Raw genomic sequence first — 72089 nt, 5'->3', positions numbered from 1 at the left:
TCAGAAGGTTTAGATTTCAAGTTCACTGACAAAGGATCCTGACACAGAAAGACCTGTCACTCCAGGGTTCTAGATTCCCACTATTCTAGTTGTACCACAGGTTTTCAGACTACTTTTAGGGATAGTGTAGTTATAACCAGCATTGAACAGAACCAGTATATCGGGAGGCAGAGGCAGGTGGATCTCTCTGAATTCGAGGCCAGCCTGGTCTACAGAGCTAGTTCCAGGACAGCCTCCAAATCAATATAGAGAAACCCTGTCTTGAAAAAACAAAATAACCAAACCAAACAAACAACAATAAAAAACCAGAACCAGTACAAATTTCAAATGTTGGAGCAGTTTAGAATCTTTGGCATGGCTGATGCTTGACTTAGACATCGGAATCAGCTGGCTACTTTGAAGACCAGGGTTATCTGAGGTGAAGTTCTCCTCTTCCTTTCTCTTTAACTGACCCATGGCTCACTTTGGATTATTGTTAGGTTTCAGCATCAAGAGCCCCACTTCTAAAGCACATTTAGTATTATACAGCAACAGTAAGCACTGTTCGGGGTAAATAATAAATAAATAACTCAGTCATGCACTTTTTAGACAAGACACATTTTTAAACAAGTTGATTTGTCTCTGGCCACAATCCCATTGGGTCTTTTGTGTGGCTTGGCTATTTTTATTTACAAATTAGGTAAATCTGTACTAAATATCAGTTCATGCCTAAATACCTGAAATTTTCTTTTACAAATAAATCATTTTGTTTTCCTGTTAATCAATTTGATGTTCATCTTCTTCATTATAAAACGTACTATTCTTTGTATTACTTTAATTAGAAGAGAAAACAAACATTTGGATTCAAGGGTTTGTTTCTTTGTCAAACGTCCACTAGATGGAACTATTGTCTCAAATGAAGGAGACTTGAAAAGCCCTGTTTCCACTTTTCCTGTTAGGGCATAAAACCTAAGGGGTGATTTCCCTCCTTTCCTCGAGAGTCTTCTTTATGTAAGCAACATTAGCACTTGAAATGCATGCCATCTGACAGCTAATATTCGCAACTGTGCCTCTGTTAAAACTTCAGTTAAATGACCCAGTGCTGAACTCTCCCAGGTCCTTTTCTGTTTCACAGGCTTAACAATAATAAATGAACACACTTTGATTAAAAACTATACCTTAAAACTAGAATTTTGGAGACTTTCTTAACGAGTACATAAGAAAAGTTTACATGTATTTAAATACAAAGTACCAACCAAAACGACGAGGAAGCCCTCAAAACTGGAAACATAACCACCAAGAGCATGTTCTGTCCCACCTGTCTGTCAAATTCTCCAAACATATCATTGGGATTCATCCCCACACTCTTACCTAGTGTATGCAAGTTGATACTTAGATCTTATTTCACCTCTTGTTTAATGACATGTCACTACTTGACCACACACATTCTGCAGCCGATGAGCAGTCAACTGGCCCCCAGGAAGGAGACCTCTTAGAGGTAGTAGGGAAATATTAAACATTATATGTGTTAAAAACCAAGTTTGAGTCACTGTGAGATCATTGAAGATACTGTGGTGCTTTTCTCCTGTTTTTCATTTTTCTTTGAAAGCTAAAGGAAAAAGTTTCTAACCAAATGGAAATAGTTACAATATTTAATATTTTTCAAAGCTCTCATAATTGGAGGAAATATTAATTTAAAATATTTGAGATATACGGTCTTCTTTACATTTATAGTCAAAATAGTTTACCCAATAACCTAAGACTGTCAAACACAAACAGGAATTTTATATTCTTTCTTTAAATCAATATGTAACTACATATATTAAATTTTGACTTACTGTTTTATACATAAAAGTAGTTCATAAATTTTTCTATCTTCTGTATTTTGAAAAGCCTAGAAATTCGTTTTCCAGTCTTAGAGTTGCATTGGTCTCCTAAGAACTCAGAGGCCAGTTTGTTTTATGTCTCAGAACACTGTTGACTGAATTGTAGGTAGGAGCTGGTTGACAGCCATCAGCACCAACGGCATAAAGCAATGCAGGCCCCCTGTGTCGCATAGGATGGCACTGTGGCACTACTTTCTTACCCATCCACCTACTTCATCATTTACTAATCAGTTTCTGTCCAATGCTTATGTGTGGCTTTAGAAACACTCAGCATTTTGATGTCTTTACTTTTAGTACGGCACCATGTATTTCTAATTCTCAAAAGTCCTGACTTTCAAATACGGGGAAAATTCTTCACTGACTTTCTATTGTATTTTAAAACAAATCAAAACTACCAAGTCTGAGACATGTGACTTTTTTTCCATACTGCTCCAGCTTACATTATGAAATTTAATGTCTGTCATTCCACATATATAATACTTCACTGAAATAATATCTACTCACCATTCCCAAAACACTTTTTGATATTTTCTTTTCACTGTTACTCTCCTATGACTGACATATAACCTCCAACTTTCTCACATGTTTAGATAAATTTCAGATGTCATTTTCTTCCCTCATCTTTCTTTTTCTTGTTCTAGTCATCTATCATCTCTCTTTCCCCATCTTCCATCCATCCATCCATCCATTCATCCATCTACCTGCCTACCTACCTACCTATTATCTATCTATCTATCTATCTATCTATCTATCTATCTATCTATCTATGTATCTATCATCTATATGAGGTAAGATCTTGCATCATAAACCTGGCTTGCTTGGTATTCATTATGTAGCCAAGAGTGATCTCAAATTTGTAACCAACTAAATGCTGTCAATACAGCTTCATATCAATTACTTGGCTAGACACCACCTCCTTGGTGAGATTAAACTCTTTCTAATCAGAAACAACATTTTTAGGTTTTATCTTTTGATGGCTTTGACTCATCTTTCAGGTCATTTATTGGTTTCTACTTGGGCTGGTTAGTTCTTTTTCAGTCTAACACAAACTAGAGTCATGTAGGAATAGGGAAACTCAGTTGAAGAATGAGCTTTATCAGATTGAGCTGTGGGCTATCTCTGGGGGTATTTTTTAATTAAAAAATTATGGAACTGTCCAGCTCACTGTGGATCTATAAATAAGCAGGATGAGTAATCCTGCATTGCATCTTTGTCCAGGATCCATCCTATGTCCTTCCAGAAGCATCCCACACTTTATGGATTGTATTTCATTGGTTTTACCTATTTCTTTCCATGTATTCTCATAAATTACTTTGTAGATACTATATCTATTTCATGTCCAGCTAGTATCACACTGTTTGCACACAGAAAGAAGTTACATGTTAAAAAAGACCCAATCATACATACAATATGTGATGAATATTTTATAGTAATCAAATTTATTAAATTTTTGAGAAAAAGTTATCTAGATGGTTCCATTTTCTATAAGGCAATGTTTCTGTAAAACAGTGATAATGTCATCTAAGCAAGTTAATAGTAAGTCACACACATAAAGCAATTCTATCACATTTTGCTTTTGTATGTACGGAGATGGTATATCTACTCTGGTTGTTACATCTTGACATTCAGGTCATCCTCAGATACCAACAGTGGTTTCTAAGAGTGGTAGAATAAATATATTGGCTCAGGGGAAGTCTGTATGTTATATGTGTTAGCATATCCTAGCACATTGAGAACATAACTTCTCATAGATTACACTGAACTATTAGGAAGTCACTTGACTTCCTGCTGAACCACGCTCTCCATTCAGAAGTTGAAATGGTCTCTGTGGTTCAGCTTAGAGATGCTCATCAGATGGAACACTTTTTGTCTATCCAAAATAGTTAACCACATGATAAAATCAATAAGCAGTACTGTGGCTTATTTACTGAAAGTGTCAGTCCTAATCCAGCAAGAACTAGACAGAGGGCCATCCTCTTCAACGTTATTTTACACATAAGGGCAAGGGAGGCCCAAGAGGGAGGGTAGCATTTTAACATATTTCCCACCCCAGTAATCGACTCCCCATTCAGCATGTGGATAGTCATTTGTTACACTCCCTGGTTCATTTCACCCTGTTGCTGTTACTGACCACATCCCACTGATTGCGCTGGCCCCTCATGTTCCCATTCCTAAGGTACCATGAATGGTTTTCGATATATATTTTGGTGGACTTCATAAAGAAACAAAATTAAAGAAGTGTGATCAATGAACAAACTTCTTTCGGGGAAACCTAAATCTTCTGTGTTTGAAGGACTTCAGTGTTCTTTTAAAGGTCCCAGATATTTAAGGAGAAAATTCTAAAAACCCGTCTAGAGTGTGAGAAGGTGATATCTAGTCACAGACATACTGGATTCTGCCACTTAACCAATCTAGTGCTACCCTTGGGCACAGAATTGGCTGTTATGGCAAGGCAATTTTTGACAGATGAAAGTTTTTTTTAACGTAACATACTGACTTTTCTGAACCTCAGCTTCTCCATCTGTAAAATATATATAAACCCAGTGCCTGTAGCCGTTGCTTCATTGGTTTTCATGTTTAGTCCCAAAGGGAATTATGGCTGTGAAAGGCTTTTAGAAGCTGTAAAAAGCAACACAAATATGAATTAAACATATGGTTTACTTTTACTTTTAGGAGATGGCACATTAATGCTGCATAAACTTCCATGAGTACCGATATCCAATGGCAGGCAAGTCTCTCCCGTGAGTACCCAGCCATTTGGATGAGTTCTCTTGGGACAGCAGAGGTGACCATGTTCTTGTTTGTCCTCCCATGGGTTTATTTATGTGCAAACTATTATGTAACTTTTCATAAACCTCTCCAAGTGCTCCCTCTACCTCTTTCCAGCCTGAGGCTCCTCTTAGCACCTTTCAAGCCAGTGACACCCATGGCTGACACCTACAGCTGGCCTTTTTGCATGACTAACTGCATTTACTATTAAGAACCTCTCAGTCAAGGAGAAGACTTCTGTCTGCAAAAGACATTACTCAATACACACAGTACCACTCTCTTACTCCCTGACCCCTGTTGTGTCCCCACAGGAACAGCAGGCAAAAAAAAAAAAAAAAAAAAAAAAAAAAAAGCCAGAAAACCCCAAAATGGTGGTGGATCTCTTGTGCTTGGAACCATAACTTATCTGTGTCCCTTATGCCACACACTCCAGGAGGGACTGAAACTCAGTGCCCTGAAGTCAGACTTTTTTATGTGTAGCCTATTTATCTTGCATCATATTCACGAAAATAATAAGCAGATTAACCGCAGAATCAATATTATGTCTACCCTTATATGCAGCTTGGGAAAGAGTTGTGGGGTGGAAGACAGAAAGTGTTAGAGCCCAAAGCTTGGAGATGGACACATGGAGCCACTGCGAGATGGCAGCTCTGGTCTCCGAGGCTCATGCATTATTGACCTAATCCTAGTTGTCTTCAATGCTAGAAAGAGCGTTGGAACTCTGAGCAGAGGGGATTGGTCCTTTGGTACTGATGTGTCTAAGGAATTGTAATGAGGCTGATAATAAATGTTGGAAAACAGACAGACAAAAGCCCATCAACTGTAGTCTACAAAACGTTGCCAATGCCAGAAAAACTATCACAACACAGAAGCAGATGACAGCAGGTAGTTAAGGTCAGATTCAAATGTCAAATAAGGAAGGTTTATGTCCCTCTTTTCCCCAGCCTTGTGTTCCACCGCCCCTCACTGGAAGAGTGTAGCAGAGAGTAAGCAAAGCCAAAATAAGCCCAACAGAGTTCCCCTCAGGACCACCAGGCAGAATGGTAAATGTATGTTGTAGCCCAGTAAAATTAGCTTAATATTGGGTACAAAATGGTACAGAAAAATTTTAAAAAGCATTTTGAATGTTTACACTTTGGAAACAAAACATTAAAAAACCCTTTCCAAAGTAGAGATTAGTTTGAAAAATAAAACTTTTTATTGCTTTAGGCAGACTTGGGAATTTTCCATTGTTCCTTAAACATTTGTTGCTGGAATGTTGACACTGTCATTTTTCCATACTTTCGACGTGTCAATATCATATTAGAAGTGTTCAGTGAAGTACTATCATAGCAATTAATTGTGTGCTTGGGAATTAATGAGTGAGATCCAAGTCCTCCCTTCAGCTCGATGCTAAGGCTGAGACTCTACTGATTGCGTCTGCTCAGACGGCTGGAGTAGTTGTTTACTCCACTAAGAGTCTTTAAATAAAATCAATGTATTTTGTGTCTTATTTAGATTGAAATAAACCAAACTGATCATTAATTTTGTTCTTTCCATCCATATTGTAGGTTTGATTTTCTACCTTACACAAACAAAAGTAATGCCTGGGATTTGTGAATACTTACATATGAGGCAGGATCTGAGATGGGCTCCCTCAGCTGAACAGAGCGTAAAACTTCAGAAATCTCCCCCTTTTTTATTACCTAATTCTGTAAAACAGGGTATGTCTTCAAAGGAATGTGGATCATGTCACTAGAATCTCTTCATTTATGCTGATGCTGTACTCAGCTATACTGAGCTTTTCGCCTATGAGCTGTGGTACACTAAATGTGACCCAAAAGTTTTTGTTCCTCCAGTGGCAGTGGAGTCTAACTCCTCATATCTGGAATGCGACAATCTTTGTAAGTCGCTTTGACCAGAAAGGGTACAGAAGCAAACAGTTCTATCTACTCTTTCTACAAGTCCTCAGGGGCTTCTCTCCTCCCCTCCCTCTGCTCAGGCCAGTCATGCCCCCATTGCAGACCTAGTACTGTGTCCACTACTGTCTACTGTATTTCTTGCCTTCCCTTAAACACTTTCAGACACTTCTCACCACTGCAGAAGTCAGAGAAAAGCCCTGCCTTCCTCAGAGCCTACGAGCATCTCACCTCCAATGCATACAAGAAACAATGGCAGAAGGGTATTTCAAGTGATTCCATTACAAAAAAAATGTTTATTTTAATGTGTACGAGGAAAAGAAAAAAAACATAACCAGCACATGACACTGATATTGTTGTTTAGGTTGTTAATTTCCTCTTAAAATAAGCTATTTCATAGAGAGAGGGTCTACATCTTAAACAAATCAATCACATAGGAAATCGTAGACGCTGTGTTTAAATGCAGAAAACCTTGGGGAAATTCTACCTTCAGGCAAATTGGCTGAAATCCCACTTGGTTCAAATCCACAATCCAATTCACTTCCCCTCTTCATTGAGAAGACTCTTCTGACTTAAGAGCTTCCGTGTTTCCATCCTCTGAGGCTCTCCTAAGGTGTCCTGTGAGGGCTGCGGCTGCCCTGTACTTCCTTTTGTCTTCTTGATGCACCAACATGAGCCTAATGATGTCACTATGGTGCTCTGGTCAAAGGCTCTATGGTGATTTCCCTTCACTTCTCTAATTACAGGGGAGTATGCACCTTTAGTAGTCTCTTTGAACTAGAACTCCTTTGGATTTCGGTTGAGTTGTTTGAGCTTGGACATCGGAAATGATTTTCCCGTTACTAGAGATGCACGGCTTCAGAAATGCACCAAGGTGCCAAGGAAACAAGAACAGGAAAGGGAACAAATTCAAGTCTTTGTATTTGGGGAGAGAAAATTACATGTAAGGGTCAAACCAGAGGAATGAGGAGGCTTCAGGCTAGATTAATCTAAACTTGTACCAGAGAAAATATGATTCCCCCACCCCTGGAATACCAATAGTTTTCAGTTACATCAAACTCTATTGTTATAGAGCCTCTTTTTCTAAAATCATTTGGCGATTCAATTACAATTTACTATTCAGGCAAAATGTCTTCACTCTTTTGAAGTGACCCAAAATAATACAAGTTTTTCTTCAACAGAACATAATGAGGTTGAGAAGGTACGTTTAGGGTTTGGGGATATAGCTCAGTGGTAGATCCCTTACTTAGCAAGCACAAGGCCATGGGATCAGCCCTAAGCTCCCAGAGGCAGAAGCTGCTCTCAGAAGACGAGAACAAATGTCTGTTCCTTATTCTGTTCTACATACAGATTGTGAATTTTGCAGTATGGTGTTCATGTTTGAGTCCGCTGAGGGTCTGACTTGGCAATGAAGGAAATACGAACACATTATCTTCCTAGTAGCGATGTGTCAAAACTTACCTTAATTTGTTTAATGCAATCACCTTAGTATATTTGAGTCTGATAACACACTGTAAGCTTAATATAAATTTAAAATCACACCGTCGGATGAAGTTTTATGTTGATAGGGCAGTTTTACGATTATAACAAGAAGTAGTTTACAGTGATTTTCAAGGTGATTAGAATTGGTTTATTATTTATTTTTTCTAGTCCCTTTGAAACATTTGTGAGGCACTAACTTGCATCTACCCACCCTCTCCAAAAGAGAACAAAGCCATGAGAATGGCATATCTTGGTCCCAGCAATTGGGAGGCAGGAGTATGTGCAAACCAAAGAAAACTTAAAGAAAAGAGGATGGACCTAGAGGAGGAGAGTGGTGTGAGGGAGGGAAGAGAAGGGGGGAGGTGTGAATGGGAAGTGACTGACAGCACTTCCTAAGTGGAATTTTTTCCTGAGCAATCTCAGCAGTGTTATAAAAATGGGACTCAAAATAAATAAACATATTGAAAAATGGCTTTCTTGACCACTGATGGCTGTGGGCATGCACAAATCACCTAGTACATAACATTATTAAGCATAACATATTAAACAGTCAACACATTAATGTAGAGATACCATTTTCTTTTTAAATACTCAAGCTCCAAGGATACCAAGTTACTTGCACTGGAAATTGATTAACCAAGGGTATAAACATGTAACCACATGCATACATTTTTATAAGGAACACAGGTTATCTTTTTTAAAAAATTGCCTTAGCCCTCCTATCTAAACTACATTTCACAGACAAGCTTGTTAAAGGTATTCAGGATTCGTATTAGGGCAATGACAGAATTTAAATGATTTCAGATAAGAGAGAAGAGTCACAGAGCGAAATAAGTCAGTATGGGATGTTTTGCCTCACTGTGACTTGAACTTCTGGACTTGTGGTCTGGAAGGTTGGGGCTAGCATTGATAACAGCCACACACTGGCAGAAACAATGCCTGTGCTTTATTCATTCTTATCAGGTGTTAGCAAGGGGCTCTCAGACCTACTTCGTGGTAAAGTCTTTTCTCTTTATGCCCATTAACACAAGAAGACCAAGAAAAGAAAAACGAGCCTGAAAGTAGTTGATAGAGCTCCAGGCACCTTCCCAGGACTGACTGAGTTGGTTGAGAAAACGGTATTGGTGGTCACAATGTGGCCCAGATCCTGGCTCAGCTGTGGATGGCCTGAAGCCTCGGCTTCGTCATTTGAGAAGTAAAAATTGCTATGCTTTTTTCACAGTGTGTCAGGAATGTGAGATCAAATTTGTAAAAGGAAGAAGTCTTTGTGCATTTTGTCAAAACTGAAGGTGTCACCTGTATCCACTGTGCCAGACCCAAGTGATTCTTTTAATTTTGTTATTCCTTTACAGATGGTTTCTTAATCAGGAAGAGGCAGCTAGTCTGTGCATTTTAGGGAAATTAAAGCCAGAGAATAAGAACTGGCAAAATTTTGGTACTAATTATCAATCCTGAAAATACTACTATGAGGGAAATGTTATTGCCCATTTTACAGATGAGTGACAACAGCTTCTGAGAGACTTTGTTTTCAAGTTCACATAGCCCCAAAGCTCTATGAGTACCCAAAAGTTCTGGCTCAGAAGCCTGTGTTTTTTCTCCCACTCCATTTATGTCCATTCAGATATGTGACATTTAAAAATAAGAAAGCTTTGTGTCGGTGTGCCCTAAGGCAGACTGACATCAATGGCAAGTAACTCTGAGGGACTTGGCCCAAACTTCTCCCATGAAAGACATTTCTTCCTTAACCACATCTAAACAAAATGGATAAAATAAGGCCATCCTCACATGAATTCAATTATAGGAGTGTTATTTGTCACACAATCCCTGAGTTCTACTTGTGGGGAAGGTACTCTTCATCCACCTCACTGGGGTCTCTTCATGCTCTAAACTGTTGCTGTGTTTGCTCCTCTTATTTGTGTGTCTGTGTCCTCGGTGGCCTTACGGAAGGTCTGCTAGCTTAGGCTCTCATGATTTGCTTTTGTGTGAGTAACACAGAGCTACCCTAGGAGAGAGTTCTGGGGTACCATGGTCTTAGATTGTGCGCCATCAAGGGCTCTAGAACAGGGAAGGCTCTTGGGAAATGTGATTCACATTAAAACACGCTTGACTGTTTCTACCATGTAACTGATAAAGTATAATATGTCAATTAATAAAAATGTCCACAGGCAATGGATCGAATGGGAGGGTATATTCTTTGAACTGAAACAAATAGCAATTTTATGTGTGAGAGACCCATTTCTTGAAATCAAAAGAATATCTCTTTTATAAGACACTAGCGTCCTTCTTAAGTGTAGAGAATGGTATTTGTTTTCTTGCTTTTTATATTTAGGTTTTGTGCATTGCCAAGAGGATGAAGCCCAAGCCTCTAACATGGTGTTTCCAGCATGCCTGGCTGCCGGAACAATTTCTCCTTCAGTGAATTCCACAGACAAAATCCACTGCCACAAAAAGAGTCTGCCCACTGCCTCTCAAGTATGCCTTACTACTTCCTCTTTTTGAGCCTTCCCTCCGTGCCACTGCTATGCTTTCTGCACTCTCGCTCTCTTCAATGCCAGTTCAAACTATTCCCAGCAGGAAGAAAATCACACCCTGTTTTTACTCTTCCTTTGGACTTGTCATTCACGGTTGGAGGCTGTGACCGGTGATGAAACCCAGCTACGTCTGCTCTGCAGTGTGCTCTCTGAAGACGGGGGCCGCATTTATCTTTTGAATCCTATGTTCTAGACTCTGTAAGGTAATAGACACCTAATACATAACTATTAAATGTCTAAAGGGATGAAAAATATATCAATATCACTTTACAGATTTCTGGGGAAAATGCTGTTTTTAGATGTCTTTGCACCGAGTACTTTGCACAAACTCATGAGCTTAGTACTTTAAAAAATAATTAAAAATTCTATATTGGATACTGAATTATCCCTGGAATCAATGAAGACTGTATTTGAGGCTTCAAATACAAATTTTAATATTTCTTTTTAATTTAATGATTCTTTCTATATGATCAGAGCATTCTGATTTAAATTAAATATAACTGAATATACCATAAAGTTTAAAAATACTCTAATAAAATTAAGGTTCAATGGAATGTGTCATTATCCATATATTTAATATTAGGTGCTTTTCCACAGTAGTAAACTTTTTCCAGAGTAAAAAGTATCTCTGAACTTGCTAAAATCTATGTTGTCTCTTGTTCCAATCCTTGCCCACATGGCCACAGAGCCATCTTTTTTATTTCTATTTAAATTTGGGTGTGTGTGTGTGTGTGAAACATCTGCATATGGTGCTGGAAATCAAGTTTATGCTTCTCGCATGCTAGGTAAGTACCCTTATCCTTCCACCCACCCCCAATGTTATCTTCTCTAATGACCCTTCCAGGGTTCCACCCTCCCAAGCTTTCCCTAGATTTTCCTCCACAGCATCTCACTATTTCTTCGTGCCCCATGCGAACTACACATGTCTCCACTAGAACGCAGGTTCTTCGAGGAAAGGGACTCATTTTTCCTTTGCTCCCAGCTCAGTGTGTGGCATGGAGTAAGTGCTGGGTCTGTGAAGTTGACTGGACATCTTCAGGAAGCATGAATGGAAGCTGGAACTTGTTTCCTCTTTGCATTGGCTACATGTGTCAGAGTGATCAAGTCTTCATAAAGTCTGACAGAACTGCAGAGAACATGCCATGCATGGAGAGACAGGGTATGCTGAGTAGAGGAGGAATGCACAGATTGGCATACCTTCAGCCAGCAGGGCCTACCTTAACCAAGTAAGGGTCTACGTTATCCAAGCTTCACAGCCTGGAGGATGTTTTCCTGTTCCACTACCCCCAGAAGAGAATGCCAACTGTCACATAATAAAGAAGTATGTCTGCATACTAAAGGCTATACTTACATTTGGTGGGTGGCTAACAAATATAAAAATTATAGTGGAGATGAAGATGTCCAAGCCTTGAAGGTCTTTTATTCTTTTTTTTGTGACTGAGGCTGTTTCTTATGATATTGTTTTTTTCACTTTAGAGTGGTCCTTACATCATCTAATATGATAGAGGACCCCAAGGAGCTTTAGTTTCATGAGCTATTTTTAAAATTAATATTCTATTTTATGAATCAGACATAAATTTGAAAATATTCCTTTCAAGGTAATTACAATAAACTTAAAAATAATAAATAAAGCATTTCATGAGAAAATAACTACCTTTTCCAAAGGAAACAATTCAATTGTTTTCTTTTTCAAATTATTATTATTTTTAAAATTTTTTAAAAATGTATTTATTTTTTTCTTATTTTACATATCAATCCCAGTTTCTTCTCTCTCCCTAACTCCCTCCCTCCCATGCTCCCCAAGCACCCTCCCATCCCATCCCCCCCAATCCACAGGAAAGTTGGAAGACATTGTTTTCTATCTTAAAAAGTCTCCTCATTGTCAACTTAGAAGAAGACAGTTGGTACCTCATATCATTTGTGTATGGAATCTTTGCAATGTTTACTTTCATTTGGAGTAAATGAGGAAATTCTAGTTTTGTACAGGCTTGTAGATGGAAAATGAAAAAAATATTTTAATATCTTCTTCAATAATTCTGAATGTTTTCTTCCTCATTGAGGACTGGGTTCTTAAACCCGACAATCGTAATGTAAAAAACATGAAGCCACTTCAGTTAGCTTCTAACATTGTGATACAGTCAGGTTCAGTGGTTTATTGTGTCTTTTGAAAGGCTCTGTAACTCGGATGATTCAATGGTTCATTGTTTGGAAAACATCGGCTTGCTATTTTAGGCAAATCTGGCAAATATGGATACATATGGTTATACAAAATAACTTCAATTTCAGCACAGAGAGCTACCAAGTTCCTGGGACAGACACAAGCTCTGTACATGCTCAGATTTTGTTTTCATTGAAAATAAATGCTGCTGCTTATTACCGCGAAGAGACAGGCACTTCATTCATTTGCCAAGGGTCCATCACTATACAAATCAAAATCGCAGACTGTTTACCAGTTATTCTTCAAGTCTCTATTTCAGGAAAAAAGCAGTTTCATCTCACAACTCAATTATTGAAGTATTTCATTTCAGGATCGACACTGTGTGGACTTTAGTATGCAATAGAAGAGCTTGTGTGCGTTGCCCATTTTGCCACAGGGAAATATTAAAAAGACACAGAGCTGAAATGTCAATAAATGGATACTTTTTGTTGTTTCATCAAAGGCATTTTTAAGAGTAACTGAAATTTGTGGCAATGAAAATGAAATAAGCATGAAAAAGGTTTCGTGACATTGCACCCTTCAATCAGGTGCTAGCACAGTTTCCCACCAGTGTCTTGGTACTGTTAGAACTAACATCACCACAGGAAAATAGGCAAATCAGTATCTTACAGTGATAAGGCAGGGGCATACTTGGGGCACTGAGCTTAAGACACAGACTTGAAGTAGGAATCCTTCCAAATAAATTTAATGTCTACTCTAAAATTTCCAGTATTTTTCAATTCATTGAATGTAAATTTTGTAGATTCCATGTAGAAGTTCGGAAAAAAAAAAAAAAAACAAGCAAATGCCTACCAAGGATCTTAATATGAAATACTGTTCCATGAAACATATAAATTATAACTTGTTATATTTTTATTATGAAAGTGTTAACACTTAGAGAGCTTTATACTCTATATCAAATAGTTGTCAAGACTAGAATTAAATACGACTGGCTAAATAATGCCTATTCTATCTAATATGGCATGTTGCCCAAGTCCTCAAAATATACAGAGATCACATAAATATAAAAATACAATGCCACTGGTTTCTTTTTTGAGAAATAAAACATTTGATGATACATTTTTTTTTTTTTGTGAGAAAACAAGTATAGTGATAAGTGCAAATCCAGAGTTTCAGAATGGATGCTTGTATGCATTTCCGTTAAAAATATCCTCACTGAGTACTTACAGTTTCTCACATGGGCCCAGGTCTATTTTTAAGGGGCAGAATCAATAAGCCACTTTAATATCTTTTAGACTTTTCTTCCTACTGGAAATTTAGAATAATTCCCGAGTTACAGGCTCATTTGAGCACTTCACCAGTCCTATGAAATAGATCAGGTAGACTTGGCTGCCTATGTGGTACTGAACAGTGGGAATGGGCTCTCAGAGAAATAGTAGACCTTTCCCACCTTCAGATGCTCCCTGTCCACCCGGTTCATATAAATCAGACCAGGTGTCTCACAGAAGAGAAGAATGATAGATGTAATAAAAATACATCCTTCACAAGTCTCTTTCCTCTAGTGGTCAGATAGGGAAACAAATGAGGCCAGAGTCTCTATTCTGGTAAACTTGCTTTCTCTCTCTGATATTATCTGGATGGATTCCTCACACATGGACAACATAAAAGTGATGTTAATGTCATCCAGACATGTAGTAAACAATGAATCAGGACTATAATAGAGAATTCAGAAACTCACACAGTTAAAGCCACCTATGTCAACAGCATATACTGGAGAATAGACAGATTGAAGTTACAATGCTGGGAAATTATGTTCCACGGGTGGAAAAATGAGACTAGGTCCACATCACTCAACCTTCACAAAAGTCAATTCAAAATGAATAAAAGACCTTAATTGTAGGTGGACGTTTCTGTTCCACCCAGACTCTCAGCTGTTTAGTCCCAAATAAACAACAGAGGCTTATATTAATTATAAACTGTTTGGCCTATTGCTCAACCTTATTACTAACAAACTCTTACAACTTAAATTAACCCATAACTCTTATCTATGTTTAGCCACGTGGCTTGTTATCAGTAAGGCATTCTCATCTTGCTTCCTCTGCATCTGGCTGGCGACTGTGTCTCTGCCTTTCCTCTTCCCAGAATTTTCCTAGCTGGTAGCTCTGCTTATACTTTCTGCCTGGCTACTGGCCAATCAGAATTTTATTAAACCAATATGAGTGACAAACCATTACTGTGAACAAGAGCATTATCCCACATCACTTAACGTAAGACCCCAAACTTTAAAATTGCTAAGAGGAAAGACTTCAAGATATATAGGGATTTCTGTAAGGGACTCCAATAGCACAGGAAATAATCCCAAGAATTAACAAATAGGTTTAAATGAAATCAAGAAAATCTTCAGCACAATATAAACTTGTGAGCAAAGTAAACAGCCTACAAAATGGAAAAGAAGTTTGCAAGCTTCACATCACACCGGGAACTAAAATGGAATATACATAAGGAACTGCAAAATCTAAACACCACCAAAAACTCTAAGCACCAAGAGTTAAGACACATGATCCCATCAATAAATGTGATAGTGACCTGAACATATAGTTCGCAAAAGAAGAAATATAAATGACAATAAATGCTTTAATAGATGTTCAACATCCTTAAGCATCAGGGAAATGCAAATGAAGACTTCACTGAGTGTCCACCTCACCCTAGTCAGAATGTGTATGATAAAAACGAACATACAAAAATACAGTAAGTGGTGGTGAGTTTAGGAAAGAACTCTATTCATCCCTGGTGGGAATGTAGACTTACATAGCTACTATGGGATTCAATATGGAGCTTCCTCAAAAAAACAAACAAAACTCTGAAACTACTGCTGGCTGGATAAATGACTCAATAGTTAAGAGCACTAGCAGCTCTTCTATAGGACTTGGGTTCAATTCCCAGCACCTACATGGTGGCTAACAATCACATGTTCCAGGAGCTCTGACGCCCTCTTCTGGCCTCTGCGTGTATCAGGTACACAAGTAGTGCTAGACATGCTTGCAGGTAAAAACACTGGTGCACATAAAGAATAAATTAATTAAAGAATTAAATAGAACTGACTTATGACCCAACTATATCATTCTTGAGTATGTTCACAAAGAACCTTGAGTCAACATACCACAGAGATACTTGCATATCCATGTTTACTGATACACTAATCACTGGAGCCAAGAAGTAGAAACAGCCTAGATCTATTAGCAGATGTGTGGACAAAATGGTATATATACACAATGGAATTTTATGCAGCCATAAAGAAAAACAAGATCATGACATTTGCAGAAAAATGGATACAAATGGAAATCATTATGCTAAACAAGATAAATAGACTGGGACAGATAAATATTCTTGTTTTCTTTCACATGTAGGACCTAGATTTGACATTATTTATATGCATGCAGATGTGTGTGTGTGTTTGTGCATCATAAAAGCAGAAAATAAGCCATGAGATAGCAGGAAGAGCTCTTGAAGTGGGAAACAGAGAGATTGGTAGATAGTCTATAGTAAGAATGTAAGAATGGGGGAGTAAATGAGGACGTAAAGGGAAGAGAGAAAGCAGCGGGAGGACATGGGAGGAAGGAAATGGCACGTATGTATGGGGAATGTCACCACCAGGTTAAGAGGGCTTGCTACAGTGTCCACATTGGCCATGCCATAACCACCAGTGTCTCCAGCACCAGATCTCACACCCTGTTGTGGCCTTCTCAAGAACTATACCAACACGCACTCACATCACTAAAAATTTAAAAATAAAAAATATACTCTGCATGCTAAGCTCATTCTTTTCAGTGGAATCACACTTCAGTCAGGGTATATTAATCTAGGATGGCGACCATCTCCTAACTCCTTTGGTGTCTCCAGCTCTGCTCGTGCCTTGTTGGCTTTCTTCCTGGTCTCTATCTTTGCCTTTGCCAGGCTCTTTCCTCTCCCTATCTCTGTAGCACCAGTGCCCTGGCATGGCCAATCCCCTGCCTTCCCACCCTCGATGCCTCCCTTCTCCATCTCCTTAGACTTATAAACCCCTGAGTGCTGATGACTCCAAATTCCAGCCTGACCCCCCTCAGAGATCTCCCTCCTTTTCCTGCTGCCTACACAGTGCTGAATTCAGACATCACCAGTAGCCTAACTTCACACACACAAAGCAGAATATATTACTATATATGCCTCTGTGTGTGTGTGTGTGTGTGTGTGTGTGTGTGTGTGTTATGGCGTGTGTACACATCCTCATATTGCTTCTCCTTGCTAATGGCACCTTGACCTGTCTTGTGCCACCCAAAGAACTTAGAAGTAGTGCATGCCCTTTTCTTCCATCTTCCTTTAAGGGCTCACCCCTGTCTGCAGACTCTAAATGTATCTGAAATGACCCCAGACTCTCAGCTTCCTTGGTTGACCTATTTTTGAGTTCACCTTCTCACTGTTAACTCCTATTTGCCTTCCAAAGAGGTATTGGAGTGACCTCTTCTAAGTGAGTATCAAAACCTTATGATCTGCCCTTGCTGAACCCCTTTAATCGTTTTATCTCCTAACAGTCACCTTCAGAAGTTCTGACTCCGTGGGCTGGAGCCTGGGGTGGGAGCCCTCGCTCACTCTGCCTGCAATGCAGCCACACCTAACTTCTCCCTGTTCCCAGGCCACCCATGTACTCTGACACTTTCCCGGACCTTTTCATTTCTGTTTGTGGAATGCTTTCCTTCTCCCTCATTCTTATGCCCTCCACCCTCCAGAGTTCTGCATTGAAATCTATACCCTGAGCACCTGCCGAGCCTCCCCCCACCCCCAAAAGATATGGCATGGCATGGGATGGAAGCACTTCACAAATCACCTCTGATAGTAGGTTCCCCAGCTACAGCAATTTGGGAGATGAGCTGGACTGCCTTCTGTAAGATGCTCACTTTTCAATGGCGTTTAACATAAAACTCATAGTTGTAAATACCATTTCAGTACGGTCTTTCGCCTTTGCTTTGGTGACAATGAAAACTGACAATCTATTTTTATCCTTTCAATAATGACACTATTAATAAATCCTGGACAGTATATTATTAGAACTTAATACCATAAAGGCCACATTCAGAAGGGAGGAAGGAAGATAGGTAGGTAGGAAGAAAGGAAGAAAAGAAGAAAGTCTTGCTAGAATAGCTATTCAGCCACGACTCCATACACCCACGCCCTCACCCCACTCCCACACATGCCTAGGCTCTGGCCAGGTTGCCAATTAAGTAACTTCTTACCATAATTACCTAGTCAACCTTAATGACTTTACAATTTCTGCCAGGTCTCACTGGTCCTGTAGGGTCATTATGGGGGGAGGGTTCAATTGTTAAAACAGCTGCTGTATTTCAAGCCGAAGAGGCTGGGTTCGCAAAAGCTCTGAAGGCTGAGGCAGGCGGTCTGAGAAGAGTTGCCTTCTGAGCTCAGCTTTCCTCCTCCAACCTCCAGCCTTCAGGATTGAACCTTTTCTTATACCTAACCAAGCCCAGAGTTCCTCTCCATTGTGCTTGCTCCCTTGGCTTTTGGACCCTGCAACGGTCCCGCGTGCGAGTTTGGTCAGTTCGTGCATCTTTGCGGAGGTCCCAGATGAGCCTTCCTGACATGCCCCCCCCCCCGCCCCGCCGTGATAGGGATCTGACTGTGTCCCGTGTGCCCCCCATCCGTCTTGTGTTAGGAGCTCTTAGTCGCTGGACTGTAATGCATGGGAGAGAGAGGCAGCAGGGAGCGAGTGTGTGTGTGTGTGTGTGTGTGTGTGTGTGTGTGTGTGTGTGTGTGTGTGTTGCACGCTGGCGCGCAGCAGGAGAGAGGGCGCGAGGCTGGAAGGGGGAGCGGCGGGCAGAGGAAGGCGGGGCGGCGGGCAGCAGCGGGCGGGCTGGGAGGGGCAGAGGCTCAAGCTTCTGCAGCGACACTCGGAGCCAGCTCGCACTCCTTGCCCGGAGCCTCGGGAGAGCAGAGCTCAGCCAGCCGCCTACGAGCTGCCCCCTCTGTCGCCGGTGTGCCGGGCTCTGCCTCAGCAGCCCGCGCCGGTGCTTAGCGAGCCCGCCGGTCCGCGGCCCCAGCTCCGCGGGCGGGTTCAGCATCCTCCCGCCACCCGGCGCCCGCATCAGCTCGCGCTGCCCCGCGACCTCCGGCCGGGCGCCACTGCCTACGCCACTCGCTGCAACTTCTGCAGCGGCCGGCCTTCTGCCCGGCTTAGAAGTTTGCAGCTCCAGCCACAAAGTTGGCACACTTGGACAATCGAATTTTGCCTAGAGTGCAGGTCTCCTCAGCTCGTGGATCCTGGTGCTTGCCATCTTGGTGGGATCCCGGGACCTGGACTTTCCCTGAACAACACACCCTCGGGGAGAAATAAATCAAAAAAAAACTTCCCTTTTCCCTCTAGGAAGAACGAGCGAGTTCTTTAAGGTAAGGAGCAAGGGTGAAGCAATCCTCTCTTCCCCGACGTCTTCGCGCGCCGGTGCAGATCTTGTCCGACCGCGTTTGCACCCACGCGCTGGTTCAGGGTCCCGGTTGAGGCGCGTTCTAACCCTGGGAAGGACGAGATGAGAAGCGCCTGGGCACGGTCATAGCTATCTCTCCCTGGGCTTGTCTGACGGGTCTATGGCTTGGACGCCCTGAGCGGCGGTAGGTGGGCAGACATTGCGCTAGGGATGGGGAGCGGGACACGCGGCATCGGGCTGCAGCGGGTCCCCGGAACCGCTGGCTTTATCCTAGTCTGCCTGGACACTGACTTTAGCCTGCTTAGGGTGGGCTTTTCTTTTCCTCCCCAGGTAGGAGGACCTCTCCCCGACTCTAGTTCTGCGGGTCTGGGTGTTGCAGGGGCGCGGGGGGGGGGCGGGTGGCCCGCATGGGTCTGCGAAGATTGCTGGACTCGCGGCGGGGAGCGTGAAGGCGGGCTCCCGGCAGACGGGGATGGCGCGGCAGTGGTCGTGATCTTCGGGGACTCGCCCAGGGACCCCGCGCTCTCTCATTTGTCCCCTGCCACCGAGGCCGGCCTCCTTAGAGAAACTTCTCTAAGCTGGGTGGTCTGGGTCCTGCGCATACTCGCCGCAACAGAGCAGAGCAGCTTCGGAGGTCCGGACGCCCTCCCGCCGCAGCGGCCACCCTGTGTGGCGACCTCCTCAGTCTGTGTACCCGCCGGGGAGCAGCCTGCTTTCAGACCCACTCTGCTCCCCCAGAGCACTTCTGGAACTGCTGGATTTGGGGTGCCTTTTCATTTTTGTCTTTTCTGCTTCTGCCCCACTCTTCCCCCCTTCCCCTTCCCAGGCTGAAGTGTGAGAGTTACCGAAATAGGTCCCTCCGGTAGCACCAGGGAGGCGACGTCCTCTGTGGCCTGAGCGCTTCTAAGCCAGTTCACCCCAATCCTCTACAGGTCCTTGGCCCTTTAGGGTTCTGCTCTGGGGACAGTTAGCTCACAGATACCAAGATCTGGGGTGAAAGTATGAGCCTTAGAAAAGTCTCTGGCTTTGATTTTTTTTTTTTTTTTTTTTTTTTTTTTTTTTTTAAGGAAACAGTTCTTTTAAATATCTTGCGGTGGCGATTTGTTCACTGCTTGTCTTTGGATCCATTAAGTCCCAGGGAATGAATGGCCTGTTTACTTGCCATGAGCTGCAGGTTTCCAACACTATACTTTCTCATTCTCTACCCCTCCTTCTACTTGCTTAATGGCCCCCTTTTCACGGTTTCGGAGAAGAGGATCTCCCTTCTTCCCCTACTCCTCCCATCGGGTCCCTTCGTGCCTGTGAGAACTAGGGGAGTAATCAGTGGGAATAAACAGGACCCCCACGCCATTCCCCGCCTGCCTTCTTCAAGCAAGTAAAACCCTTCCTGGGCTCACAGAAGTCTCAGAGATAAAACAGATGAAACATCCCTCCCTCCCGGGGGAGCTGTTGCTGAGGACTAGATGCATTTGAATTGTTTTATTATCCCGAAATAGTGATGGATGGGCGCAAAAGACAATGCGCATTTGGGAACAGAGTATGCTGGGGGAGGTCGGTATTTATTATTAAAAATTAAGAGTGCTAATAAGGCCATCGCCCTAGCTGAAGTCTGCCTTTACACCCAGTTGGTTTTATGTTAGTCTCTTATTACAGTGGTTTCCGAAAGGGCCAACACCACAACTCCCCACATTCATTCCACATATGGGATTAATCAACTGTCAAAAAAGATACTGTCATCGTACCAGTTTTAACTCGTGAACTTGTAGAAGGCTGCAACCCTATGAAATGTCATTTTCATCACTGCCTTTTCACAGTTTAAAAGACCTGGCAACATAATTAATCATGGTCCCAATTCCCATTTTCAATCTAAACCTATATTCAGGGTTATATTAGAATAGCCCATCACTCATTCTCTAAAAGTGACTCTTGTGAAACTCCATCCCAATTTGGGGGACGGTGGAACAACTGGGAACGCCGGGCCCCCAAAGTTATAGAGATTAGTACTGCTTCAAATTTCCATCAAAAACTCCTCTTCCGGGGCTGCAGAGACAGAAGACTGGCTCAGCAGTAAAGAAAGAGCTTTTGGTGCTATGCAGTTCTGTTCCCGAACCCACTGCAATAAACTCAACTCCCTGCAAGTCCAGGGCACCTGGACTTACCTACATGTAAGTGCCCATATGTGCACGCAAGTGTGTGTATGTGCGCGCGCGCACACACACACACACACACACACACACACACACACACACACTAAACAAAACCTTGAAACTCCTCTTTTTTCTTTATAGGGAGCCATTACCCATTCCTTCTCTGCACAGCTTTATAAATGAGTGTCCTTAATCTTCACCACACACGTGGAACCTAACAGACTGCAGCTTTGTCTGTATTCCTATTTTCATTTTTTTTATGCCAGAGCCTTTTCCTCATTAAACTTTTTTTTATGTCAAAGACTCAGGCTCATGGCAGCAACACTTTTTAAATTGGTAGCTATCATAAAAAAGTGCTAGAACTCTGGAATGGGCCTAAATTGCTATGAATTATATGTGGTTTAAGTTATGCATTTATTTCAGTAGAAATGAAAACACCTTTTAATCACCAGCTTTTATCTCTGTAGATGTAACAAAAGTGTAATTTCAAACCATTCTTGTACGAACAAGAGAAGCCCCACCCTTGGTTTGTTTTGTCCTGTGTCTGAGCATCCATGTGCTAAGGTATGACTCTTAGAGAAAAAAAAAATAAGAAAACAAACAAACAAACAAAAAAAAAACCCTCACACCACAACTTTGTTATATGGTATAGGGGAATGCAACATGCCAGGGGTCCAAAACAGGTTGGTCTTTGTGTAATATAGAGATTTTTTTCATTAACATTATGAACTTGGCCCTTTTGACTTTAGGTTTTCTTACATGGGATTATGAAACAGACTTTGCCTGTGGTGGCAAAAAACACTTAGTTTAAAACTCTACCGAATTATTTGAACTGAAGGAAAGATATCCGGTATTGACTTCTTAGCAGTTCTAGTTTGCCTACGCAGAGGTCAGAATGCTCTGTTTTACAGCTGACTATGTTACATCCTGCCTCCACCCAGTGCTTCGACTAGAATGCAAGCTTTTCAAGTTAATACAGGGAGAGATTGGCAGTGGTTATCAGAAAACATGAATTGTATGTGAATTCCACAGATTCTATTATGGTGTCTTGTCCTTGGTTTCTCTGGGATGAGGTGGCTGACACTTTCCCATAAGTATTTTTTTTTTCCTGATTTCTCGCCGTGTCTTGTTTGAGAACTGTAAATTCACAGAAGCACCCAGTTAAGGAAGCAACCCTACGAATCACTAGGAAGAACATAAGAGGCACAGTCTTTGTGCTGGTTCAAATGCAAGCACAAACAACACAAGTCATTCCATCAGCTCATGATTCTTGAAATAGTTTCTCTGATGTGATCTCTAAGCATTTACTTTGGAATGATTTCTTCTGAAAAATATAATGCATCCATCCCCTGTCGGCCCATTCCCTTGCTTGTAGACACAGTACAGTTGAGTTGTTAAAAAAGTTAACAACACAAAACATTTGCTTTAAAACTGATTTTAAAGCACAACTCTGCTAGGATTTAAATCTCTGCCACCCACAACCACTCTGTGTTAAAGCTAGAGACAGCACAGTGACTAAGAGCACTTGCTGCTCTTACAGGGGACCTGAGTTCAGTTTTCAGAATTTACCTAGTGCTTTACAACAGTCTATAATTCCAGGTCAAGGAAATCCAATGCCTTCTTTTGACGTCTGGGGGTAGGAAGCATGTATGTGGTGCGCATACATATACATATGCATAGACAAAACAATGCACATGAAGTAAAATAAATACATCTTTTAAACATACTATGCATTTTATGCTCTGTAGTTTGGAAGTTTCCACTTCTTATATATTAGGAGTTGATACAAAATAATAAAATGACAAGGTGTATAGAGTCAAGCTTCTTTGTTGATTTCCATCTTGGATGAAAAGTAAATAAAGGAAATATAGTAGTTTGCTGTGTCAATAATAGTCCATAGGCCATAATTGCAGAGTGGGAGGCACATTTCAGATTATTTCTGAGATGTCACCTGGCACCTGCCCAGGGCTGCTCAAAGAGCTCTGTTGTAAGCTGCTTATCTCTTAGATCCTGAATCTAGAGAGGGCAAAACCAGGCCTTCCCTCTTCCTTTGCAGTCCAATGAGAAACTGCAAAGCCCAACTCCACGAATTTCACTTTCAGAACCATTTATAAAACATAAAAATTATATAGGTAATATAAATGTCCCAAGTAAAACAATTCTTGTTTTGCATTTTAAAATTTAATAGTAGAGCATTTGATGGGTATGTAGTTAGGGGCGGCTTAGCTCCGTGGACTCATCCCTTTGAGATGAAGAAACAGGTCTGACCACAGAGTGGCTGAACACTGGGCCCTGATACAGTGTCCTTGTTGGCAAGGACCTCATTGAGGGAGATTCCATCCAGACTTCATTTAAAGTCCCCGGTTCTCAGCACTATGTACCAAGAGCACAGAGAGCCGCAAGATTAAATCCTGTTACTCTTTCAATCTTTTGGAAATAGACTTTATTCAGTCGGTAAATACTTTGAGGCTTTCAAGTGCCATTTTTTTTCATTTCAAATTTGAATGACACATATTTGATATTTTATATATTTTTCTGAAGCATATTAGTATCCCTTGTATACTCTATTGAAGACAGAGTATGCAGTCCCCAAAGCAGTAAAACAATATAGTTAACTTATCAAACATCTGCTTTGAGTCTTCTTTTGAAATAATTTTGCTGTACTTATTTTGGTTGTGAGAATGGAGAAAGGTTGTTTTTTGTTGTTTTTGTTTTTGTGTTTTTGAAAGAATGGATCCTATAGAGTGTGGAAGGCCTTCGAAACATGATTACACGGGTTTGGAAGTCAATTCATTTGAGTGGAGCTCTTGGACACTGCCTTTGCAGCATGGAGACTTTTGAACATAGCCAACATACACATCTGGGGTTCAGTGCTGGGAACACAACATCGGTGACAGGCTGAAGTGCAGAGACAATTGTGCCAGTTACTCTAAGGAACCCAGGTGAATGTTCTCTTCCAGCTGCCATGCCTGACACCCTATAGTTTAAATGTGCAGTAAAATATGTAGATAGTATTTAAATGCATATCTCATCTACAACTAGAAGTCATCATTTCTGCACCCACCCCCAAGTCAGTGGCCTTATGTACAAAGATGGAGATGAACTAAAACAATATAAGATTGATGTTTTCTTTTTGTCTGTTTAGTTTAGTTTTTTGTTTGTTTTTGAGACAGGGTCTCACTATGTTGCCCTGGCTGTGTTAGAACTACCTCCATAGGCCAGGCTGTTCTACAAACTCACAGAGATCTACCTGCCTCAGTCTTCTGAGTGATGGGATTACCAGCCTGGCTGAGATTTTCTTTTTATAAAATGAACAGTAATATCTGAACTCATAGTTAGAACACGCTGTATGTAGAGTGTTATTATATCTTGTTTTAAGAAGGAACATGTCTATTTTTTAAAATTATAACATGGTTAATTATGAAGAAAGCCAGTAAACACAAAGAGTGATATTGAGGTAATTGTCACAGGTATTCAAGTGTTTTGCTATTTATCAGCAGCAGCTATGTCTGAGAAGGAGTGCTAACTTGAAACGACATATTTATTTAGAATTGGCTAGTCTCTCCAACATAGATGCTGCAAGTGTCCAGGGACTGCAGAAAGTGAATAGTTACAGTTTATAGAACATTGTGGTAAAACACAATCCGCAGCCAGTTTATACATCCTGAGATGGCGATGATGACTCTCTTGAGTTGAGCTCATATACCCTCGAACCATATAGGCACAGCCAAGTAGAACATTGCACATTTTATTTCAGGAACAAAATGTTCTTCATATTATCACACAAGTAAATCCACACAATATAAATGTGTATGATCCATCTTGATGCTAAAATGCATTAAAAAAAACACAGTAAGTGTAGTTTCACGTCTATAGATGAAACGTTGTATGCGTGCATGACTTCACATAGCTTTAAATGCTGTGTCCTTGTCATTTAGTACATACATTCACCAGAATTCATTATCAAAAGCTTTATATTTGGATAGATTCTGACATTTGTAGACCAAGCGATTGAAGAGACATTTATTGCCACAGTAGTGGCAAAGATCAGGGCCATGAGTGTTGACTCCCCGGCTGGTACCTGGTTTCGTTTTTATCCAGTTGCTTCCTTGGTGATTGTTCAAAGTTCAAAGTGACTTGTGGGAATAGCCTCTGAAAACTTAATTGTACAGAGAAACGAAGCTGCTTCTTAAATGGAAGATAAAGACCAACAGCAACTGTGTTGGCATCAGGATTGTATTGTAATAAATGAGCTAAGATGTGGTGACGTGACAGAAGGTTCCCTATCCAGCTTTACAAAGGAGGGATTGACAGGAAGAAGACTTTATATTAATTTAAAAATGATCTTATTTTTCAGTGTCCTCTAAAAATGCAACAATGCACCAGCAGTAACAGTAAAATTATATAGGCTAGGATCTTAAAGAGATAGATAAAGCCAAACATAAAGGAAACCAACTTAATATAGGATATGTATACACACATACATATATACATACATGTCCTGAAGCTTTTCCTTCTTTCCATCCTGTTTTCCTTTCTTCCTTCATTCTTTCCTTCCTTTCCTTTTTTGAGCAAACAATCTTCCCTTTAGTTTCCTTTTATAACAACCCTGTCTCTTGAGTTTTAGCAAAAGTTATAGCTAGGGCCAGCTTCATAGGTCACACATACAAATACAATGGCCTCATGCTTGGTTGATGCCCTCAGGAAATTAAAAAATGCATCTGATCACAGTTTTTCTTCCCTAATCTCTTCCTTGATCCTTCCCACCTCTCCACCCATCAACTCTCTGTCTTTAGGACACAAACAGGCAAATAAAAAATAAACCAGAACAATTAAGCAAAACAAGTAATCAAACAGATAAAAGCAAATAAAAGCATGCACATACATACATACACGTACTCCATGAAAACCCAAAATTGAAAACCATACTTTGTAAGTAAAAATGTATATTAGCAATAAGTAAAAAGAATCCCCCCCAAAGCATTATGAGACAAAACATCTTCAAAAATACTATTTATTTCCTTTTGTGTTGTCCATTTACTGCTGGGCATGGGGCCAGCTCTTAAGTGTAGTTTGTATACCAAGTGAGACCCCACTGGAAAAGCTATTTTATTTTCTGTTTGTTTGTTTGTTTTGTTTGGGAGCAGTTGTCAAGTGCAGACAGCTTTGATTAGGGATAAGAGCTTGTGTCCACGTTCCCTGTATTTCTGGAATGCCATCTGTCTTAGACCTGTGAATGTCCTGTGCATGATGCCACAGTCTCTGAGTTCCTATGTGTGTCAGTCCTCTTAGGACTGGAAGGCAGTGTCCGTGGTGTCTTCCATCCCAATTGGCTGTCACAATCTTTTTTTCTCCTCTCTGACAGAATTCCCTGAGCCCCGAGTGTTGAGTGAGGAGTTTTATGTCTTCTATGTATTTTCATTTTATACTTGCCTTACAAATTCATCTTTGTAGGTTTCTTTGGTGTGAATTTGAGACAAAATGTTCTGATGCCCAGAATTAGATAGGACAAATTATCTGAAGGATAAGGTTCAGTGAATATTTGCACTAAAGTACGGGGAAATATATAAATGCTCTTTTACACCACCGATGCAGAGGTTTCCGGAGTCTGTAAAACCCACTGACTTTGCAGCCAACTTTATAAAGCAGATGTCATTGCAAAGGCATAAGTGCCTCATCATGATGAGAAAATAAAATGGCAAAGATTTATTTAAATTTGATTTTATATGTGAAGAAAGAAACCTTGTGAACACTTATTCATGCACAAAAGAAGGAAAACACTCAGCATGCCAGGTAACCACTCCAGAGGCTCTGACCTGTCTAAGTGAATGCAAGAGGCAGGTTCGGGAATTGTAACCAGCCCGGTCCACAAGCCACCCTTGAAACAGAGCAGGACACGTTTGAGATGCACAGTTGTTTCTACTGTAGTTAGTGATGATAAGCGCTGTATTGTAAGTCACACCGTATGTAATACAGCACATATGCAATACAATGTTCTAGATTTGCAAGCTAACACGTAGGCAGAAAACTACAAAATGAGAGTGAAATGAAATAACTGAAGATGAAAAGGTGCTCCCAAATAAACTTGTCATTACTGTGGAGAATAATTGTAGCTGTTTACATAGGCGTTTATAATTCCAGTTATCAACAAATAGCATGCCACTACAATGTGAAAACTCCAGTATTCTAAAAGTTTAAAATCGCTTTCTACTTTTTATGCATACTGTGCTGCATTTTGAGCCTTTCCTTGAAAATCTGGCTTTCTACAAAGTTGTCAGGTATTAACTGATACTAAAGTTGTTTCTGTGTTTTGAATTTTAAACACAGATGCCAATGTTTGCATCCATTAACATTATTATTATTCTAGATAAGCCCTGGTTATTTACAAAGTGCTTTCACGTCCCTTGATATCCAAAGTATCTCCCTGCTAATGAGAAACCTAAGGCATTATCTCAATGAAGGCACCTAAACTCACAAGACCTTTTAAAATATAGCACCAATTCCTTGGCTCAAAAAAAAATATTTTTAAAAATTCTTTAAAATATGACTTGAAATTAGTGACCAGCTTAATTTGAATATATTAAAACTTCCATTCCCCCCCCTTGGGACCTGGGTTTTAATCCTTGGGTCCCACATGATGAAATGAGAGAATAAACTCTGGCAGATGTTTCCTGACTTACACATGTGTTAGAGACATGTGTGCAGTCTCACACACAAATAAATAAAAGTAAAACGTTTAGAGAATGTATTCCTGGTTTAGTCTGCAAGACCATAGCTATGTGCTGCCTACTAAATGTTTTTAGTTGGCTTAAGGAATAATTTACTAAGTATTTTAAGGGAAAATCTTCAACTTTTTACGTTTAATGCATTCTTTAGTTTGAAAGTAAAAATGGTCCCGAAAGGCACAGAGGTTACAGGATAAATAGTATTGGTCCATATATTTCTATATAGAAAGATGGCCTATTTTTTTTGGAAAGGAAATCACTGAGAGTAAAATGGGGCACCCACTTCCAAACACGTGCATGCTGACATAATCTCCAGCATCTTCTACCCAGCCAGTCTTCATACATGATGCTCCATCGTCGAAGGCAAAGCAGGCTTCAATCATTGTTAATCCACTTGTGATTTTGAAATGGCTTCTTGCAGATGGCTCTAGCCTCTATTCTCATCTCCTCAGTCTGAATGACCAGCTTTGAAAATCTCTGGCTGCAAGATAAACTTTTTTTTTTTTTGTCAGTTCTGTTTTTTAAGTATCTATGTGCATTTACATGTATGTATTTATTTATAATTGACAAAGATATTCAAATACTTGAAAATTTATCAGAGGGTGAAGGCATAAGATTATAAAATGAGGTTTTGCTTGTTTGTTTTATAAGTAGAAAATAATAAGAAAGTTTGGGATTGCAAAAGTGAGTTGGACATTTACTTGAGACCTAACCTATAATACTGAAGCATTAAATTGTGTGTAGTAACTGTTTCACTGGAAAACAAAAATCCAAATGCTTGCAAGTTAATTGTGTTTAATAGTTCAGCGGTTATTTTATTCTGTTAACTCTGATGTTCTTGAGTGGTAAAGACTAAAGGTAGTTGAATTCTATGAAAAAAAAATTATTTCTAAAAACATGGATGAAATTGTACATTTCAGCAGAACAGTGAGAGCTGTTGTAGACATATACAAAACAAAAACAGCAACAAAACTTCGGGTATTCTAAAAGTGGAAGGACCTTAATAACACAATAAAACCGTTTGCTCAGACTTTCAAAGCAACAACAATCACATATCAGTTTTTATGCCCTTTTTCCATTTGATAGGGTCCATCTTGTTAGTGATTGTTGAATGCTCAGGCTAGAAGTTTTACTAGCCTTTCCTATAGTATTTTCCTTTGAAAACTACAAAGCAGAAAGTGCCTGTCTAATGGTATATGTTACTGCTTTGGGGAGACGAAGGAAACATAATTTTGAGTCTGAACTCTTACATGGAATTAGTACTTGTGTTTTGTCATCTCTGTATTTGTACACTTAGCTCATATTGCTTCATCACCATTTGTTTTAAACTCATCATTAATTGTGACTGTTAGGTCTGTTTGTATCTTTGGCCTTTTCAAAGTGTCATTTTCTTTAATTGTCTCCTAATTGAGAAATAACAATGCAGAACATCCCAGAAACTGATCCCTGGGGTTGTAATCTCATCATGTACATCTTAAGCCCTGTCCTAGAACATGTTTGTGAGAAGTCTGAGCCACTGACTTCTGATCCATTGTAAGTCAGTGGTATGTAGTGAATCCTATGGACACCCTCAGAGATCCTGGTGGATAGAGGCTACAGAAAGAACACTAAGAGTTTGCTGTTCTGTCATTATAAAAACAAAACAAAACTACAACGACAAAACAAAAAGCCAAGTTCTTCCCCTCCTCCCTGGTGTTCTATCCTCTCTGCCTTGGAAAGAAATAAGCAGACAGAGGAGGGTAAGTGGGATGGAGAATGGAGCGGAGCAGTGGGGGCATTGGCAAGAGGGAGCAAAGACTAAACCTGAAAAGACCATGTAGAAATAGAGTCTACTGTAGACGCTTCCTACAAAGTATACATATAAGAAGAGTTTAAATGGAGTGGTCCTATTTGAGAGGCTAATGCCTCTCCCAGAGGCTATCAAATAAGAAGCCCACTACTAGGTATAAGTTCCCACCCTTCAAGTTGTTAGCCAGTCAGCAGACCGTCAAAAACAATACTCTTGCTTATCTTCCTGAACTTGATAGTAAGACCCTATTGTTGGAGACACCATATACTTAAGTCATAGCACAGAAAAATGTAGGTGCTATTGACCTGGGAGCGTTATCTCTACTGGCTGGCTTTTCATAGTGCTGGAAAGGGTTACTAGGCAAGCAAATTTATCAGTGGTCTTCCTTAAGCGTCACCTATGCAAGCTACAATAATGAGTGGCCTGGCAAGGTGTGCCTATTGATGCAATAGTGAGTGTCACAAACATTACAGTAGTAACCAACCACTTTCCAGTTGGGTTTAAGGCCTATTGCAGAAAATGGATCCCATGAACATACTCTTAACGGGACCGAGAACCTGTACCTAGATAGGCCATAAACCCTAGAAAAGAACTTACTACCATTAGCTATGTGGACATAATATTAAGCTATACACTAAATATGTATCTTTATACCTATACGTTAGCGCAGCTCCCAACTTTCATCACAGATGTTTCTTTTTATAGTCTATGGCAATTGATACAAAGGCTCCCGCTTGGTCAAAATGCAGTGAATAACAGAGACTGTGAAATGCTCTCTCCCTAAATGGAACATGTGTATCACTTGCTCTACCTGCAAGGATTGGGGGACATCACAGAACAGAGGGCAAACATTTGTAAGAGCCTGGGATAACACAGGGGCTCTGTGAAAACAGTGTTTTCTGGTCATGATAGGAATGCTTCATGATACAAACCCACACCAGCTCTGACTGAAAACACGAGACCTCCACATGATCAAGCCCACCAAAATCCCAGCATCAGTGGGGGAGGGACTCATGCACCCCCATCCGAAGAGCAATTGGCAATTGATAGTGGCTGGGGAAGGGAAAATCAGTCCCCAGCTGCCTCATCAGGACCTACACCTCCATGATCAAACATGGACTCTGAGGCTCAGAGCACAGCCGTGCTCTGCTCACAGCCATAATGGCACAGGGATATTCCGCCAGAAGAAGGAAACCCAAGTCCCACTCTGGAGCTTGGCTAAGAGAGGCCACTGCTGTGCCATTTTCCGCTACTGGGAAATCAGAATGAACATGTGTCTAGAGCCCAGAGTGAACTGAGAGGCTATAGCCTCTCACATGCCAGAAAGTTCCCGGGTTTTTCTGAGAGAAAACAGTCTAGATTATTTTGGTCTTTGATATTAGCATTTCAGAAGCAGATAGCAAATATTTATTCCGTGACCTTTATGTGCAAGCAAATGAAAAGTAACCATTTAAGGGTGTAAAGAGGGGGAGAAACAAATTTCTGCTCATAAACATGTGTGTTGTGAGCCTCATGAAGAGCATTGCTATAGGGACAAAAATACTTATAAAATCCTTACAATTCTAATGAGGTGAAAAATTAAAGAAGAAACAAACTGGTTTCAACAAAAAACTGTGGTTTTGCCCTGTTTCTGTAGCACCTCCCTGGGGGTTGGGGAGGGAATTCACAATAGGCACCTAATAAGCACAAGCTGGCTTACTGACATTGAACACAGGGGATTCGAACATAAACCATGTAGGTAAATAGCATCTTGCCACCATCCTAAGAGTCTCCCTGGAGTCTATAGAGCACGGTTTGGGAACCTCACACCAGAAGGTTGGACAGCATTCTTGCATGGTTGCAATAGCTCTGACATTTTAAACAACTCCTTTAAGCAGAACGGCCTTGCTGGTACATCTTGATGTTACTGCATCATGATGTTACCTGTTTTCTTTCCGTCATTGGGATGAGCTGGGAGGTTCCTCTGCCTTATCTTTTTACTCTCACTTTAGCTCCAGCCTATTATTGTTCACCTGACATGAGCTACAACCTGTTTTCCTGGCCCTGTGATCTACTGTAGCAGTATGAAAACATTTCCTCCAAGATTGAAACATTCTATCAAGGAGCAAAGCTCCTTAAGCATGAAGTTAAATAATCAAAACAGCTTCAGGAAGTCCCTGAAATTGAGCAGATTCAGTAGGCTCCTCCCTGCCCAAGTAAGCAATAAAAGCTGATAGTCCCTCTATGTTGAAGGAAGCTGAGTTGCAAAGATTCTCAGAAAAACTAAATTTCATAGGAGACTCAGAGCAGACCAGCTGCCTGGAAGAAGAAACCAGCTGTGCTGCATGGAATAGGGTGAGACCAGCTAAGGCCCCTGGAAAGGACATTAACCTGAGGAGCTGCCCGCAGGCTGTGCCATGTGCTCCAGGTTCCCAGTTTCGCTGTCTATCATTCATGCTGGGGTGGCCTTTGATGATGTAGATATCCTTGATTCATTTCATATTCACCCATACTCCTGAAAGTAAACCCAATAAAACTTATTGGTTCACCAAGTTGGACTTTAGTGATATCCATACTTAGGTCTCTCTGGGGTAAATAAATATGTGTGTGTAGTGTTTCCCCAGGATAAGTTTTGCTGCACAACAACTACAGCAAATCCCTCTTGGCTAGTAGTTGCAGTTATCATATAGATAGACAGATTTCCAGGTATGATGCCTGAGAGACCACCAACTGTTCTGCCCTCTGCATCTTCCCCAGAGTCTGCTCTGTTCAAAGTCCCTTCTGATTCCAGTACACCTAGTCCAAATGGCTTCCACTTCATTCTAGCCTTTATTAACCCTGCTTAGATGTTGTTCTTCACATCTGCCCTCTCTGACTTCAGAGCCCAGAAGACCCTCCTTCCCTGTCTTCTCTAGACTCATTGGTGGTTGCATTTTCTGTGTGGGGCACACTTTTTATGTTGTTCTTTACTTGTTCTTTGGCACTCTTATGACAGTGCAGGCCTGGCAGGTGCAAGCACTTCACAAATCTTGTCCATTGCTGAATCAGGGTCCCTCAGCCAGATGTTAGCACAGCCTCTGTACCCAAGCAGTGCTTGGCCAGCTGCCCATTGAGCTCTGTGGTTGCACCACGCTCGCCGTTCTAAAGCAACAGCTTCTTCTTGTTGGTGGGCCTTGGTTTTAATTACATCCCTAGGAGCTGCATTAGAAAAGCTTTCTTTGATCAAAGCATTATGGAAGATGCAGCCCATGTGTTTAGCAGACACAGCTGGAGAGTCCCCAAAGCAGTTTTCAGAGCCAGGTTTCTCATACAAACGGGAGGATCTTTGAACTTGAATAACTAGATACCTTGTTTTGTGGGTTAGTGTGAAGACAGCGAATGCTCATGGTCTTTTGAGGAAGTGACACATTACCTGAGGTTGACAGAAAGTGGTGAAGAGTTAAGGCTGTTGTTTATGGATGAGGAGAGAGAAGAGCCCACAAGGTTTTGTAGAATCTTCTTTTCTCCTATAGTTTTCTCTGTTATCCTAAATTTTATTGTACTCACTCACAAACAAGACCAGTGCATCTCAGTGTAGAGGGTCCAGTGAGTAGCAAACGAGGTTGAACAGGACCAGTGCATCTCAGTGCAGAGGGTCCAGACTAGCCCGTGAGCTCTAACAGGACCAGTGCATCTCAGTACAGAGTTCAATGACTAGCCCATGAGGCCACACTATCTAATAAAGCTTAGTAATACATCATAGAATTCTACATCATAGAATAGCACACTGAGGGGTTAAACAGTCAAAGGTGGGAAATGAGGGGTCCCTTTGTATGCTTTTTCGTAGAGTCGACTTATGTGACATGTGGTGGATTTTAATTTTTTTTCTAGCTATCTGTTAAGACCCAGCTTAGGAAGAGATGTTTTTCAAGTCCATTTCTTCATAACTTCTGTGTCTGTTTTTCTTTTCTGTCTCCAGCTCACTAGTAACACAGCTCCAGGCTTGTTAGTTCCATGGGTACTTTTAATAAATTCATGCACTGGAAATGTTTTGTGTCCTTCTACTTGACATTTATTTCACTAGGAGCAATTTGTGTGTGTGTGTGTGTGTGTGTGTGTGTGTGTGTACACATCAATTGCTTTCCCAGTTTGTCTCATCAGCCTTTCATATTTCTGGAAGGTCCCATTTTGCACTACAATTGAAATTAAGACTTTCACTTTTTAAGGTCACACATCTCACCACTCTACACCCTAGCTTTTGCTTCATTGCACAGAATTTTCATCACATAAAGAGAACGGTTTCCTTTTTTGTCCTACGCTCAAATACTTTATTCAACATAAGAATTAATTGGGCTGGAGAGATGGCTCAGTAAGTCAAAGTTGACCACCTACGTTGACCTGTGGAAGGGCAATGGAAGGACAGAACTGACTCCTGAAAATTTTCCTCTGACTCCCCTCCCAACATGCACACTGTGGCATGCACAAAATAAGATAAACAAGTAGATGTAAAACAATGAGAAAAGAATTAGTTTAAAAAGCTGCATCTAAGATAGGTAGTATCAATTCTGCCTAATTTGTATTCTCATATTTCTTATGTTTCTTCCAGGCATATTATATTTGATGTTTCACCCTGATCCTGTCTTTATCTCCTCTGTATTCTCTGTGATATATTCTGTAAAAAACTTATTTCAAATCTCCCTGCTATTCTCTATCCTCTCTCCAAGGCATCTTCACTCTGCCATCAACAGCTGCCAGAGCGTTCCGCTGCATTTTTTAACTAGATTGCGGTTTTGTTTTTGTTTGTTTTGTTTGTTTGTTGTTTGTTCTTTTGCTTTCATGGTCACCCTTTCCCTAAAATTGACCCCCTACACAGTGCAAAGTTATGGCTTAGATGGACAGATGGAATGGCAGGTAGACAGACAGATAGGAGATGATAGATACATAGATTGATAGATAGATAGATGATAGATAGATAGATGAGATAGATAGATGGTAGATAGACAGAGATAGATAGATAGATAGATAGATAGATAGATAGATAGATGGAGAGCACAGATTACCAGAGATCCTGCCATGCTTAAAAAGCCTTGTATCACATTCAGAATAGAATTCAAAGTCTCTGATCTGGTTGTAAAGTCCAGCGACCTCCACTTTGCCTCTTCATTTCCCCTTCTTCTGTGTTCCACTGATGGTCTTTTCTTTTGTCAACACCCCAAGCTGGTGCCACCTCAGGCCCTTTGCACCAGACATTTCTCTGCTAAGGGTGCCCTTTCCCCTGACCTTTGCTTCCCTCACTTTCTCTTTCTGTTAAATCTCAATGTAAATGTCATTTTCTCCGTGAAACACTGTACAGACACTCAGCCTGAAGTTGCTGTCACCGAGGGCTTTTTCACACAAGCCTATTCTAGTCTTCTGCAAAGCAACAGATGGTAGCCACTATTATTTTCTTGTTTATATTTGTATGCTATCTATCATTCTGCCTAAAATATGCACTTTATGGTATGTCCTCAAATGAATACTTGAGGTATGGCAAACAATCATTACAAAGACTTTGAATTTAAAAAAAAATGAGTGAAAATATTGATGCAATATGTCTTTAAAAGAAGTAGATTTTGTAGGATATTTTGTAATTGTTGTTGAGTCCCTCCATCACCCAACTCAGTTTGGTTACTAAGTTAGCAATTGGCAAGCCATTTATTAGTAATTTGGCTAATATTTTATTAGCCTTTTCATCTGATTTAATTTTTGGTAAGTTGACATATCAGCTAAAATAACTATACAGTCAAATTTGAGGGTGTGTGCAGACTGCAGAACACAGTCATTGGCAACTGAGACATTTGCTGTCTCCCCTTCTCTGCTGATATGTGCTGGAGCTAACTGCTGTTACATCTCTGCAGAGAATGAGATGTGCAGCAGTGGTCTGCCTTGGGAACATTGCACAGGAATCCACTTTCATTTTATTGCAGATCAACAGGAAAAAATGGCTCAGTTATCCAACAAAATAAAGAAAAGCAACCAAGCATTTTCCCCTCCCCTAGGGCTCTTTTCTCTCTAGGAATCATTAGCTGCCTAAAGATGGTGGGAATTCTACCAGCTATCTCAGTCAGTTGCAAATATCAGAGGACATTTTGATAGGGAAAAAGCATTCACTGTTTTGTCCCAGCTTTACTTTTTATTATCCTACACATTGCTTTTGCACTTTATCATGTCTTGTATTCACCCATCCTCTGCATTTCAAACCTTCTTTCCTTTGATGAACTAGATCTTGTTCCCCAGATCAAAGACTATAGCTATTTATGGTGCATTTATTTTGGCCATTTCTGTTGATCATTGTGCTTTTCTTGGCCTTAATAATAGTGAGAAGACAGAATTACTTCCTTTAAAACATGCTCTTCTTTAATTTAGTTCTGATTCTGGACACTTGGCCATTTAAAATTAGAACGCCCTTGACTTTGGCCCTGCCATGAACTGTGCACCAGGGGGAATCAGAGCAGATGGATGACAGAATGGAAATTTTATTTGAATCTTTGGCAGCTTTTAATTTTACATTGCATTTTCATATTAATTCAATTTCCCTTCAGAATGAAGTTGGCAGTCATTGAGGGAAGTGCTCGAGGAGGTTGAAATCACTGGTATGATGAGCTCTAAAGCCCTTCATAATTATGGTACTATGAAGTGACAGCAGATTCTATGAACACAAGGACATGTCTTTGCAAGGGAGTAGCATTCTCATCTGCTGAGAACGCACCATGGGACACATCAGGATCCTCCTGCTGCAGCCCCTTCCTCTTTACATAAGGAAATTCCGAACTACAAGGCACCTTTTTCTTCTTGAATCTTCAACCAAAGCAGGGGATATTTTTGGATTTTTGCAAACAATCAACTAACTTCAGTCAACTTTCTTCTTGTTTGAAAAGACAACAAAATTGAGCCACTTCTAGAAATTTAACTCTTATTGTTGCATTCCTGGCTTGAAGGGACTCTTGTATCCAAGGGACAAGTTTTGGCATTCTAGGATACTGTGCTGGCTGCCAGCAGGTTAGTGAAGATACAACGAACCTTCCTTAGACAAACACCACATTTTCCTTTACAGCTAAGTCAAGTGCTTAAATATATTTATCACATGTGCTTAGATGATGCAAATAAAAACAAATACCTTCAAGTTTAATAATAGAAGTTTAAAAGACTAAATATTTGCAGGAAAAGAAAATAACAGAAACCTTTGTGGCATACCATTCCTTGAAATTATCCTTACTCAATTATAATCATGCAGTTTCTACTCTCTGTAATTAAACATTAAATTTCATTTATTCCAGATGCATCTGCTTCAAGTCAGTCAGAGTAGTCATCCTTTTATGGGACTTGGGGGTCTCTGTAAATTTATTTCAAGTAGTATAAAGTGAATCTTGATGTGGTTATTTTAAAATTGTATCCTTTGTGTAGCATATTTATACCTATGAATTAGATCTTATGTTTTATAACATGGGATGGCGATCATCACCTGATGCCACGCTTTACAAATAAGTTCATAGGTTTCTTCGCAGATATTAAGAACCTTGATTACTGGTGATGGGAGGTTGAATGAGTTTGCATTGATTTTAGTAATACCACTGAAGAGAGCTATTGGTGGCTGTTTGGAAGAGTCTTCATGGTCTTCATGGCTGAAGAAGGTCGGTGTCTTCAATTTACATCATGCTGCCCTTTAGGGAGAAACTTTTGGTCAGGCGTTATCACAAGTCAGATAGTTTTCAATTATCAGACTTACGAATTACTCCCAATGATAAGATAACTAGCAGTAGGTCTGCTGGTTAGTTTTTAGCCACTTTGACACAAGCTGGAGTCACCTTGGAAGCAGGGAGCTCTGTGTCAGTAACCTGTAATTACAAGGACTTTGGGACATCCAGGCATCTATACTCTTCTCTCTTCCATCTCCACTGGAAGGTGGGTGCTACTTAAGAAAGGCTTTCACTAACAGGAACAGTGTCAGGGATTCATCAGCATCTCTATGTTCCAGGCACCAGAAATTTCCAGCCCAAACCGTGACAGTGACCTAAGTAAGGTATTTAGGATAGCAGCAGGAAGTTTTTCCTGGATTGTGAATAGTCCATACAGCCTTGCTGATCCACTTCCCTAGTGCAACGTATTTGCATTTCATTTGCATAAGTTTATAACGTAGATGTAGTGCCATCTTGGCGGTGTTTTACATCTGATTGAGCTACACTCTGGTGGAAAGGTAACAGTGTTTCTTCTTACACAGACACATTTCCCCACATCATCCACCAGGTGGCCTTGTTAGCAGTCATTCTGAACGTGAAATTCTGACTAGTGGGCTTGTAATTATTGTTGCTTTGGGGCTCGATTCGTTTTATTTGGGAGAAGAGAGGGATGCTGTTTTTGTTTCTTCGAGGCAAAGTTTTTGTTGTGGTTTGGGCTAACCATAACCCTCTTATGTAGCAGAGGATGACCTTGAACTCCTGATCCTGCCGCTTCTATCTGTTCCACTTGCCAGTGTTAGGGTTACCGGGAGGGAAGAAGTCACCATGCCTGGCCTGTCTAGTGTTACTGCATTCAAACTTTAAATCCAGATAAGCCACAGACATGGAGAGGTAACGAAGAAACATGAGGAGTCACAACATTAGAGGGCACTTTTGTAATTTTAGAAGTCTGTTCTTGGAGGCTGGCTTAGGGAGGCTTTCTCTAAATAGGAGTGCATTTCCAGTTGCTCATTTAAAGCGGCAAATTCCTCACATGTGCTATGAAATCAGGACTATTGGGAGGAAGGAAGGGGCCAGGAGGATGGGAGAAGAGAAGGGGGAGGCCTGGAATGATCACAAGAACTAATGATACCTAGGAGTCAAAACATGGAAACGAGGTCTATTATTCTGTAGTTCTGTAGGCTAATTTAAAAGTCTTTGAAGTAGCTAATTCTTAGAACGAATACTTTAGAGAGACACATGAGTTAAAGAAACTATAAAACTTTAAGACCCCCATTTAAACAATCTCTGAATAAATCTATTTTGATCAGTGAGTATAAAGATGAATGGAAAAAAATCTACATATTGTGCTTGCAAAGTAATGCTTAATTACTCTTGCTGCTTTCTCAAAACACACTTTGTTAAAAATAAACCTTCAGTATAATCTGTTAAAATGTTGAATGGTCATCCTGACAACCTAGTTCAATCACTAGAACAGAACTGGTTCAAAGAGAAAACCTACTCCCCAAATTATCTTCTTACCTTTGCCATTTGAGTATACACAGTGGCACATGTATATACTCTCCCACACAAAATAAAAATATGTTTCAAATGTTGCACTATAGTGTGATATAATAAATTCCTGTGTTTTGAGGTTATGCAAATTTTAAACACTTTTCTGAAAAAAAAAAACTGCCTTGTTCATCATAATTGGCACGACAGTTATGATGGTTGTGAGAAACAAAAGTGTATCTGATTGGATTTTACTTGAAGAAATATGATGTTTTGATAAATAAAACAAAAGCCGAGTCTAGCTGCAAGTTGGATAAAGGACACCAACTTACATACAGAAGAAACGATGTAAAGGTGTTCATGGTACAGCAAAGAGTCTGTGAGGTAAAATAATTCAACACATGTATCCTAAGATCTAGAAGAGTCCACTTTTTAAATTTTAAAACATCAAGTCTATTCTCTCTTAGCTGGAGTCTATAATAGTCAAGTTAATAATTAGTTTTGCATAGTTTTGTGAGTGCCTAAAGAAGGTGTGAGAGCCTGGGTCAGAGAGACTACATCCCTCAGCTACAGTGCCATTTTCTTCAGGTGGCTTCCTGATCCCTAATCCCCACAAGATAATTAAAAGAGGAAGACAAGTTTAGGGAATCCTCATCTTTGACAATGTGCAGTGATAAGTCTCACTTTTGTATACCAAGGCTTTATCTTCCAAGAATGTTCAGCTGACAAGCGAGCATCTCTTAACCAAAAATAAAAACTCTGAAATGCTCCAAAAGTATAGGATTTTTGAGGCCCAGCATGATTTCACACATCAGAAATTCCACAAAATGAACTTTACTTCAGGTGCAAAATTACCAATTTATCATATAAATTCACCTTTGGGCTATTCCTGAGAGTCACAGTGTTACCAGTTTTCTCCACCTGGGGCTATCCCAAATACTCCAAGGCATTGGTTGGCCTGGTGGGGTTGAGTCACCAAGTGGAACGGTAAAGTTGACAGACAGCTTTATGGACAGACAAGGAGCCTACTGAAGTGTGCTGCCCCAGAGTGGCCAAATTCCAATCATTCTGAAGAAACTTAACTGTCTGGCATCTCCTCTCAGGACGTAAAGTCTGGGAACAATACTACCCCAAGAGGCATGACCAAATATGTTTCATTTGGTTAAAATAGCAAGTCTTCCTAAGCACGTTTTACTGCACGCTGAGCAAACATCAAATGCTATACGGATCTTTCACTCCACTCACCTCAGGCAGCAGTGAGGAAGACGAGGCACCTATCGAGCTCAGCCCACCATGTCCTTGTTTGGTGGGGTGAAGTTGTTTGGTTGGAACCTCTAGTTGACTTACACATGGTCTGAGAAGCTTCATTTCTCTCTCCCTCCCTTCCTCCCTCTCTCTCTCTCTCTCTCTCTCTCTCTCTCTCTCCTTCTCTCTCTCTCCCTCCCTCTCTCTCCAAACCCGCCCTCTCAGAGAGTAGTCTTCAACAAAGAAAAGGCACCAAAAATCCCAGCTCTATTCTTGGCAGCTGGAATCGTCCCTCTCCTGAAGTTGCCCGCAGCCAAAGCTCCCTGCCTCCACCCCTCAGAGTGCAGTTTTTGACCATTCTTGGACACAAACCCAGCCTGAGGTGTACATGTCATCACCTCTCATCTATAGGCCATAGAAGCTCCTTGCCTTAGTATTGGTATGAGACTTTCTCCTCCCTCAATCTTTGGGACTGGAGAACTCACCCAGGAGTTGTTTTGCTTAAACAAACTTGTTCTTTTACTTTTCAATTCAGCTTGATCTGGCTAACTGCATCAGCAGAGAAACCTATCATTGATACAAACAAACAAGCAAAACAAAATAAAACAAAACAAAAACCTCACCAATTACAAGTTACTTGAGTCTTAACCTCGGTTCGCTCAGATAACTCTTGTAGACTTCTATTAGAATCTCACATGAGCTTACTCTTAGACATCACTGTCCTTTCTAGTTCTCATTGACAGGCACCCAATTATTTGAGAGAAAGACCTTTTAATGACCTCCCAGACAGCCTGCTGATTGTCTAAGGGCAAGCTGGTCCAGGTGCTGAGTTTAAAGCCCACTAACTGGCTCCCCAGGGGTTATCTAGCACAGTCCTCTAAGAAAACTGACTTTCAGAATGTTCATTTGAATTGCCTAAAATCAAACATCTAGTAAAAGGCAAAAACTAAATGCTAGCCTTCTCAGTTATCTGTCAAATTTTCTTTCAATTTCAGTGCAACTAAGTAGGGATGGAAGATGAAAACCCACAGGTTTCTTGAGAGATACTGCAAAGTTTAGGTGCTGCAGCTGATTCTACTTGCAATTGGATGCCCTCTCTAGCAATGCAACTGAGGTTCCTTTTGCATGATAAGAGCACCTACTTCATACTGTATAAAGATTCTGACCAATGTCGTAACCCGGTGTAGCTATAACTTTCATAATGTTTGCTAAATATAGTAAGGCGGTCAGCAAAATGAGATTTGCAAACAGTAACTCCATCACTGCAGATATTTTGAGTGGGGAAAATACATACAAAAGAAGACAAAATTTAGAAATTTAAATGAACTTTTGAGCACAATGATTGTGAAGAGCTACTCATACCACCATTAAAAAGTTTATTGCTTTCAAAAAACACTTTTAGATATCTAAAACTTAAATTTTTTTGTGTGTGTACAAGTGAATTCCACATACATGTGGGTATTCTAGAAGACTAGAAAAGGCAATTGCTTTGGATTGGATTCCCTGGGACTGGAGTTACAGGCTATTATGAGTTGCCTTATGTGGTGCTGGGAACAAAACTTGGCTTTTCTAGAAGAGCGGTAAGCACTATTAACCATTGAACCATCTCTCTTTTTGATGATACCCTCCCCCAAAAAACAAAATTAAAGTCAAACTATGTTTTAAAGCTGAGACCAAATAGTCAGGTTTATAATAATAGCTTTTTTTAAAAAAAAATAATCCACTCAAATTCAAATTATTACAGAAATTAGTATTTAACTTTCTCACTATGGAAAGTACAAAAGTGTAAAACCATTGTATTTTTCTAATACTTGAATTCCTGGGAAATAATTCTTTACAAAATTTTATAAGATAAAAAGTAGAACAGTTCGTCAGAGAAATAAAACCTCACTTAACATGTCAACCTGGTGCCTATCTAGGCCATCCTACAGAAAACAGAGTCATGAGGAAGACAGTGTACTGGGACCTGTGGCTTGTTCTACGGCTGGGATCTGAGGTCTAATTTCTGTTATGCAAATTTGTATGCAAATGTACTTTTGTTAATTGTAACAATTAGACATCAACATAATAACTCACTTTATAACTTTGAACAAATTGTTTTACAAATGATGGAGTTAAGCATTTCAATCCTTAAAAAACTAATTTATGAAACTCTAGTATTATAAGTAATATATTATACAAAGTTCTGAGTCAACATTTGAGCAAGGATTTTTAAAAAAATGTGTAAAGTATTTCCACCTTCCTCTGGGTCTCTATGATTTAGGCTGGAAGTTGAAACATGTTAGTGACTATGACTGGCCAACCTTGGGTGTACATTTTGTACAATTTGATGCTTGGTGGTCCTACACGTTTCCAGACACTGACAGGATTTCCTTAGTAAGGATAATATTGGCTTCTGTCATAGTGAAGTTCTAATTTGCTTTCTTAGGATCCAGGGAGTTAATGAATCAAAAGTCCTTTCATTTCCAAATATTTTTTTAATGTCTGAGATTCTGGTGAACCTATTCTCAATATCATGAAATAGTTCGAAGGAAAAAAAATGAAACATGGGAGAATCGTGTCAAAATGGTGTGTACATATCAAAGACGCGTGCTATGTCAGCGATTCTGTCTAAATCCCTTCGGGAAGTTCTCCCCCCCCCCGCCCACACACACACATACCCGACCCAGTGTCTGCCTGCAGAACTAACCAGAGCCCTTGTCTCTTGTGCCCAGGATGGTGCTGTTCCCCTGCTGTCTGCTGTGGCTCCTGTTACCGCTCACCTCGAGGACACAAAAGCTGCCCACCCGAGATGAGGAGCTTTTTCAGATGCAGATCCGGGATAAGGCATTTTTCCATGATTCATCTGTGATTCCAGATGGAGCTGAAATCAGCAGTTACCTCTTTAAAGATACACCTAGAAGGTATCGATTGCCCTTACAGTGCTTGTAGATCAATGTCCATTAAAAAAAAAGCTCCATAGAAGAAGGCAGTGACCTTCCAGATGGGGTTTTGAAAGTCAACCTGTGAACAGTACTATGTATGATTATGTGGGATTAAAATGAAATTACTTAAACATATATGGTTATTCAAGCGTTTCTATTTGAGGAAGGATACTACTAAGAGATAGAATGAAGTGCCGAGAGAATCAAATAGTAGAAAACAGATAGTAATCATTTCTTTCACTCCAGTTTAAACAACTGGGCTTCCATAGTGTTTCCAGATATGCCCATCTTTGAAAGTTAAACCCACATATCATATAAATTATATACCACAACTATTATGTTGGAAGTTATCAAACTGCCATGCTTTAAATCTCCTGCCATTCACTGTTAAGCTTTTGAAGTTTTACAAAAACAGTTTGCCCTTTTAGCTTGCGATGAGTTGGTGTTCCAAGACATAGAGTTGTTCCATACCTCTAACCCACTTTGCAAACGCTAAGTTGTAAAGGATCTTCACATAATGTTTTCAATCATAGAGGGAGAATGGTACTCCAAACCCCTTCTATTAAAAGGCCCCATCATTTCACCCTCTGGTCAGTTGAAATGAGCACAGATGATCAGTTTTTTGAGGTGAAGTAGGCATTGTTTCGAATTACTGGAGTAAACTAACTTGTTTGAAGGAATGCAATAGATTGAGAACTGCCTCAAAGTGTAAATAATTATAAGCTGTTGAGTAGTATTCGTGAGACTGAAAACATAAGAGGAAATGCATAATACATGGAGGAATGTGCTGCCATGGTCCACACCAAGGCTCAGTCTGTGAGGATAGGAAAAGATACACAAAGCCATGCATGACTTCAGAGGGACCCTTAACAATGGAATTGTCATTGAGCAAAATTCACATTTTTTTGTCCTTGAAATATTTTAGCTAATGAGGCTAAAGCAAAAATTTTTCTACAGGTATAATTTCCAATTCCCAAATATACTTGGGTTCTGTTCTCTTTTAGTATGCTTTAAATACAGCTTCCAATTATATAGTCATGTCATTTAAACAAGTAAATGGCTTGTCCTTTGATCTTCTGAAAATTTAATAAGTCATAATTCTAAGGGTGGTATTAAAATGACATTTTTCTTAAAACACGTTTTTATTACATGACATTACATGACTGTCAGGACATCTTTCTTCTGCTCTTCTTTCTCTCATTTATTAATTTCTTATTTTTGTATTCACTTCAAACCCAAATTTTGATGGCCATTTGTATTTACAGCTGAGTGAAATGTTTGTTGTAGCTCCAAGAAGAAATGTAATTTTAGAGTTTGGAATAAACCGTGTCAAGTACACACCACCATTGCTGATATTCTACCTGGAATTAAATGTCTCATAAGATTTGTCTGTAGGAGTAGGAAAGACATTAAATGTATAAGTTGTTCTCATGTTTACATATAAATTGCAAAGGTGGTGGTTTGTAGTGTGCATCCTCACCCATGCTTTCTTGGCCATTTCATCTCCTCCAGCCTCACTTGGCAGTGCAAATCCAAACATACAGATCATGCTCCATCTGTCACTTCCTATCAACCCTCTGTTCTACAAGTGCTCCAGGAGTCCTTAACAACAAATGCATGCTATATTGTTCAGTGAGTTCCCATTCTCACCACTAACTTGCAAGCTTTCAGATGAAAGTGTCACCTTGAGGTGTCCTGTTACTGTCCATTCCCAATGGCCACCTTGAGGGATGCAGGCAACCCTTTGTTTGTTAATAGTTGGCCATGGTCTGTCATCAAGTTGCTGACACACAGTTGCTTACATAAGAGAATATAGACTGGTTATGGCATTGCTATCTTGTGCTGCTCAAATAAAAATCCAAGAAAGAAGCTGCAAAATCCAGACACCATTTGATGTTTTGTCTCTTTCTTTGTGATATGGTAGGCTCAGATTAGTGTCATCCCTGCTAAAAGATCAAACACTAAAAATAGCAAAAACCAAACTTGTTTTCAGAAAGTAGGCAGAATTAAATGTCAAATGTGCTGACACACATCATAGCCATGGTACATCAGAGTTTACACTGTAAACAGTTGAATCGTCTCATTGTCATTTTAGATGGCTGTCTAGTATTATCTTTAAGGCGTTGCATTTGCTTAATACACTTCTCAGTCCGTCCTGTCCACCCCATATCACTTGCCATTTCCCAATTCATCTTTGAATAGTATGGAGAAGAACTTCTATTTATATTCAGATTCTATGTATTTAAATAGAAACAGATTCTAGATGTAACATCCTCAGGCTAGACTAATGAGATTGCTGTCTTTAAGTTCTGCTCATTGGCTTAGCAGTTCTTTCATCCAACAAGTGCTTGCTCTATGCAGAAATTTGTACTAGCATGTTAAGCATAGGGCATATGGTGACATGGAAGATGGGCCCTAAGTTGGCCTGGTGGAATATGAAGTCAAGAAATCACACAAATACATGTAGTCACAAATTCCTGTTAGTGTGAGGTGTGGGCAGCACAGGCCCTGAGAAACTATATGCAAGCCTCTTTTAGAATGAGTGAGAAACGACATTTCCGAAGAAACAGGATTTAAACATGAGTAAGGCAGAGAGGTGGGGCTGTCAATAACTCATTTCAAAGACCCAGGAATAGGAAGCATTTGGAAGACTATGTAAGTTCAGTGTGGTTATAATGCAAAACGCCAAAGAGATGGAGACAGAAACAGAGCTTGGTAAGGACACTTGCCCATGAGATTAGTTAAACACTTAACTCAGTGCTAAAATATAAAGCTGTGAAGGGGCTCAAAGCTGGGGGAAAATGTGTATTTTATATAATAAAATGCAAGGTATGTACAGGGCCATGAGGATGATCCTGTGGCTCCTTCTGAAAGGGGTACCTTAGCTTAAGTATAAAGGCTGACAACTGCTCTTGAGTGAAGGATGCTTGTGAGTTATGGTACTTGGGAAGTAGCCTGCGAGAAAAAGAGATTCTACAAACTTCATTTACAGCTTTTGATAAAATCTGGAAAAGGTTTGTTTTCATTCTGGTGGCCCAGTGTCTAGTAGTTCTAGAAATGCTGAACAAGATGTTTTATAGAGATTACTCCTGTTTCAATGAAAAAAAAAATTTGGAAATAGTGAAGTGATTTAGAAGTGGACATCACAATTATTTAATTCATTCAACAAATATTTTGAATTATTTCAGTATCTGAATGCATACCAGTGAAACAAATGGCTGTATTCTTGTGGCTGTCAGACTAGTTGAGGGAGACAGAAAATTTAAAAGGAATAAGTGAAACATGCAATATGTTAGGTGCCAATAAATAACAATAAAATGAAAGAGACATTCATTAGCAAGGACATATTTTACATATGGAATCCAAATGGATCCCTAATAGTGTTGGAGTAGAGAGCTGAAGGAGCAGCTAAATCCTCCCAGGCCCTTGTCTAGGCGAGTGCTCTGTGTAGTGCTCTGTGTAGTTTTCTATCTAGATGAGTGCTCTGTCTAGGGGAGTGCTCTGTCTAGAGCAGTTTTCTATCTAGATGAGTGCTCTGTCTAGGGGAGTGCTCTGTCTAGAGGAGTACTCTGTCTAGGGGAGTGCTCCCTTCCCTGGAATAGCAGGCTTGCAGAGGCCCCAGCAGGAGCTGGCATACATGCACCACAGAGCTCTAAGTGAAGCAATGGAGAGTAGATTCAGCTGGGGTTGAGCACTAAGGGACAGAGATGTGTGGGATACTGCAGCTCTTACTCTGAAGTGCATAGATCTCAGAGGGTTTTGAGCAGGGGTTGGGTGTCCATTGTTTAAGGTTTGCAAAACCAAAGGGCTCCAGTGTGAAAACAGGGAGTCTAGTCAGGAGGCCACAGCAAGGCTCAGGCGAGAGGGAATGAAGACTTGGATAAACCAGGACAAACCAGTAGCATCTGCATGTATTTCAAAGGCAAAGTAAGAAAATTCTGATGCAGTGTATGTGAAGTAGGAAAAAAAAAAAAAAAAAAAAAAAAAAAAGGTCAAGGGCAGCTACAAAATGTTCAGAATGACCGGAAGTTTGGAATTGTCATCTACTAAAAACGATGGGCTGCAGGAATTTGGGATTAGATATCTCAAGTTTGAAATGCCAAGTTTAAAGATGGAAAGAGTTCAGGCTGAGGATTTAAACCTGAGAGTTATTAACTCACAAGAGGTACAGCCAGGAATCCGGGTGAGCTGATATCGGAGCATAAAGAGATAGGAAAGGGACATCCCAGGTTTACTAGAGGGATTAGATGCTTGGGAGGTGAGCACAGTCAGCAGGGTGGGGTACTGTGGTCAGTGTGGCATGTGTTGGTGGGGTATGTGTGAAGAATGGTGTGAGGGATGCTGAGCTGATGATACAGCATACAGAAAGTGAAGCCCACCACCTCCTTTGCTGTAGATACAGTGGACACCTCTGAGCTAGCCAGCACTGACACCAGTTTTCCTCATTTGCAGCCTTTGAAAGCTAGTTAAGCAGAAATGTGAAGGCAATTTGGAGTTAGAATATGCTTCATTTTTATAGGTTAATGACATTTTTATTCTTCATAAAGTGTCTCCTGAGGTATCATAAATAAAGTTGATGAGGTAAAAGACAGAGCAAGCTCTTTCGATTTTTTTTTAAATTCCGTTTTAATAGTGTTAATGTACTTAATTCACCAGGATGTTTTACTAATAAGTAAATAATAAACACACACACTTTGTTATCTTGCCAGAGACCAAGGGTACATTTTAGAACAATGATGTTGGAAACTTTTGACACAGTGGGCGACATGTCAGAGTACCATTAAGATAAGGAACACTTGCCAAAGCTCAGTGCTGTAGAGCACACAGGGAATGCTTAGTGCTTGACTTATTTTATGGTGGGAATGCCTACTGACGGACAAGCGTTCATCTTCAACTCAGAAACACTTGGTTGGATATCTTTTTATTACCTCCCTTGTATTTGTTGGTGCTCAGTTTGGTTGGACTTTGAACAATTCGACTTTCATAGTTTTATATTTTCTCTGAAATGTGTTAAACGACTAAAAAATGAAAACCGAGTGGCTTTTCGGGTCAGTCTCAATGGTCATTATTAGATTCATCATGGTGTCTTAACTTCCACCTAGGTACTTCTTCATGGTTGAGGAAGACAACACCCCATTGTCTGTCACGGTGACGCCCTGTGATGCCCCTTTGGAGTGGAAGCTCAGCCTCCAGGAGCTGCCTGAGGAGGCGAGTGCAGATGGATCAGGTAAGGGTTAGGGTCCACATAGCCCCAGAGCTCTGAAAAGAAGGAAGGGACTCAGCCCTGTTGGACATGTGAAGCTGGAATCTGAAATGGGAAAAATGGCATGACACGGCATTGATCTTGGTTAAAGTATAAGAGGCGAAGGGGAGTGCTGAGTAAGCGGTTTGGATGGCCTCTGTGTCTGCTATCTGCAAGCCTGTCTGCAGCATCTGAAACCCCAGGTGCCTTGAATTCAGCCTCAGACCTTCTGGCTTAATTGTTGTGGGGTATAAAAAGCTCTCCATAGGTGGCTTTGAGGCTCAGGCAAGGTTAAGAATGTCTCATTTCTGGGGTCTAAAGGTGCATGCAAAGAAGTAAAGAGGCATTTAACAATGTTTAAAGGCAGGAGGACAAGCAAGTCCATAGGGGAAAAGGGTTAGTCATCTAAGAAGGTGGGAAGCAAGTAGCAGATAATGGGTGAAAAACCGGTAGCTCCTTCTAAGGGCATATTAGCTTAAAGATAAGGGCCTGCCAGCTGCTCCTATGGGAGGGATGTTTGTGAGTTACAGTACTTCAGCAGTTACAGAAGAGCCCAAAGGGAAGTAATAAGACATAGTACAGGATCTCTGACATTAATGGATTAAATAGTTCTGTTCTTCCCACAATCATTGAATAAGTCAGTCTACACACTTTTGATTTGTGTTAATAAGCTGGAAAACAGTTCACTCTGATCACCCAGTGTTCCTCCGGGTTCCAGGTATTTTTGCTTATATCTGCATGGTATTGATGTTCATGGTAGCCAAGTATACTTTTTGAATGGAAAAAAAAAATCCCTTCAGTTTTAAGCCTTCCTCTGTACTACTCCTGGGAACCAATTCTGAACACGGGTCCTGAAGCAGCTTTATGGTGTTTAATGAGGTTTCCCAGTCCCACTAACAGTCATGAAAGTAGAACAATGGCTGACCATCTGCAAGCAACATGTGCTATGAGCAAGTTTTCCCACCGGCCTGGTCCCAGAGCCACGCCAGCCCCAAATCACACACAGAGATGCTGTATTAGATATAATGCTGTTGGTCTGTTACTAGCATTACTTATTGGCTAGCTCTGTCTTAAATATTGACCCATTTCTATTAATCTAAGTATTTCCACGTGGTCTTATCTTCCTGGAGAGAGGTCCAGAGTTGTTCTCTCTCAGTCCTACATTTTGAATCCCCTCCTACCTCTTCCTGGAACCTCCTTGTCTCCTAGTCCTGCCTATCTTGCTTTCCTATTGGCCAACAGTGCTTTATTAACCAATAAGAGAAGCATATTTACAGAATGACATCTCCTATCGAACATGTTTGTTTCGTCATTTTGATTCGCATCAGATCAATAATGTTTAAAAATTTTAGTCTTTGACCTAACTTTTCCCCCAACTGGATCTTGTCCCAAAGAAGTAAATTTCAAATAAGAAAAGTCTTGCTCACATGTGGGCATCATTTACGATAGTAAAAGATAAACCAATAGTATTATTTTATGACATAAGCAAGAACAGCCTTCAAAAACTGGAGTCTTATCTAGTTTCATATGTGTATGGGGATATATTTTAATAGATTATGGAGAGAAATCAATGAAAATAACACTCAACTGTTCAAAAAAAAATGTGTGAGAAGAAAGACTCCATGGAAGTACAGGAGTAGGAAAGGGCTCTGTGGTGAGAAATTAGTGACCTTCTTAGGCGCCTCTTGCTTCTGTGGCTGCCATTGTCTGTTAGAGCTATGTCATATCTTTGACATGAAGACAAGATGTTAGAAAACACAATCTAAGGTTGGCAAGCCACAGTAGCACTCAGTGTTTGCTTCTTCCCTGTTCTCCAGGTGACCCAGAACCGCTTGACCAGCAGAAGCAGCAGGTGACAGACGTGAAGGGCACAGAGCTGTTCTCCTACAAAGGCAATGACGTAGAGTATTTTCTGTCTTCAAGTTCACCATCTGGCTTGTATCAGCTGGAGCTTCTTTCGACAGAGAAAGACACACATTTCAAAGTATACGCCACCACCACTCCAGAATCTGATCAGCCATACCCCGAATTACCATATGACCCCAGAGTCGATGTGACCTCTCTCGGACGTACCACCGTCACTTTGGTCTGGAAGCCCAGCCCCACGGCTTCTATGCTGAAACAACCCATCGAGTACTGTGTGGTCATCAACAAGGAGCACAATTTCAAAAGCCTTTGTGCAGTGGAGACAAAGATGAGTGCAGATGATACCTTCATGATGGCACCCAAACCTGGCTTGGACTTCAGCCCTTTTGACTTCGCCCACTTTGGATTTCCAACAGATAATTTGGGTAAAGATCGCAGCTTCCTGGCAAAACCTTCTCCCAAAGTGGGGCGACATGACTACTGGAGGCCCAAGGTTGACATTCAGAAAATCTGCATAGGAAATAAAAACATTTTCACAGTCTCTGACCTGAAGCCGGACACCCAGTACTACTTTGATGTCTTCATGGTCAATACCAACAGCAACCTGAGCACGGCTTATGTGGGTACTTTTGCCAAGACCAAGGAGGAAGCAAAACAGAAGACAGTGGAGCTGAAAGATGGGAGGGTCACGGATGTGTTTGTTAAAAGGAGGGGAACAAAGTTTCTGCGCTTCGCTCCAGTCTCCACCCACCAAAAAGCCAGCTTCTTTATTTACTCTTGCCTGGACGCTGTTCAAGTACAAGTGAAACGAGATGGGAAGCTGCTTCTGTCACAGAACGTGGAAGGCGTTCGGCACTTCCAGCTGAGAGGAAAACCCAAAGCGAAATACCTCATTCGACTGAGAGGCAACAGGAAAGCAACATCTATGTTGAAGATACTGGCCACCACCAAGCCCAATAAGCAGGCTTTCCCCTCTCTTCCAGAAGACACAAGAATCAAAGCCTTCGATAAGCTGCGCACCTGCTCTTCCGTCACAGTGGCTTGGCTAGGCACCCAAGAAAGGAGAAAGTTTTGTATCTACAGAAAGGAGGTGGATGGCAACTACAGTGAAGACCAGAAGAGAAGAGAGCAAAACCGGTGCCTTGGACCAGACACCAGGAAGAAGTCAGAGAAAGTCCTCTGCAAATATTTCCACAGCCCAAACCGGAAAAAAGCAGTGACCTCAGAGACGATCAAAGATCTGCAGCCTGGCAAGTCTTACCTGCTGGATGTTTATGTTGTAGGACATGGGGGACACTCCTTGAAGTATCAGAGTAAAGTTGTGAAAACAAGGAAGGTCTGCTAGTTACCTTGAGTGAAAGATGTATAGAACTCCAGGAGTGATAGGGCGTCACTTTGTAAACTGACTGCTCTGACAAAGGACCAAAGTTGTGACCTGTGCTTGAAAGGAAAGATACCAACAAGTGTACATCGATGTTTGTATAGCATAACCTGGAGACTTGTACTCACACATACCTGTGGTACTTAGGGTCTATCCGTCTGATGCTGGTTGATGTCAAAGGAAGAGGGTACTTTGATGTATACCACTCCTTGCTTTGAGCATTGCATGAACTGCTTCTAAATTATTTTATTACATAAAATTTAAAACCATGCCAGTTGTTGCACACATTCACAAATGCAAATAGTTCCTCTCTATAGATGCTAGGGGAAATATACATATATATATATAAATTATTTAATAAATTCTGTTTCAAATGTTGGTGTTTCTATTGTTATAAGCTATTAAATTCTTTCTGTGTTAAAGTATAGATCTAATCTAAGATCACATTGCCCTCTAGGCAGTAATATTGTTGTTGTAAATTCTTATTTGTTCAGTAAAATGTTTAAATACTATATGTATCTCTTGTAAAAAGTTGATATACATTATATTCATGTACATAAAATTAAGAATATTAGATTATTACACTGTTCATTTTCCCAAACAGTACTGTGGTGTATTCAGTTTCTTATCTGTTCCTAAAACTGTGCTTTTCTGTAACTTGGCACCAAAATTTAGTCTTATTTAGCAGCTAGGAAGGAATATTGCTTGTCTTGATATTTACTGGCACCAAAAGACAGATATTCAAATCTGGATTTGGGCACCAAGTGAAAGCCAGCCTTTGTGGGATCCGAAGAACCATAATAGACCTGTTTGAGAATGGGACAAGCCAAACACTATCGGCCTGATAAGCAATCATTTTAAACATTTATTTTAAGTGACACACTGGAGATGTTATAGGTATTTTCCATTTGCTTAAATGTTTACAAATCTCTTTAGCCACTAGCTGAAGCAACAGGGAACACATTGATTAGGACTTTGGTCAGTCAGAACACAACCAGTGCACCTGCTGCTTACAACACTGCTGCTCTTAATTTTGAGTTTTCGTCTGTCTTTAAAGGGAATTTAAGTGTGCGATACAAGTCTAGCAGATAACATCTGCAGCCTCTACCAGGAACGCGTACGGGCAGTTTTATCCTCTATAGATTTTACTCATAAATCCCAACACAGCATGAGACCACAAGACCAAGATTCAGAAATACATGTAATTTTTAATCCCCTAAAACAATCTGACTTCGTGGGAATCTGTTATTGCATACCATCCCTGTTTCCCAATTACAAAGTTGAGGTGGTAGCAGACGTGGATGCAAGGTCACTATTAGATTCCTTTTGTCAGAAGAAGTTGCCTTTTGTAAAAGTCCAACTCTAAATCCTAAAGTTCTACAGGTACAGCTGTTACTTTCTTTGCTTTCTGCAGCATGCAGCCTTTGCTAGGGAGAGTCCAGCGCCAGCAGCATTGCTACAGCGTATAGGAACACGGTGGCTGAAATGGGGCTATTCATAGTCCCTATGACATGCACTGTGCTTTCTTTAAGGGCAATGACAGTTATGACAGGCCCTCTAACTCCTCAGCAGTAACTTTTCAGTGAAACAAGTTCATCCACACAAGGCACAAATGATACCTGAGATAATCTTTTGAAAGCTAAAGATTATGCACCCAATGCTTTAGTTAGACAACTGTCATACAGGGACAGACTAACAATTAATACCCAGAGAAAATATATTTAGTTATAAACGTGGGAAAAACAGCCTCCTAACTGGGACTATAGTGGACCAGCTTTACTGAAGCTTTGATGATCTGAGCTCTTGGGTAATGCTTAACACCCATGAGCAAGGAGACAAGCTGAGTTGATCTACCCAAGTTAGCTTTTCTGTGATGGTGGAGTCTTTATATTCTGAACAAATACAGAAATCCTATCATGGCCCTAGGAACATTTGCCTTTTAAACTAAGGAAAATGAAACAGATCTTGTGGAACTTCTACTGCTCATAGCAAAGGGGAATCCATGGCAATCATGCCATGGTACTCATGTGTTAATATCTCAATAGCACCCAGGTAGATCAGGGACAAGAAAGAAAGAACAGTTCACATTAACTACATTAACCCTGCTAACGTGAAAACAAAGTCTGGCCAGTGCTAATCTCCAAGTGAACAATAGATACGGAGGTGGAGATGAGCACTGTGGTGTGTAGACAGATGTGAAAAGAGAGGGCTTTGAGCTACTCAGCTCATTATCTTTACCTTCCAGGTGCAATGACAGAGAAAGAACAGAATGCATTAAACCCAAGAGAAATAAAAATTAAAAAGTTTTGTTCCGGTGTGGTGGTGCCATCTTTTAATCCCAGCACCCAGAGGACAGAGGCAGGCAGAGCTCTGTGAGTTTGAGATCAGCCTGGTCTATTTAAGGAGTTCCAGGCCCACCAAGAGCTACAATGTGAGCCACTGTCTAGAAAACAATACAGAATAGAACAAAACAAACAACCCCTCACCCCCACGGTTTTATAATTGAAACAGCTAAGTGATTTACTATATAGACTTCAAAATCCTTTCCAAATAGAAATCACCAGTGTTTGGTTAAAAAAAGAGTCATTTGTGGGTTAGATTTAAAGAGTAGTCTTTTCATACCAACCATTTCTAATTTTTTTAAGAATATGTGATCATTTATAACTGATCACTTCAAGATTGTAAGAAAAAATTGAAGACAAAGTATTTTTTTTTTCTGTTTGGTTTTAGAAGACAAGGTTTCACTGTGTAGCTCTGGCTGTCCTGAAACTCACTCTGTAGACCAGGCTAGCCTCAATCTCACAGAGGTCCATCTGCTTCTGTCTCTCCAGTGCTGGGATTAAAGGCATGCTCCATCCACCCCTGTTCAACTAGAGACAAAGTATTTCTAATGTAGGTCTGTATATAGGAAGCTAAGACTGGAAGTTCAGTAGTCTATTTATTAATGGTAAAACCTGGATTTTGAAGTCTAAAATTATTAAGACTCTATAAAAAAATCTTAACAGATTTTTTGTTAATTTGTAATCATAGTTTAGATTAATTTATTTATGTATGAGTGTCTTGCCTTCATGTATATCTATGCACCAAGTGTGCACCTGGTACCTGTGGGAGCCATAATTAGGTGTTGAATCTCCTAGAACTATAGGTACAGATGGTTGTGAGCCTGGTATTAGGAGCTGAACCTTGGCCCTCTGGAAGAGCATACCAGGCTCTTAACCACTGAGCCATCTATCCAGCCCCTAGATTCATTTTTAAACATGCATTCAAAGTTTAAAACTGAAAAAGACACGCACATCCTTAATTTTTGTTGCCCCAAACACATCTGAAGTAACTGTGTTTTCCTTGTCCTGAATAGTTAATTAAAGTGATGAGAGCTCAGTTAAAACTGATGAATTTTAGAATTTGGGCAGCACTTAATGTTTCTTTCAAAGTTTTAAAAATTATTTTATTTTATGTGTATGGGTGTTCTATGTACATGTGTGTGCCTTCTTTCTGCAGAAGACAGAAGAGGGCATTGAATCTCTTGGAATTGGAGTTACAGATGGTTCTGAACTGACATGAGGATTTTGAGAATTGAACTTGGGTCCTTTGGAAGAGCAACAAGTGCTCTTACCGCAGAGCCATCTCACCAGCCCCATAACGTAATGTTTCGTAATTACTTTCTGTGGGGCGGGGGTGGGTCTACTCGGTGAGATCACACGCACAAACATTTTCACTCCTAATTTCATGGTTAGGTATAGTTTAATCTAGGGTTCCTTCCAGCACTTTACTAACTTCTATAGAAGCACTAGCACTGCCATCCACGTTACCAGAGGAAACTGAGATGAACTCAGGACAACAACCCAGGTTCTTTAACACATCGCCAACATTTCCACAGAACATCTAGCACTGGCGGCCCACTTTACAATGCAGAAACTGAGGTCTCCCCAGGACTGGAACCCAGGCTCTCTCATTGCCAACTTAATGCTTTCTCGGGACTTGGCTTAAACCCTGACTTCACTTTAGGACGTGTACAACAGTTTACCCAATTTACTTCTACAGATCAGCTGTCTTAAGAGTGACACAGAACAACCTGGTGGCTGAGTTGAAAATGCTTTTCTGGAGCTTCGCTCTGGTTGCTTCCTTTCCCACTTTGATAGTGTGTCACAGAGATTAGAGCTACTGGGGACTTATCTTCAGCTGCTCTCCCGAGGACTAAGCCAAGACGACTGCATGCAGATATCAGCTGTCACTGATTTGTAGGTTTCTGGCATTGGGGCACATGAACCATTTGTTTTCACCCAGAGGCCTCTGGCAGACGAATACACAGTAGTGTGATATCTGTCTTTGCTGTTGGTTTGAAAATGGGAAGTACACAAGGGAGGAGCAGACCGAAGAGTAGAATACAGAAAGAAGGGCAGTTTTATCTAATTTCCTACTCTGAGAGGCCCAGGAGATGAAGAGAGTCAAAGTTGTAATACAGCCTGGCTTATTAAGATTTTGCATGCTGTCCTACATGCAACTCACACTGGAGATGCTGACCCAAATCACCATCCTCTGTTAGAATTGGATCCTACTGACAGACACTTTTCATTTCCTAGGAGTGCCCAAACTTGTTATAGACATGATTGGTTTAATTTGTCTTTACACCCTTCTTTCCAACCTCTGAAAACTATTCTTAGTACACAAAATTTGGAATGACCTTACAGATCTACCCTATATTTTCTTTTCACAGATATTTTATAATATTATTCTCACTTGCATAAGGGAGAGGTTTCTGATGCCCGGCACAGAAAACTAATTGGCCCAAGATGGAAGAATGGAGTCTTAGGCATAGTGACGCTGCTTCGTTGTCTCTCTGTAGTTCTCAGTAAAGACAGGAAGGGGCTATCCTTGGTGGGAGAAAGGACCCTGGGTCCTTGTAAAATCCAAGGATGTTAACATTATTCTGCAGTTCCATGTTTTCACAGTTGAAGGGATTACATCAAGAGGCAACTATAGACAAGGATGCTGTTGGAACATTGCCACTACTCACTAAGCTGCCCAGGAGAACTTTTGGGAAAGTGGGTGTTTCTGAAACTTGTTAGGAATGTAGTTTTGAGACTGAGCCAGGGACGGGCAAATAGGGCAACCTACTAGGACAGAGCCTTGCCCCAAAATACCAGGTATGGGAATAGTTTTTGGAGGACATCCGTGTTGATCGAAAGTGACAGGATGCAGATGGTGTGGCTCCGAAAACAAGGCCAAATTGAAAGGGAGATGTCAAATGAGACAGCTGTTTCAGCTTGGCCCAGGCATAAAACTGGACTTATATTTAAGCATCAGTTTCAAACAATAGTCCCAGCCTCTCTCCCTCCCTCTGTCTTTCCCTCCCCTCCCCTCTTTTTCCTCTCTCCTGCCTTTCTCCCCTCTCTTCCTCTTTCTGTGCCTCTTTCTTTCCCCTCTTTCTCACAAATACTGCTTAAGATCAGTGTCCAATCAAGTTAGCCTGATTTAGGAAAAAAGTAAATGTGCAGTTCTTCTCTGTTATTGCTTCTGGATACAGTCTCTCCAACTGTGAAAAAAGGGTAGCACAGGATAACATAAGCAGTTTTTTTTTTTTCATGGTGAACCCTACAAAGCCCTGTGGTGTCTATATTTAATTATTATTCTAGCAGGGTTTTGCTTCTCAGAAAAACTATCTATATCAAGCAGACCAAGCACTTAGCACTTGGAGCACAAGGGGTTGATTATTGGAGGTGTTCCTGAAAGTGTGCTTTGCTCGGAACTGTCAAGGAGGACTTAGCACAGCAGTACCTTTACCACAATGGCTGGAATAGTCACACCCTAAGAACCACAGGGGAAGGTCTGTTCTAACGATTCTCTCTATCCTGGAGCTAGGGAAGTGGCTCAGTAGTTAAGAGTACAGGCTGCTCTTCCAGAGGACCCGAGTTCAATTCCCAGCACATACACAGCAACTCACAACCATCTGTAATTCCAGACCCAGGGCGATCTAATGTCCCTTTCTGGCATCTGAAGTCATGCATGTGGTACACAGACATTTTGGAGACAAAGCATGCATGCACATACAACAAGTAAACTAATTGCTGAAAAGATTCTCTGTATGTGAAATAACTAGACTGTGACTTAACCATTCGACAGAAATGGCAATAGGCACAGGTGGCTACAGGCAGTCAGCAGCACTGCATGATCCAATGCTGGGTTTCCGTGCAGCTCAGCAGTGGCTTAAACCTTAGAACATTTGATGTCTTCTGCATTTTCCAAGTAGAGTAAGAACTTTAGGTAAACGAGACAAACAAGCACACATACGTTTGCTTAAATAAAGAAATAACATTCCAGCAGTTTTGCATGGTAAGAGTTTTATGAGCCACTTCACTTAGCGACATTGACTGTCTCCTGATGAAGGTAAAGCTTGTCATTCTGCCCCCCGACTGTACTCTACAAGTTGCTGAACTTGTGTTGATCCTTCCATTAAATATGGCGGAACTCTGAAAGTAGCGTGCTGAGTCACAACATGAGCCATTCCCTTTTGTACAGACCCGAGTGACTGCTGGTAGAGCGGTGCTGTGAACACGGCTGTGGATGGAGCAAACTTAGCTGCTCTCAGTGTCGAGCACCAGCCCATTCGCCACTCCCATGTGCACGCATTCCTTCAGGCCCGACTTGAAGTGGGTGGATGAGTTCTCAGTTCTGGAGATTTTAGTGCCAAGACATTCTATAGAATGTTTCTTACTGTCTCCGAGAAGCAGAACGTGTTCTTAGACTGATTATTGCTCTTTATAGAGTTCGTTCCTACTTTCAAAGTCTTGGTAGCTAACCCATATTAAAAAGAGGGGGGGATACCCTTATCCCACCGAGCTTCCTTTTCCGGAAGTTTTGTGACTTAACAAGAGAAAGGAGAGAAGTAGAAACGACACTTTGGGTATTCTTTCAAGCATCGGGAACTTAAACTTCCTTATTTGTAAAGTGAGGATGGTGATGATCACCATGTTTCCTTCTGGAAAAAGCAGGGGAAACCAAGTCCACAATGAGTGCTAAACGTTTGCTCACAGCAATGATCGATTGAAGCCACGATCGCATTCTTGTTTAACAAAATGAAAGAACCAAGAAACTGTACAATGTGCCCAAGGCCACAAGGTTAAGACAGGGTAGAACCAGGATATGTGCGATTCTTCTGCTGCTGTCATGGGCATCTCTCCGCCCAATCATATGCTTATGAGAAGTAGGGCTTATTTGCCAGCCGGAATTTCCCTAGGATAGAATACCGAGGAGCCAGTTGAAAGAGAGAGGGAGAAACTAGCATGCTTGAAGCTTGCCCTGGACATTGGCAGGTTGCCCGTGAGATGGAGAAGTGGGCACAACTACAAATGAAAGAGGCACCATTGTCAAGTTGTTGCTGAGTATTTCAAATTGTGTAGAATCCTGCCATCTTTTACTGTGTCTTGTGCTACCACAATAGAACTGGATGGTATTTGATTCTGTCTGCTATTCTGTAGAATTTGCTGTGATCCTTATATATGGCATGAATGTAATGTGTGTTAATAAAGGCTTCTTAATACTCCTGTCTATCACACACAGCTGCCTGTGGTTGCTTTTGTTTCTGTCTTGGCCTTATGAATATTGCTATTCTTTTTTTACTGTTTTTTTTTTCCCTAGTAGCAAATATTTGGGGGAGTTTCACTACATAGCTGCCAAGTCTTGACTCAAGGTCTTTATCCTGAACTTAGGCATTGTATCTTTGATCCACATGACCAACTTCTGAAGTAGATTCTGTTGTTTTCTATTTTTTACTGCAAAAAAAAAAAAAAACCAACAACCAACCAATCAACCAAACAAACAAACAAAAACCGCTGAGATCAGAGATGTTGAGTAACTTCCCTGCTGTCTGCTTGAAATAAGAGGTTCAGTCAGAGTCAAATCCTTTAACTGGTTACAAAGCCAACACTGAACGGGCTGATTCTGGAAGAGGATCCAGCTGCCTTCCATAGGATTCAGTAGCTCTAAGTCTACTGGGCCACTCTCTTTTCTACAGGACGTCCTTGGATGACACATCCTGTGCTTGCTGTGATATTCTCACTTGCTATTTGCACCTGTGTTCTCATGGAAACACTTACATGCCTCCTTTAAGGAGCTCACACGCAGCCACTGCATTTGATACAGGGATGGGAAAGGAGGCCACCCAAAGGACTTAGGCAGTGCCTTTGTGGCTTTTGAGTCAGTTGTTGTGGTTTCATGGGTTACTTTTCTGGACAATGATAAAGGGTGGATGATGACTCCACTGCCTCTTTTTCCCTCCCCAGTTGGAAACCATTTTTAATTGCTGGCGTGTATGTATGTAGATAAATACAATCTACACTTCTGCCCCTGGCACGACAAAACTTGGTTCTTCACTCTGATTTTTTTTTCCAGGAAGAAAAATATTTTAATAATTTGACTTGAAATCTGATACTTTCCCCGTCAATCACACACACGCAGAAACCATTTCAATTTTAACTTATACAAAATCATACGAAGTATGCAATTCTTCCACTGGCTTTTCATTTTTGCATATTTTGGCTCATATTCTCCTTCCATTTGGCTGCATTTTGGGGGGAGGGCTGTTTCAAGACAGAGTTCTCTGTGTAGCTTTGGAGCCTGCCCTGGCACTCGCTCTGTAGACCAGGCTGGCCCCAAACTCACAGAGGTCCACATTCCTCTGATTCCTGGGAGCTGGGGCTAAAGGTGTGAGATACCACTGCCATTTAAACAGCCTGTTTTCTCTGACTACCATCCTCATGCGTGGAGGTGTGTGTTGTGTGAGCACATACATGATTAAGGCCTGAATCAGTCCCACTTCAAATCAACCCGTCCTATGTTCACTTTGCCACAGAACCTTCCTGTGCAGAGAATGAAACTACTTCCCAAAGCTACACTTGTTTTCAGTCTATTAGCACCTTGGGGAGGAAGCTTCCCAGGCAATACAATTCTTAAGATCAGACTCCCGTGCTCAGACGTCAATTCTAAGAAAATTACTTGAAAGTGCTGGTTCAGCCATTTTTTTGCTTTAAAGTTTACACTGCTTTACTGTCTGGGGTGATCTATCTCTTATTCATACTAATCAAGTTGGCATTTGGAATGTAAAGCTGACTATCTTGGTACCAATTTCTCCTGTATGCACGTGACTTCGAAGTTGGATTAAAAGCAGTTTTCCTCCAGCTCCTCATTACGAATCACAGCCTCTAACTCACCCCCAAATACGCGGCAGTAAAGGCAAAACAAAGCATTTTAGTCTTCCATTTTATTTCATTGTGGTAAAACATTCAACATGACATCTAGACTCTTAATGACTTTTTATGCTAACAGTATATTATTGTTAATATTTGTGCAGTTTTGTGCAGCCAGTCCCTAGAGCAAATCTCACAAATACTGTCTAACATATCTAAGACTGAAAATACACATTTCCTAGTGAATTCTCCAGATCATTTTATATATGAATATATTAAGCATCTAGAAAAAAATTGATTATCACATGAGGCTAGTGACTTCAAAAAGAATAATGAAGGCTTTTTACACATACACTTTACTTATAGAATGACTTGTCACATAATTAGCTTTAGTTGTCACATTGGCACAACTGAGCCCCATGCCAGCAGTTGGGCACCTAATAGGGAAATTGGGGGCATAGTCACTCCCTTCACGAATAGTACAGTCAAATGAATACAAAACTACTCTTTCTGATGATAACCAAACAGAAGCAAATGCCCGCTGAGGTGAGCCATCACTAGCAATCCATAGGAGAGAATTTTCTCATGGTGAGGAAAGGAGGCACACACTTCTTCTTCTGAAGAAGTTCCAATCATTGGTAAAATTTAAGCTAAAATTAGAAGAGAGCAGAAGGTCTCAGAGCACAGTCCTGTTCTTCGTAGGCCTACCATCTCTGAGGTTCTCATACCTTAGCTTCAGGAGACTCTCTCTGTCCTTGGATTCCTGCATCAGACAACACACAGGAACAGTACAGCCTGGGTCACATGAATAGATCTGAGATACAGAGCAGATACAGCCACAGGTGTCAGAGGTCAGAGCCATGCACTACAGATGTAGTTGTTTTGGTAAGACATGAGAAGGAGCCAGCCTTCTGTGAAACACTTAAGAAAGAAGCAGAGCCTTCTGGTAAAATCAGAGTCTAGCAAATGTCTTTATATGTGAGACTTATATTTTCCCCAATAAAGCAAAAGCTGACTTAGTACAGGCTTAAAGTCAGATAGCCTGAAGCTCCACAATGGATGCCTCTGCATATTAGCAATGACAGTGTCACCTCGGGTAAATTGCTTTATTAAGAAAATCAAGGCTCAGAAAGGTTAAGACAACCTGCAATGCTCACACACCAGAGTTGAAATCTGAACTTAAGTGGAACACTAGTACCAGGCTTTGTGAGCTTCCCCAATGTCCTTTCTGAGCAGAGCTCCAGGAGACTGAGCTATGTCACTCCCATGACCAGGGCTTCTGCACCAGGGGGGAATGGTGAGACTGGGCATAAAGGGCTGCATCTTGGTGAAATAAAATGGTATCTCATCACCTCACTAGAGGGGGCGTCGGTCAGTTTGTAGTGAGAACCACTCTGAAGTCACAAGTGTCTCACACTACTTAAATAAAAGAGAAAGAAGCACAAGAATCAGTTCCCAAGGTTATTAGGTTATTTCCTAGTCACCACACTTTCTCTTTCTCTTGATTTTCCATTACTGTTCCGGGCCCACTAGACACTGGCACTTGGTTGATTCTATTATCCAATATAACAACATTTTAGATAACTAAGCCATACTCTTGTGCTGATTAATAAAAGCAGACTTTAGGTTCTTAAACTATAATCTTCACAGAGAAAGAAATAGGAAGATTTAAAAAAAAACCTTTCTAAAGAAATGGAGAAAATATTTGTTGAAAATATTCTGTATTAAGTGAGATATACAATACAAAACAAGAAAGAATAGCATGTTCCTGTAATGAGTCACAGTTTCAAGTGAGTACTTTCATATGCGAGTTTCTGGACTAGATTTCACCTTTATTTCTCAAATCATGATTAGCAGTTCATGGCAAACATTACTTTTTATTTAATTAAAGATCAGAAGTGTCTATGAACATAGACACACACAAACCCACTCTCTCTCTCTCTCTCTCTCTCTCTCTCACACACACACACACACACACACACACACACACACACACTCATGAGCTTAGATGTTATCAAGAAATTTCAAATCAGCACACTTGCCCAAATTAAGGGCCCTGTGCTCTCTCTCTCTCTCTCATATGTTGTTGATTGCTTGGAAAGCCAATATTTCCAGTCCATTTACTCCAAATTTATTCCACTCCAAGGTGTTATTTTGCATGGCCAGCACTCTTATGTTAACCCTGGCACATCTGTTGAATTCTCTGTAATTAAAAGCTTTCTGGAAAGGCAAAAATACGGCCTTTACATCATTTTCTCATTAGTTGGATTTTTCATTCCCATTGGTTCATTGTTCAGGCTTGTCCCAGCAAAACTTTCATTAGAGTCTTTTGGCTGCAGTGTTGTTTTAACAGAGCAAAGGGAATTTGGAAACCCAAACAAATACATTTTTATCATTTTCCATGGATTAAAGGAAGATGTGACTAGCACCACAGTTTTAACTGCTCTGATATGTGGTCTTTGCATTTAGCAGAATTATCATTTAAGTAATTTCCGTGAATGCTAAACTTTAATGGAATAAATTGAATTTAATTCCTAGGTATAGAGTGTAAGATGCCAAAATCTCAAGAAGGCAGAGGCCCTTGCAGTGTTGATAACTTCCATCCATCAGTTGGAGTGTTAGCCTCAACAGTAGTGCTAAATCTGCAATCAAACTTGCCATTAGGAAGAACAATGAAATCCTATGTCTTTATGTTTTGACCCCAGCCATCTCCTTACTGGGTCATTTGAGTGCCACTTAGGTTTCTATGAGTAGGACTTGGAAAGACAAATTCACAAGTCCACATCCAAAAATTCCTTTTCTCCTGGATCTGACAGTTGCTAAGCCAAACTGGAGCAAGAAAACTAGCTGCATCCCTCACAGTTCTGCTGTGGGCTAACAGGAACATGTCTAGGGAAGCCTCGCACCAGGCTTCAGCACATAACTACATCATAGACATGTGCCATAAAGAATCTCAAGGTTGCTAACACCATTGCAGACATCAGGCTCAAAAGAAGACATTCCATTAAAATGAAAACCGATTTCAAATAAAAGGCATCCTCAGCCTCCAAAGGCTTTCCTTTATGTTCTTGTTTTTCCTCAAGCTTCCTCTTGTGTTGGCTTTGCTTAATTATAAACCAGGAAGTAGTCTGAGAAACACAAATGTAGCAGGGTCTGGGGAAGTACAAGCATCTTAAAATTGTACAAATTTGATGCCTTCCCTTGACTACATCACAAATAATCATGAAGAATGTCATCACTTTGATAAAAGAAGAGAAAGTGTGTGTTAACAAAACTGCTCATGAACCAGGCGCCAGCAAATCCTGCCCTTTAACTTTTATCCAAGCATTACATCTACCACTGAGAATGCCTCTTTGCAATAGAATGTAAATGCCACTCCTTTGCTTCTGCTTAATATAACTCACACTTCCGTGATTAGTCTCATTAACACACGCTTGTTCTAAGGTGTTAATGTAATGCTCCATTGTTTCAGTCTTAATGCATTAAAAATAATTTGTGACCATCCACATTTGTAATAAAGATACCACCAGTGCTTTTGAAACTGGCTGTAAATTTGCGGTATTATGAAACAGATGGGCTCAAATGATGAAATGAACAAGACGACTCCTTAATTCAAAAGCAGAATGGAAGCAATCTCACCCCTCCACAGCTAGTAATTTCTTGAAAGTTGTAAAACCATAGACATGGAATGTTCTAGATAAGTTTCTCTTCTTCCAAGTATTTGGTCACAGTGATGAAAAAAAAAAAGTAAGAGAATTACATAACACATTATTGTATGAACAGATCCATCAAGCTCAGATACATCTACTGATCACATTTTTTGCTCTTTAGCTATAAATCTTCTGGGCAGGCATCATGACAAAAATTTAAGCACAAGCAGATGATCAGAAGCCTGCTGCTTATTTCCATCCACTGGGTAGTGTTTGTCCACCCTCTGTAAGAGCTGCAGTGACAGAGCTCGGACAACTCTCAGCTGGTACATTCTATTGTTTTCACGTGCTTTTCTCCATCACAGGCAGACTGTGAGCTCTAATGGGGTAATGCCCCATTTCCTGTTGATACGTCCAAATATTTCATCTACTCGTTGGTAACATTCTAGAATTCTCCTTTCTCTATTCAAGGAAGAAAAAACAGTTTCTTAACTGTTTGAGCTCTGTAAAATAATTGCCCTTTGCAATGTCTTCTTTGGACAATTCTGATTTAATATTGTTTGTACTTAAGAGTTAGATATATAGGTTGCTGACATGGCTCAGTGCTAAAGTGCTAGCTGTACAGGCCTGAGGACCTGAGTTTGACACTCAGCACTTACATAAGAGCTCCACATAGAAGTGTGCACATACAGATTGAGGCAGAGACAGACAGATACTGAGGGCTTGATGACCAGCCAGTCTAATCAAAATGGAAAGTTCCAGGTTCATTGAGAGACCCTGTCTCCAAGAAAAAAAATGGTAGAAAAGAAATTGAGGAAGACACTGGATATTAATCTCATCTTCTACATATGCCTGCCCAGGCAAAGGCATCTACACACATACAAATAATGCATATACATATAATACATACACATAGGGTGGGACACCAAAATATTAGGCAGGCTACATTTATTTCAATCACCAACCTAAATGTGTTATTAGAATATGAGCTTCTATCAAAACTAAAACCAGCCAAATTTATCACTAAGTTAATCACTGCTGAAACTGCCAAATAATAAGAGCTAAGCGGTGAATGGTCCGTACAGACAGCAAGTATGTTTGTTAGCTGGCCCCTGCCATGCTAATACTTCACAAACACTTGTCTTTTTCTCTACAGAAACTTGCTTGAAAGACAAATTAAACTTTAAACCATAACAATGGAACCTCATTTAAAGTATAATGATCCAAAATCCCAGCATAATGATCTCACTTGCTGCCATGCTAGTCAAGTGGCATCTCCTGAAATAATTGCACCCATAGCACTTCAAGAGGAAGGACCATGGATGGATATATATATATATATATATATATATATATATATATATATATATCTCCAAAACCCCAGGAGGAACTGGGGAGGTGACTCGGATATAATGCTGTTGGCCAGGTACTAGTTTCTTATCAGCTAGCTCTGTCTTAAGTATTAACCCATTTCTATTAATTTAAGTATTTCCATGTGGTCTTATCTTACCGGGGAGTGGGGCCAGCCTCTGGTCTCTCCATGCTGACTCCTCCTTACCACTTCCTCTTTCCTCCTTGTCTCCTAGTCCTGCCTATCTTGCTTTCCTATTGGCCAACAGTGCTTTGTTCATTAACCAGTATGAGAAACATATATACAGAATGACATCTCCCATCAAGTAGGGGCAGTGGCGTGTGCCTGTCACACCAGTACTGGGCAGGGCCTGGGAGACATGAGGAAGGGCAGAGACAGGTGGGTCCTGGTGCTTGCCAGTCAGCCAGCATAGCTGAAACAGTGAAATCCAGGTTCAGTAAAACTTTGTATAAAAGGAATAAGGTGAACAGTGATAAATGAAACACTGGCAATGTAGCTTCATGCAGCACATCCACAAGCACTCCCCCCCACACACACACTGATTAAAAACAAACAGAAAACCCATTGGGGTATTTGGAAATACATTGCTTAAAAATAACTGGTCTTCATAAACTGGTACATGGACATACCAACTAATCTGGAGGTTAGCAAAGTGCTTCAATGTGTTATCCACAGGCACATTTTTAAGTGGAACATGCTGCTGAAACATCACTGGCTATGTATCTTGAAGAATACTGCTAAGGTCAGGTCCAGGATACACTTGCCAACATCATAATCCTGGCAAAACTGCAAAGAGGGAAATGGAAACCATCACATTTCAAAGTCCCTTTGGACACTTCCAACCCTGGTTGCCTTAAAATTGGACAACAAACATATTTTGCCATTGTTTACTCAGGATTAAATAAGACATTTTCTTGCTAAGAAAAAAGGCTCTTGCGGTGGTGGAAAAAAAAGTTGATTGTTGTTGTCTTGTTTGTTTTGTCCCCGGTGTGGAGAAATTGAACATATCCCTCACTATGATAGGACACAAATTTCACAGGAACTCTTAGTGAATTTTCAAAGCCCTTTTCAAAGCTTTTGCTAACAAAAATGTTATCTGGCATTTTCATAAGAAGTGGAGAAAATCAGTGCTTCCAGTCTCGGGCTTTCTCTGTACTGAGTTGCTTCATGATTTTAACAATGTAATCACATGGATTCATCAGCTTCCACCTTATAAATAGTGGATAACTACAAGTACTCAGGAATTTCACTTTCAAGTCCCAGGGCAAGCTGATAGAACCAAGCACTTCAAGCACATACTCAGTCTTCACACATAGAAACATATTCATCATGTCATCCTATGGTGCAGACACCAAGACTCAGTCCAGAGATCTCAGCTGTTGGAAGATCACTGCTCTCCAGACCCGATAGACTGCACCAGGTACTGCTGACCTGAACACCATGGCAAGTTCTAGCAAGCACTGAGACTTAGACCATATTCAACATTGTCAGAAGACCTTAAGCAAGCCAATGATTCCTAAGGCTCTTCAAAAAAGCAGACATTCAAAAACAGTTTTGTCAACCATGTATCTTTAATTCTAGCTAACAATGGAGTAGATCAAGGATGATACAATGTGTTTATTTTTCTGGAATCAGTATTTTCTTGTTTGTCTTTATTGTTGATGTTATTTGCCTTTGTATTCTGAAGGACTCTTATATCTACCCCCCAAATATTCATCAATATCTTTTTATGTGTGCTATACTTTTTAAAGGTAAATATCCCTTTCTCTACTGCCAAAAGAAAGAAAATCTAACTTGGTGCACAACCAGATCCTGAGAGTAAGCCTTAATTATTAATTATCCAGTTAAAATATTAGAATGCATTTCACTCCACTGCCCTTTTCCAATACATGAACTTTCCTCTCATTATAAAGCCCATTTTCAGCTTCCCCCCAAAAAACTAACCAATAAACACATTGAAATGCATATGAACATGCCAGTGGCATTGACTTAGAAGTTGCCTTAATCCATTTTATGTTTCATAATAGAGTACCACAGAGGGGGTAACTCATAAACATGAGGATTATTTTTTTTCCTCAAAGCCCTGGAAGCAAGGTGACATCTGGTGCCTAATAAAGGTTTACTTGCTGCATGCTGGCAGAAGTAGGATGGACAAGAGAGAACTTAGCTGGAAGCCTGGCAAGGCACATTGCCTTATCCACAAGGGGAATGTCCTCCTTTATCTTTGAAGCCCCTTTTCATGCTATTACATTAGCAGCCCTTGAAACTGGAGTAGATGTATATGTTCAAGTTGCAGCAAAGGTTAAAGATAGACATACGCCTATCTTTTCTGGCAGCAGAAATCGTTGTGTTGATATTTTTGGTTAGGTTCTGTAGAGTGCTTTGAAGGAATTATTTAGTTATACTCAAGAGATCGGCAAGCTAGTGTAAGACACCAACAAACAACTCACTCTGATTACGTTAACTTGCACACTATTATGGCACTAATTCTTGTAACAGTGTATGTGTGTGTATTGTTGTTTGTGTGTATAGGTGCAAATGCATGGGTGTATGTCCTTGGAACCCCAAAGACAAGCCTGGGTGTCATGAGCCAGAATTCATGGATGAAGCTGGCTGGGTAGAAAGCCCTAAAGTTTGCCTGTCTCTGCCTCCCCAGAACTGGAGTAAGTGTGCAATCACATTCAACTCTTCTTTTATTGTTTACATGGCTTCCAAAAATCAATCTCAAGCACTTTATCAACTGCGCTATCTCTCTTATCCAAAATACTATTTGTTTCTGGATATTCCGAGAAAGAGCTACACAAAGGATGCTACCTTCCCATTTTTGGCCTATAGTGCTCTTCATGTTATTAATAAGGAACAACTGAAGTCTGCTGTCTAACCTTCAAAATAAAAGTTTTCATGCTTTGAAAATTCTGGCCATATTAGGAAATATGCTTAAAGGGTAATCTAGGATACATGTTTGTACTTCTAAAAGTCAATCTATTAAGTAATATTTATATTTAAGATCATGATTCATATTGATTTTGTCATGTTTTAAAATTATGATCCACTTATTTTGAAAATACTAGACATAACAAAGTAAGCTGACTGACCACTAATGGAGTATAACTTTAATTTTAAATAATGTGTTACCAGAGCAGTGATAGATTATGTGGCATTTTAACCATGTATGTTCAGGTGTGCAATAAATTTATGTTTTGAAAAATAAGTTTTTTGAAGAAGGTTAGGGAATGGCTACTGCAAATAACCCCATCTGAGTACCAAAATTCAATCATCAAGTTAATCCAAGATGTTCAAGAAGCAAAGGCACAAGGAATATGAAGATTTAAGTGAGTCCTCTGAAAATTATTAAATCCACAGTAAAGGATTCCAAGGAATGGTGATTGAATAAATACCTGACAGAGAATTTAAAAGACTGATTTTTAAGAATGTTCAATTAAATTTTTTAAAAGAACACAAAAATTATAAGATAATTCAATGAGCTGAGGGAAATAAGTCAATAAAACATCTAAATAAATTTGAATTCAGTAGAGAGATACAAATGCATTCAAAATTCAAATGAAAGTTTGGAAATAAAAAGCTGAATTTTAGTCAAATGAAAACCCAGTGTAATGTCTCTGGTAGCAAAGATCAAGTAGGAGACAGACTATTGGGTCTGATGACAACTTGAAAGTATCAGCACTTTGAGACAATGACAAAGACAATGTACTAAGAAAATATGAACAGAATGTATGATGTTTGTGAAACATGTGAAGATATCAAATCTTTCCATTGTGGTCACAGAAAGACAGCTAAAGGCAATGAAAATATATTCAAGAAATTCACAGAAAATATTTCCCAAACTGTCATATACAAAGCATTTAGAACATCAAACAGGAAAACAAAAACAAACACAAAAACAAAAAAGCTCCATATGTCATATTGTGGTTTAAAAAAAAAGGCAGTAAGTGTTAGTATTTAGGCATATGTTTGCTGGTCTGCCTTTGGAGTTCTGACAGGATATGCTCTCAGCTGCCGTCTAGTCACTATATTCCCTTTTAAAAGGTTCCTGTCTACCTACCACCCACCCTTTCTCTCTCTTTAGCTCTCTCTCTGCCTCTCTTCCCTCTCTCGTGCTGCTCCTGTCCCCAGAGGCCAGGCCCCTCCCCTGTCCCTTTTCATGATCCCTTTCCCTTAATAATAATAATAATTAAAAAACTCTCCACTTGAACTCTGTCCCACGGAGTCTTTCTCAAGCCACTTTTTTTTTTTTTTAAATTACAACAGTAAGACTGACATTGCAAGACAGAACATGAAGTTTCATATAAAGACAAACTCATCAGAAAAAAAAATTGATTTAAGGCAAACACTCAAACCAGTGGGTATGAAATGACACATTTAAATGCCTGGAAGGAAATTAGCTGCCAGTCTAGACTATTATGCACAGCAAAAACTATCCTTCATAATTGGTCAGAGTGTAGATTGAGTTATCCTCATTACCATACGAGGCGTAAATGCTCTGCCAATAATTCAGGCTTATTGCTAACTAGCTCTTACAACTTAACCATTTCTATCGATCTCTGTACTTCCAGCCTACTGTGGGCAACTCCATCCCTAGATGGTGGGCCTGGGCTGTATAAGAATGCTAGCTGAGTGAGTAAATGAACAAGCTAGTAAATAGCATTACTTCATGGTTTCTGCATCCATCTTTCTGTCTTGAGTTCCTGCCCTGACTTCTCTCAGGAAAAGACTGTTACCTAGGTGTGTAAAGTAAAATATGCCCCCAACTTGCTTTTGGTCTGAGTGTTCTATCACAGCAACAGAGAGACAAGTAAGATAGCTACCAAACTCTGTGAAGAAAGTATTACAAACCAGATAAAGGCAGTCACCCTTCTACAAAGAAAATTACCTGATTATTTCCCAGTGGACATAGACTAAAATTTTCTTAATAAAATATTGTCAAACCATTGTCTTAGGTAGGGTTTCTACTGATGTGAAGAGACAGCATGACCATGGCAGCTCTTATATGGGGAAAGCATTTATTTGGTGCCTTACATTTTCAGAGGTTTAGCCCATTACCATCATGGCGGGACACAGCAGTGACATGCAGACAGGCATTGTGCCACAGAAGGAGATGAGAATTCTACATATTGAGCCCCTGACAACAGGAAGGGAACTATGACACTGGGCATAGGTTGAACATAAGAGACCTCAACGCCCACCTCTATAGGGACCCACTTCCTCCAATAAGGCCACACCTACTCCATCACCTCCTAATAGTGCCACTCCCTTTGGGGGTCCTTTTCTTTCAAACCACCACACAAAGTTAAGTATACATATGAAGCTCACTCACAATGACTAAATAGGCTTCATCCTATGAATGAAAAGGTGATCCACCATAGGAAGAACAATAAATGTAAGCCAACACACGAATAGACACAAGGCAGAAGATCACATCAGAACCTATCTACGTAGAAATAGGAGAGGCCTCTAACAGAGTCCAAAAACGCTATATGATAAAAGCCCTGAGAATCTGGGAAAAGAAGGGGTATATGTCAACAATAAAAAAGTAGCCAACACATCATCTTCTCTTTCCTGTCTTAGAACCAGGGCTAATCATACACTTGATAGTGTAATAGTTTGTTTTCTAGATATTAGAGCTCCTAAGCTCTTCTTTCTGTCTCTGCCTTGCTCTTATTACACCTTTTTTTCATAAGTACCTATTATGTACAAGAAAAGCTCTAAGCACTTAGGATATTGAACAAAAATAAAACAGATAATAGATTTATCCAGATTAAATTGTGACTCCATTTCAATAGAACAACCAGCCCAAAAAGATGTTATAGATCATAAGTATCTCATGAAAACCCACATGTTCAAGGCTTACTCCTAGATAACTGTGCTCTCAGAAGGTGGCAGGACGTTTTAGAGGTCGGGCCTGGGTAGAGGAAATAGGTCTTTTGGAAATGTGCCCTGGAAAAGACTATTGGGACCTTTGGCTTGATTAAGTACTCCAAATGCTTAGTTGGGCTTTAAAGTACCAGAACGACTGCCATTCCCAACTACTCTGTCATCTCTCCTTGCGGATCATGGTGTAATGTTTCTGCTGTTGCTACCACCATGCCTCCAGTATGGACTTTAATGAGCCGCCTGAAACCATAAGCCCAAATTAAACAAGCCAGCATCCAAGGCCATTGCCCAAGGCTGTCAGGGATGCCAGAAACAAATAAATATTCTAACACACTGTGTT

At 40.4% G+C, this 72089-nt stretch overlaps 1 protein-coding gene across 1 annotated transcript; it reads left to right on the top strand.

The window, feature by feature from the left end:
- The first annotated feature begins 18678 nt into the window (after positions 1-18678).
- Positions 18679-52389, top strand: Ndnf (neuron derived neurotrophic factor). The gene is made up of 4 exons (XM_051203046.1): positions 18679-19135; positions 42955-43143; positions 48267-48391; positions 50224-52389. The coding sequence occupies exons 2-4, from the start codon at positions 42956-42958 to the stop codon at positions 51615-51617; spliced, it is 1707 nt and encodes a 568-aa protein (XP_051059003.1). The 5' UTR covers positions 18679-19135; position 42955; the 3' UTR covers positions 51618-52389.
- The last annotated feature ends 19700 nt before the right edge of the window (positions 52390-72089 follow it).

Source organism: Phodopus roborovskii, unplaced genomic scaffold, assembly GCF_943737965.1.
Source record: "Phodopus roborovskii unplaced genomic scaffold, PHOROB, whole genome shotgun sequence".
NCBI classification, from domain to species: Eukaryota; Metazoa; Chordata; class Mammalia; order Rodentia; family Cricetidae; genus Phodopus; species Phodopus roborovskii.
Note: the sequence above shows the minus strand (reverse complement) of the source record. Positions and strands in the feature narration are given on the sequence as shown.

Excerpts from the sequence above, each read along its gene's own strand:
- Ndnf (XM_051203046.1), top strand. The coding sequence starts at position 42,956 with ATGGTGCTGTTCCCCTGCTGTCTGCTGTGGCTCCTGTTACCGCTCACC. Across the intron at positions 43,144-48,266 it reads TTTAAAGATACACCTAGAAG|GTACTTCTTCATGGTTGAGG; the intron begins GTATCGATTGCC and ends ACTTCCACCTAG. Across the intron at positions 48,392-50,223 it reads GGCGAGTGCAGATGGATCAG|GTGACCCAGAACCGCTTGAC; the intron begins GTAAGGGTTAGG and ends CCTGTTCTCCAG.